Below are 72,089 nucleotides of genomic sequence, written 5' to 3' on the forward strand. Positions count from 1 at the left end.
CTAGCCCTTGCCCCTCAAAACGGAGTGCCAAGGGCTAGGGGTGAAGATATTCCCCTAAGAAATGGGACAGCACTCGATTACCGCTACGTCATCAAACGTTGTCGCTAGCTGGCTGCTACGTCAGTAGAGGCGACAAGTGTTTATCATAAACATTCAAAATGCCGTCTGCAAACGTTGTAATGTCCATTGCTTGGGTTTTAGTGTTATTTCTGTGGCTGTCCACAAATCGCAGAAATCAAAGGAGGAGAAGATATCTTCGACGCATACAAGTGCTGATGGACCAGTTTTTGGTATGTATGGATTGGCTGTAAATAGACATTTTGTTGTATTTAACATTAACCGAGCTAATCAACGCTAACGTTAGCTAACGAGCTTACCTAAACATGTGTAAACATTCATGTATACATTTATAGCTCGTTTTGGCTGCTCGTTGCGCCGTTTTGCCAGTGTTCGCACTTAATTGTGGGAAAATTCCACGTACCCCTTGGTTGCTAGTGTGGTCTGGGAAAATCTTCGTTTTAAGGGCTATTTGGCCCTAGCCCTTGGCACTCGCCCTCGATCCACAGGAGAATTTGGATACCCCTTCCCCTCACGTGAATGCGCAAAACTAAAGGGTAGGGCTAAGGGGTGAAATTGGGATTGAGCCTAAACCCCTGAGCTTGCCTGAGAAGGACTAAATGCACAAAGCTGCTATTTTTAAATATCCCATGGAGAGAGACTCTCACTGCAGCCTGTTCTATTTTGTTCTGAAAATGTGGGCGTGCAGCCTCGTTCTGTGGACGATAAACCAGGTGCAGACTGATAAAAGAGGAAATACAGTGAGTGCTGGACGGAGCAGTGAGTGACAACAACCCCGCCCACATTTAAGAGGACTGTCTGAACACACCGAGGGTCTAGGTACCATGTCTGAAGGGTTACTGTTGGTTCCAAAGGTACCATACCGAAAGTGTTTGATGGAAACGGGGCTTAAGAGCCCAGAGAGGTGTGAGGAGGTCTGCCAGCAAGGACTGACTGACTGGATCTGTGTGTATGGCGCAAAGCTGGCCCAGTTGTGTCCTATGCACTCAGTCAAGTCTGCTGCCCTGGCATGAGAAAATACAACCCAAGCAGAGGAACCAAATAGAGGGACCGTCACATTCTGCAAGGTAAAATTACTGTTTTTATTATTGGAGTCTGGTGGATTTGAAGGCAGCATAGATAACGGCTTCAGTTCCTTGTCGAAATATAGTGTTCACTTAAACTGATAGATTTTTTCAAGGGCTGAAATCAGTTTTGCTTCTGCCCCTGTAAACCACGTTACATTGCTTAGCTTCTGTGTCGGTACCTCTGTCTGCTTCTCCAAACTGGAGCCGCTCTATAATACACTGACTATGGATAAAGACCTTATATAACCCAACTTCAAAAAACCTGAACTATCCCTTTAAGTCCAGTCACCACAAGATTTAATAGAAGACAAACCAGAAAACCAGAATGTAGATACAAAAATAAATGAAACAAAGAAATGTTATTAGAAACAACAGACAGCAGTCTTCAGAAATAAACTTCCACTCAAAACAAGACAGGATTCACTTTGTCAAATTCATAATTTCATTCATTTTAATGACTAAATGATTAAATAAATACAGAGTAGATATATTTTCCTTTCAAGTATTGGATGAATAAAACATATCTGTTAATCTACAGCATACTGTGTATGATACCTAAATATGGTTTTAGTATATATTACCCTTGATAGAGTGATCTCTACAGACATGTCAATATGGATGGAGCCAGCCTCATTAATATCATTCAAAATGCAAAAAATACATTCTGGAAAAATGTTACCTGATACAGACTGACATTTTATATTACAAAAATAAAAGGCGACAAAAGAAGACAAAAATAAAACGCATTTACATCCTGTTAAGGAGTTTATAATGTGCTCGAGTCCAAAAATAACACTATTACTTGTAATATTAAATATTGAGTTTAACCTTCATGCCAACAATCTTTTTGTCAAAGTCCTGAAAATGTCACGTTTCAAGTCATAGATGTCTCATTTTGGAATGAAACTGACAAACAAGAGGTGAAACACAGCTGATATTCAGCTGCAGATTACAAAAATAGTCCCAGTTTCTCTCGTTTTCATTGTCTTATTAACACACGGCACCAAATATGAAAGTACATGAAAAGAAAGCACTTGTAAAATATGATAATTCAGATTTGATACGCCTGAAAACCTTGTGTGTATGAGCATTCCTGCTCCTGTTAAACAACAAAATGAACCTCTACCTGCTTCAGGGCTGATGCACCTGACCTCTGACCCCCTTAATGTTAATAATCATCATGTTAATTATAATTGCCTTGTTAAAGAACTGCGTGGTTAACTACCACACCACTTGCCCGTGTCGGGCTGTTCTCATGCAGTGTTCATACCTATGAAAAGTAATGCACCAGATTTCATATATAGCCCAAGTAATCACAAAGGCTCTGATCACGTGACCAATGTGCTGTTGGGAGTAAATAAGAAAGTAGTATAAAGAGCGAAGTCCATGTGAGGAGGCAGGTTTGGGAGGTGGATGGGTTAACAAATACAGGACTTTCTCCCAGGAGACTGGTGTTTGTGTCTCATGTGAAACCAAGTGAACTTTGAGTTATTCGAAGATACAATGTCATGTTCTCATGTTACATTGAGTGTGCTAACTTTACGTTAAGTACGTAATGTCAAAACGCCCAACTGTTTGTTTGTTTTTCGTAAAAAGCTAAGCTGCGTAACTTTGCATTAAGAACTTGACAGAAACAAAACTAACAAACCATCTTGGTTTGTCTTTGCACTGTTCCAACAACCACCAACTCTAGTTTAGTTGAAAATAGGGTTGCAACGGTATGAGATTTTCATGGTACAATAACTGTCTCAGAAATTATCACTGTTTCACGTATCACGGAAGAATCTACATTATTGTATGTCAGATTGACCCCTAAAAGGAATGAAAACTGGAGGGTTATTGTTTGTTGAACAAGTGTTTTATCACTGTAATTAAAAACTTGAAACCGTTTTGTTAATGGAAGTATGTGTAAAATGTCTCCCCTTTGAAAAAGAATAAAATAAAGGGGAGATTCAACGTCCAGTTGCATTCGTTTTTTCAATATCGTAAATAAGCAAATGTACACGGTCTGCTAACTGTCAACTTTTATATCATGGTATAACTTGAAACCGGTATATCACTGCAACCCTACTTGAAATAAACCCTTAATTCACACAGTTAGATGTGAAAACATGCTGCCTCTATACCTCAAATTACTGCTTATTTAAATGTAGTCTGGTGGGTTTGGTGCTGGCGATTCTGGGGCTGTTTCTGGTTAAACAAAAAGGATCTTACTCTTTAACATAAAGGTCTATTTCTGTAGGGAATGACCCTTTATTTACTGCGCTCTAGCATTAGCAGATTATAAAAAACTGTGAATGGAGCCACCTGGCTAAAGTGGTGGGTGATTTATAAGACTCTGGGACTATGAGGCTATTTTCTAACATATATCACCAATTATCTAGCTCTATTTTTCTTTTAAACACACAAAAAAGTGATAGGGCAAACCAAAAAATTACCACAACTTAGAAGAAAGAAATGGCAGCATACTGGCTGAAAGTGCATCTTCCTGATAAGTTGCAAAGTGCTGGCTATACAACCAGCTAGCTAACATTAGTAACCTTACAAAGTAGGGCCGCCACTTTTAAAATAAACCAACATGTCATTAGCTCAATTATACACAACCCACAGCCTGTACCTGCACTACATTACAACTAACGTTCATTCATGGTGCCTCTGTTGTGACTCCTTAGATTTGTTGCCCTATGTCAGGAAACGGCCCCACCTTTATCCACAATATTCAAATGTGTCTCTCTGTGCTTTTCAGACAAAGTAAACAACTTGCTGGTGAAGAAAGTGAAACATTTAGCAGCTAAACAGCCAAATATTTCTGTCAGGAGTTGGTGGAGACCAAAAACAGAGCAAAAAGAGAGTGAATATTGAGTTTACATTCATCAGTTTGACACAAAAACAGCTTAAACGATGATAATGTTGCTCCATAACTGCTGGATGTGTAAATGGGATGCTTTGGGGAATTACTGTGCATTTAATGTGTGGTTAGGTATGGTTCTTCGTTGCAAATGGAGCAAACACGGGTCCTGTCCTGTTCAGCTGCTCAACAATCATTTGTAAGCCAATAGATGATGTTAGCTGTTGAAGCGGGGGGAGATACGTCCTGAAATCAAAGTCAGCTTCCAATATCTCTGCTCATCCTTTTCACTCTGATGCTATAGTCAAACTAGTCACATTGCTGTCTTACGTACAGGGCGTTCAGACCAAATGCAGCACTGCATGAAAAAACGGCAAAGGCCTGTGTAAGTTGTCGCATGTTGCTTCTGGTACTAGTGAGACACTGAAATACAATCCAGGTGTGTTGAGTAACTGGTTTATGAATTGAAGGCTTATCAGAGAAAGACTGGGAAAAGTCAATCATTTGCTCTACAGTTAAACGATCAATTGAGGCCTACTCCATACGTATGCAGGTATTTTTAGAAACATAGATGTTTCTATGCATTTAGGCTAAGATATGTAACATTAACTGTATACTACAAATTCATATTTATCCATTTTTGCAATTTAAAGGAACAATATTTTGGGAGTGAGTGCACCATTATCTGCATCTGTTCTATCAGCTAAATAATCTGTATCCGTGGCCTAACCGCAAGTTTTTATTTTTAACCTAAAATTGAAATGGATCAGATATAGATCAGAAGTTGCTTAAATTATTATATATGAGGAAACTATTTACAGAACAATTTCAGAATTGAGCTTAAGATCATTTCTGATCACAAGAGTAAGAGATTGAACACTACAGGAAAAAACACACTAGCGGCGAACGCCATGTAAAAAAATACGCCCCTGTTACTTTCAATGTACAACCCTACATTGCCGTTGGCGCTCCTGGACATGCCGCCCCATAGCCCTTTATGTCACTGTCGTATTTCCAGCCTCACGACCTCCAGAATTAAATGCATTTCCCCCCCACTTGCTCTCTGCTTGTACATACAAACTCCCGCTCTTTTTCTCTGCTCCTATGGCAGCTCGACTCCTGCCAACAGATGCATAGAGAACTAGAGAATTTTTTTGTAACAGTGATTGTGTGGATGGAAATTTTCTTTTTGAGAAAAGCCCATTTTCAAAAATACCCATGTACGTGTAGCCAAGGCCTAAATTGCAGCAAATACTGAGCCAGGCTCTATTTTGCCATGGCGCCCGTTGTCAGGACCCAGACTGTGAATGAATGAGAGATCTGCCTTCTTTAACGTAGTGCTAATGTTGGTTTTAATGTTGCTGATCTGTAGCTTTAGTCCTAACAGTGATAAGTGATAAAAACACCATGAAGCAGTTCAAGGTTGCGATATTCTGCTCAAGAGCAACGCTGCTTAAAAGTCCAGCTGCAGCCAACTTTTCCTAAACTGTCGTCCTTTTCGTCTTTCAGCTCTTAAGCAGTAGAAAATGATATTACTTGTTTCTTGAACTGTACAAACAGTTTGTCAAACGGGGCTTTTTGGGGCTAAAACCAGTTCCAGAGCCCATTTCACCAACTCGGCCTCAGAGCCAAGATTTTGATTTTGGCAAAACCATACAAATCCTCCTTTTGTCTGCCTCATCATTCTGACTACTCTGGCCTGTGGAAGCGCTGGAGTCTGAAGGAGCGCTGTACCTGTGCACTTTTAGCCCTGCGCACAGTGGGAGAGTGAGAGCTTCAACAGGCCTTCCGTGTGCATCTTGTAGAGGAGTTTGAACTCGGCGGGCAGCTGATGGGACTCCTGCCACTTGGTGGTGAACTTCGTGCCCTTCTTGTCGTAGTAGTGGTACGGCAGCTCCTTTCCTGTGTTGGGGTCCCAGCCGAAGGGCCAAAAGCCGTACAGGTGGATCTGGTCGCACATGGCGGACGCCAGCGTGTACATCAGGATGCCGGTACTCAGGCGCTTTGGTGACAGCTGCTTGGTTTTCCAGTAGCTGTTGAGCACAAGTGAGGAGAACAATTAGACATTAAAGTCGAGACGCTCAAGAAGAACCCAAACGAACCACACTCAGGGGGCAAACGAATTTGAGTTCGACTGGATCAAAACAAACTGAGCAGGTCTGAAAGCACCCTTAGTAAAAAACGCACTTTAATTTTTAAATACAGTGAATTTCCGGTACAGAGCTTTTATTTTGAAGTGCTGTTTCCTGCTGTAGAGTGAGTGACTAACAGACAGCTACTTAACAGAGACAGCAAACCGGCTCGATGACATGGCCAAACACAAGTGTGATGCTGAATGTATTTAACTGTGTGGTCCTTAAACTAATGACTAAGGAGAAATCTGGACCATGTGGCTGGACCAGTTGGGAACCACTGCTTTAGAGGAGCCTTACATTTTCAAATTATAAGTCACTTGAAAGGGTAAAACACCTGAATTCACCACCTGAAATAGTATAAATTAGATTAATATCCAAGTATTTATTTATTTGTGTGACACATGAAAAGGGACAAACCTGAATTTCAGTGAAACAAACAAAAAAAGATGACAGTTATGTCCAATTTTGTCCAATTATTTCGAAGTCATTCACCAAAAATTCGACAGTAAGCTGTTATTAAAGCAATGACTTCTGATGGTTAAAAAAAACCCTAATCTGACCACTGCTGATGCTTTCACCAGGCAGTCCTGCTCCGCAGCGTCACAGAGGGGGAACTCTCCAAACCAGCCTCGACAAAACCATCTCCAAGAGTACTTGAGGTGCTGAAAGCCGTCTGAGCTGCTTAAACGTGGTAATTCTTCCAGAGCAGGTAGTTTTAATGGGATTGGTGAAGATTAAGCTACTGTACGAGCAGCCTATTCTGCTCCAGCGCTAAGCACCAGACTTAAATCCCTCTTCACACACACAGTTACAGCTCTGTGCCATACCTTTCACTAAATAGCTGTTGCTTTATAATCCGGCTTTGGAGCCTAAATCTCCTCTTTGCCATATAGAGAACAGCTCGATACTATACAACCACACAAACCACTACAAACAAGACAGAGATACACGGGGACATTTTAATCACGGACATAAAAGTAAAGACGAATGTGTAATGTATGCTGTCATTTTTAGGGGACAGCCTTGACCGTCCTCACCAGATGTAGATGGGAACTAATTGTGTGGGAATCCACTCTGACGAGCAGAAAATCACTGAGAGGTGCAGGAATCAAAATAGAAGAATGTCAGCAACCCACCCCGACCACTTCATTATAAACTACGCTGCATTTAGACTGGAAAAACAGTTGCCACTGAAATGGAGCTGCAACCAACGATTATTTTCTCAATTAATTCATTACTTATTTGGTCTTAAAATGTCAGAAAATGGCAAAAAAAAAAATGTCCATCAGTGTTTCCCAAAGCCCCAAGTGACGTCCTCAAATGTCTCGTCTTGTCCACAACTACAGAGATATTCAGTTTACTGTCAAAGAGGAGCAAAGAAACCAGAAAATATTCACATTTAAGGAGCTGGAATCAGAGAATTTTGGCTTTATTTCTTACAAAATTACACAAGTCAGTTCGCAGTTAATCTAATAATTGACAACCAATCATTTCAGCTCTACAAGGAACATAATCCAATCAGTAATTACCTTTCCTCAGACAGATATTTGGCAAAAAACACAACATAGAAGTTAAAAAAAAAAAAAAAATTTTTGGATACAGGGTTGGGCTTGAAAATCTATAATTTTTCTAAAAAGGCCAAACGTGTACTGATCTTCTTCCTCTGTGCCATAGAGCTCCACTGTTATCCCAAAACTAAAAACACACATCAATGAGCCACACTGTTGCACTATGTGACATGTTGTTTTATTACCATGAACACACACACTGTAGTTTATTTTGACTTGATCCCACACACACCGTTCTGCTGCCACAAAAACTCACTAGAGCGCCAAATGTGGATTAATCTGCCACTGAAAATAGTCCCCATGAAATGCCCCATTTCCTCCTGTTTGTTTAATTAAAATTACAGTGTGCGGCTGTTTTAGGCCCTGATCACACAGAAAGTGTTCTAGCAGCTGGGGGCGGCTTTTTGTAATTGTTTTTAATGAGAATGAAGCTTTTTCTCGTGGTTTTTGTGTTGCTACACACCTCATGTTTCAGTGCTTTAGGTGCCTGGTGTTAAAAAACTTCAGGTCAGACTGGAAAAGCGTCCCATGTCATCTCTTTTTTCAACATCTTTTTCCCCATTGTCCTATTGGATGATTTGAGAGGCGGGTCTTCTGTGGTGGTCACAACAGTTGGTAAACAATGGGGGAGAAACTGGTGGTAGCAGTTGCTGGATACCCAGAGCTATACGGCCTGATGATAGACAGCAGGTTGTCAAACTGCCCCTGAGTCATCCTAAAATCTGCCTGTAAACGTCCATGATGGAGGAGAAGCTCCTGGACCAACTGGTGGTACTCCCCATGATCCACCCTCTTTTTTAGGGTCTCATGTACCCACACAGATCTCCGTTTATCTGCTGACAGCCTCTCACCCTCAACCAGAAAGCGTATGTTAATGCAATTGGATCAGCCAGGCCACATGTGGAGTTGAAAGGTCACCTAATTCTGTCTGCCCCTGATATCTCAAGAAAGCCTTGTGAAAGGATAACCCATAGCAGGGACACTTCCTTGGACTTGAGACATATTATGTTAGTTGACAAGTCTGCAAGCAGGCTTTAATCAGCCTTTTAAGCCAAAAATTCAAAGTGAACACAAGAAAAGTCAGCAAACTTTCTGTTGCTGCCTTTACACAGGTTAGATGCAGCACCAAAGGACTGTCTTTGTAGCCGCTCTCTTCCCAGTCAGTTCAACGCCTGCCCTTCTAGCACAAGCTAGCAAAGCAGTAGTAGCTAACATCAGACACATACATATAAAAGTCATGTTCACAAGTAGGAGGCTGGAAGGTGATTACGAATACTGACAACCAAATTGAATTAGAATCTGATCACATAACAAGAACCGTTATTAACACCAGGTGTAAATGCAAAGGCTCATCTAAAGACGTCATTATCTAGGAATAGGAATTGGGTCTTTGTAATGTAGTGCAGAGTTACTGGGTGTCTTACCTGTTCACATACTGCATGATGTTTCCGGGCCAGGCCAGCTGGATCTTCAGCTGACCTCGATGCTCCACGAAAAAGTCGACCAGTGTCCTCGTCACCGTGGCTGACGTGTGGAAGAAAAATGCCGGGATCCACAGGATGGCTCCGTCAAGCTTCTTCAGGCTCAGGAAGAAATTGTTCCTGTCCTGCACAGTCAGTAAATTATTGTAGTACTTCTCCAGGATACTGGGGTTAAAGGTCGTCATGTTGGTCCGCCGCCCAACATCCTTCTTAAAGATCTCAGTTGGCGCAAAGTTGCAGCGGAAGACGAAGTCAAACTTCTCGATCTGGGGGCCACAGCGCGAGCCAGTGAGGATGCCACTGTTGCCGACCACAGCACAGACATTATAGTGCTTGTTGAGGATCGGCGAGATCTCAGGGAGGAGCGAACGGAAGTTCTCGCCAATGGAGAAGACGTACTTGTGGCTGGAGTAGTCGTAATGCATCAGCTGTCCGATTCGGACTGAGTCTCTTGTCAGCGTGAAGTTGTGGGGGATGTCGATGTATTGAGAGATCTCTTTTCTGCAAGACAAAAATAAGTTTTTGTTCGTTACTGTTCTTATCCACAAGTCAGATTTAAAGGTGTAGAGCACGTTCATTCCTATGAAAGCTGCTCAGTGGCTTAGTAAAATTACCAGGATGATCAGTGCTGCTTCTGCACTGTATGGCCCATGGAGCAGGCGCACTTGAGACTTCTGCTGGCTCAGCCATCTACGTCTGGTTTAACCCTTCACTAACTTGAAGGGGAGTAAAATAATTCAATCATGCAGCTCTTCGGGACTTTCCAAATGTAAATGGACTGAATGGATCAAATTCTGATAGTGAAACAAGTCATTTTGCAGGGGCTGTGCCGCTTAAAAAAATGGACCCTGCTTGGCAGATGTCTCTTTTGCCATATTAGTCCATGGGAAAAAGTCTGTTTGGGTCTCATGGCATCAAATGAAAGTGTAAATCCACTGCTGATGCAAAAATGCAGATGGCCCTGTCTAGAGCCAGTATTTGGTTTGTCCACTCTGGTCCACTGTAGAAACCACGGTTCTACAGTGGACCAGGTTCTTGAACGGTTTGAACTGAAGCAGATTTGAAGCTGGATACAAATTCAACAGAGTTTTACTGCTGTAAGTGCTCAAAGGACATCCAAAACACGCCACAGAAACAGAGAGACTGTGTGTGACCTACTTCAGTTGTATAAAAGCAGTATGGTTGTAGGTCCATTTCGAGGAGTTCTGCAGGTCCTCGCTGAGAGAGTTGGTCAGAGGAGTGAAAGCTGGATCCAGATACTTCAACGCCAGCTGGGAGCTGCACAGACGAGGAGGAGGAGGAGGAGGAGATAGATAGATAGACACAGGTTAACCCAGTCTTCCTGTGCTGAGGAGAGGTCGGCTTCAAACCACTTGCACTTCAAAATGTTTTGAGGAGCATTTTAGCTCTTTAAAAAAGGACTGTTGGTAATGCAAAACATCCTTAGTTTTGCAAAGCAAACATTAAAAGATCATTTATCTGACAGACCAAGAAACACAAGCAGTCAGCCAAGAGATCACTGATCATTGAAACTCAAGTGTCGATGCGGAAATGCTGAAAAATTGCATGCAGAAATTTTGCAAGGGAAAAAAAATTACACCAAATCTGAGATGAGTATTAGACCATCCAATCAATCAGACAATAATGAAAGTACTTCTTTGGGGAGATCACCTGACTGCTCGTGTTTCTCCATGTCATAGAAACAAAACCCAGAAGTTAAAAAATAAAGCTTCATCTGGGCTTTGCAGAAAATCTCTAATCTCTGTCCGTACCACCTCCTTCACAAAGCTAAAATGCCTCCAAAAGAAGCTGGTTGAAATGTGCAAATGTTTGATCCGTTCAGCAAATAGATACAGAGGTTTATTCCTTTAGGAAAGCAGCTGCAGTAAAACAAAAAAAGATTCAGTTTCATTTACACTCTCAGCTCAGTGTAAACGCACACTTGCTTACTCTAATCTACAATCAAATCAACCTTCTGTGGGAAGATGAGCAATAAGGCCAAACTGTTAAAGGAATTCTGTTCATCTTAGCAAGTCATTCAGAGTTAATTTGACAATATTTTCCCTTCAAACAAATTTGGATTAATGTCCTTCCTTCACTTTCAAGATGGTTTCAAAACAAACATCTACACTTTGACATGATTCCTTGATTACTTGACTTTTCACCTCCATGTGCATTCTGATGACGTCACCTTGTTGGTAAATTTGATCCCAACATGAGCTCAACACACTTGATAAGATGAACACTTTTGTTTTGCAGTGCAAGAAGCCTCAACTCCTTCAGTGCTACAAGTGAGTATATTAAAGCCTTAAAGCCAAGACTTAACCAGGAAATGATAACAATGTGATCATTATTTTGTAAGCTTTTCTGTACGTCTTATTTTTGCACAGAAACCTTGACATTTTTGATGTATTATTCTGGTGCTGTCTTGTGGTAGAAGGGCTTGCTTCTTAAGTCAGAACAGCATTTAGTCCAGACTTCCTGTAAAAGCAACAGTCTGGCTGAATCCAGATGTCCGCACTTCACTGCACTTCCAAGCTGTGTCTCAGCCTTGAAGGACGCGGTCTTTGCGGTCGACATTGGCCACGTCCTTTGATGACCCCATCAGCCAAACCGAATGGTCTCTGAAATGGGACAGTCTGGTCTGCGGAGGATTTCTTGGTTGCATCACCAGCTGTTTGATATATTTCAGGCTGATGGACCGTTTTCAGGTAAACTTATTAAATTAAGATCGTTTAAGCTGTGTGCTTTTAGCTAATAGTAATGTTAGCAACATTTAACCGTTGGCTAGTTAACAATTGTTTTGTTAATTAACTCAATATATAATCGTCACTGACGCGCAATGTATCTTGGGATAGGCTGGGCCTAGAAGGATTCATCCATTGCATTCTCCAAATTCTGGGATAGAAGACTGCATTTGTCAGCTGCATTTGAAGGAGCCTTCGAAATGGGACGGCCTTGGTCACGCCGATGTGACGCAATCAGTCTCCAAATTAAGCCTTCAGAGGCTGCAGCCCCTGAATTGAGACACAGCTACAGACTTGCGGACTTTGCAGGTGCGTTCCCGGGAAGTCTTGGTGTGCTTAGGGCTGTCCAAATCCACAGTTCATCAAGTCCACAAGGGGCCTAAAGTGGACCCTCTGCAGACTTCCAGAAAGTTCGCTTGGGCTGCGGACTTCAGCAGACTTAGCAGATTTAATTGCCCACAATCGCAATGCAGACGTGATGTTGTGGGGGTTTTTCAATAGCTGAATTTAAAAAAAAAAAACGTATGTTAATGTAAAACAGTTACTGTAGCCTATTAAAACAATACTGTGTATTAGCAGCTTGAGGTGTCTTCCCTCGGAGACTTAACGTGATTACGGCGAACTCATCACAGTACATATGACTGAAGTTTGCGAGGACTTATTCCACAAGTCCAGGTGGACATTTGGATTCAGCCACTCTGGCAAAGAGGATTGTTCACAGTGTTGGAAAGTCGGTTTAAAACTTGCCTCGTTAACACTATTCTCCTTCTGCATTGGACTAAACATCAAAATGTCAAGGTTGCAGGTCGAGACTCTGCTATGGCAGACACAACTGGTCAAATAGTATTTGCATTTAGTTTGGTTCATCTCGTGTGACGAATGAGGTCGGTGGAATTTACTTCATCAGGACAGTTCAGAAAGAGTCACAGGTCTGATCATTCTGTAACTTACACTGTCCTGTATGGATAAAACCCACCTCTGTGATGCCCGCCCAGACTGAGACAAACCTTCAACAGTCTGTGTAAATACTGTTTGACCTGGATCTGATGGCAGTCAGACCTCCAGCAGCGCTATTTTGTTGTTGCAGCATCTGCCATCTTTGAAGCCAGTGATGCTCAGCCAGAGAGAGGTGCAGCGCTGAATCAGGATCAGCATGAAATACTGAATTTACCCATCAGAATACGATGGAAATACTAAAGATGAACACACTGAAGATAAAAGTCTCACTTTGTATCAAGTCTCTTTACTCTTAGCATTCATCTATTCTTTTTTTATTTCATGCTGTTTCCAATCCCACACCAAACCATCCAAAAGGCTCCAGAGAAATGTCAGGGTCATAGACTCGTTGCTTTGTGTCGAGTTAGTGACACAAACAGTTTGATGCTCAGTGTAAGACCATAGACAGATAGATAGATAGACAGATAGATCTCATAGAAAAATATCAATATGAAAACAAAGGACAAGGAAAGACAGAGTAGATCCTCGTGTTCTGAGTTAAAACGTCAGCACTCTGTATTCACCTCAGGTCAGGTTTGCGAGGCGGCCTCTCGCTGCAGGGAAAATGTAAAACAAAAAAAACAAACTCACTCTTATCTTAATCATCACCAGTGACTTTAAAAAGAACTGACAGAAAGGAGTACTTGAAGTAGACTCTATGAAGAGCTGGCATGCAGAGGTGAAGTGCATTTCAAATACTTACTTGAAACCATATTACTGTAACAACAAAACAATCGTTATTGTGATATAATGCATCACTGTGACAACTTTGACACTTTAGTTTTTATATGACAGACACTTTTAGTAATGAGTGGATCTTCAAGCATATATATATATTAATTTTGTCATGAAGAGTCGTTCCTGTGGGCTACAGCAACACTAAACCCCTGAGCTTGCCTGAGAAGGACTAAATGCACAAAGCTGCTATTTTTAGATATCCCATGGAGAGAGACTCTCACTGCAGCCTGTTCTATTTTGTGCTGAAAATGTGGGCGTGCAGCCTCGTTCTGTGGACGATAAACCAGGTGCAGACTGATAAAGGAGGAAATACAGTGAGCGCTGGACGGAGCAGTGAGTGACAACAACCCCGCCCACATTTAAGAGGACTGTTTGCAGTGGGAACACTAGGGTCTAGGTACCATGTCTGGTAGGGTTACTGCTGGTTCCAAAGGTACTATACTGAAAGTGTCTGGTGGAAACGGGTCTTCAGTGGCATCCTCTGGGGCTGAAAAGTGAGGCAAATATATTAAATACAATGTGCCAAAAACCGCAGTTCCTCTAATGGCCACTTGAGGCTGGAACAAGAACGAGTCAATTCCCATAGACCTCCATGTTAAAATGTCCAAATTTGCAGCAGAAATAAACATGTTTGCAGCCTGGTTCAAAAACAGTTTTGGTCTCTATAGTTAATTTTAATGTTCTTGACAACTGTACAGGGGGTGAATTTTCATATAACTCACTTGTTACATTTTATTAAGGCTTAAAGTTACGCATAATTAAGAGCTGTCTGCCTCAAAACTGGAGTCCACAAACCAATAGGTGAGACCATGGTAGCTGCATCCATTATTGTTGTACAATCTATGGTTTATACTAGGGCTGCCACAATTAGTCGACTAATGGATGACTAATCGACTATTAAAATAATCGGTGACTATTTTAGTAGTCGACTAATCGGTTTGAATCATTTTTCATAGAAAAGTACTATAAAAGTACCCCAAAATACTCTTACTGCAGCTTACTACGTTCAGATATTGGCAGCTTTACACACTCTCCCATGACGGTGAACTAAAACCCTTTGGCGTGAGTAAGAAACAAGACATTAGATGACGTAATTTTGGGGTTTGGGCGAGACAGACCGACATTTAACAACATTTTAACACATTTTTCATTAAAATGATTTGTCAACTAATCGAAGAAATAATCGACAGATTAGTCGACAATGAAAATAATTGTTAGTGGCAGCCCTAGTTTATACAGAGCTCATATTTTATTACAGTAACAGATAACAGAAAGTGATTTGCACAATGAAGGATACAGCTGAGACCTAAAGAGAACTACAGCTTCATGTTTATGACTTTTGGGTAGTTCTCCGCTGCCTCAAACGTTGGTCTGCTGAGTACAACTAACTGGGTATAAGTCATCTTATAGAGGAAATTCTTCACTGTCCTGCTGCTTAAACCTTTCTGTCCTGGATCTAATATAAAGGCACTGCATATATGATGAGTGACTAGGTACAAAGAATGGGTGGTGCACAGCCATGCACTGTGACAGCTTGCAGAGTCAATGGGTTCTGTAAGTTTTGTGGAAATCCGACCCTTAGAGTCCAGCAGAAATTTGGGCCTGACAGTGATGATATACTCTTTTTCATTGTAATCTGGCCAGTCATTTCTTCAGAGTACAGACCATCAGATGGACTGAACACCCTCTCCATCGACTGGCTTGGCAAAACCTAAAATGTCACCCTGTTCCTGATCGGAAACTCTGGTTCTACAACAACACAGCAGGAAACTTGTATGGACTTGTCCACCAGAGTGTTTTCTCCTTAACATGCTTCTCTCCTTCACATCTAACTCACTCTGAGCGTAACCTTGGCCCGCGGTGACGACGAGCGAGGAGGGAAAATGATTACAGGCAGGAGGAAAATGAATGCAGCTCTCAAGCTGTAAATCAGATCCAAGGACGGCCCGCTGGCCTCCAGAACCTCCATCAGAACGAAGCTGTTTTAGCATCACGCTCCGGACCTGACCCAACATGTCGGACGACAAAGATTTACGGAATGATTTTCCATGGAGCCGCAGTGGACCTACTGTTCAGGAGTATCCCGTTCGGACTGGAAACAGACGCAGTAAAAATGCAGACACTGAGGATCTGAACATCTATACTAGTTCTGGAGGTGGTCATAGGATATGCTAATGTTTTCTAACAGTCAGCAAACATGTCATTAATACATTTATCATAATTACACAGCATAATCAGGGAGAGTACATCGTATCTCTCATGTCAGTGATGGATGACACTGATTGGCTGATTGCCTTTTAAGTGAGGAGACAGCTTTGCTCTGATGAACTGGTTTAAAGTGGTACATGACAGTGTGTTTTCTCAGTCGGTGTGTATCAGGCTGAAGGAAAACAAGGCATCTGTCACGTAATCCCACGGCTGTGAACTAGATCAGCACATTTACTCACAGCTCTTCTGTCTCTCCTTAAGTCATCTTACTGCCATGGAGGGCTGTGACGGTATGGATTTTGTCAGCGATATACCGGTTTTAAAGGGAAATTTCGGTTTATTTCAACCTGTCTTCTATAGTTCTAAATTTCTTTCAAGTGACTAGTGACATAAAAATAATAGTTAGCATGTTAGCCGTTAGCCTAGATACAGCCGGGGTGCATAGTAGCGTCAGACCTGTTAAAACGTAAGTGAACGGGCAACCTTCAAGTGCAAAGTTAGTCCACTAAACAAGCTTTTTTCCCCACAAAGACCGCCTCATATCGTTAGGATAAATGTCAGAGAACAAATAGAAAACGACATGTAAACGTGTTGTCTTACCTTACCGGTGTGCTGCCATGTTTGTTTACCATCTAGCTCTGCTTTCCAAAGTGCGGCCTTATGGATTATGGATTATGCTTACTACCCTATGATTGATGATCATTTGGTTCCAAAGTTTCGGGCATTAATGTGGTGCTACATCAGCCTTCTCTCTCTGGTTTAAGGCTTTCACCAGATGTCAGAACCTGGCTGCAGGGATTTGCTCCCATTCTGCCACAAGATCATTAGTGAGGTCACCCACTGATGCTGGGTGATGAGGTCTGACTCACAGACGGCGTTCCAGTTAAACCCAAAGCTGAGGCTGAGGTCAGGGCTCTCTGCAAGGGGCACTGTCATGAAACAGGAAAGAGCCATTCCCAATCTGTTGCCAGAAAGTAGCCCAGCATCCTCAGAAATGCATAGGTATTGGACGATTCCACAGCGTACAATTAAAGTTCACTACCAATGTGGCCAAGGCAGAGAGTAAGGCCACATCCACACTGATACGCTGTCTTTATAAAACATTTTAAAATCAAAATACTGAGCATTTTAGCAGTTTTAGAAGTTATTTCCATCCAATACCTGCACACCTGAAAACGCACATCAAATGACCATTCATGTACACTGGGCTTGTGCCGGTGTAAAACACTATCGGCAGACACCACGTCATCTAAGTGGCCCACCCTTAATTCTGTGTGACTTTAAACCTTAATAAAATGTAAACAGGTAAGTTATAAATAAATTCACACCCTGCACAGTTGTCATGAATGTTGAAATTAACTATAGAGACCAAAACTGTTTTTGTACCAGGCTGTAAACATGTTTATTTCGGCTGTAAAGTTGGGCATTTTAACATGAGGGCCTGTGGGGATTGACTCGCTCTTGGAGCCAGCCTCCAGTGGCCATTAGAGGAACTGCAGTTTTTGGCACATCCGCATTGGCTTCATTTTTCGAGCAGGTATAACTGCAGCTGGAGCAGCTATGTGACCCGCCCTCTAGCTACATGACTCGTCCACCACCGATTTGTCATGTACGCTACAAACGCAATGTGTCTGCAGCTACACGTCTCTCATTTTTTCAGCCGTGGAGGTTGCTGCTTGGCGTGGTGGTCGGGATGGTGGTTAATGTTTACTTTTAATAACGATAATCACGACCTTCCCCAACCTTAACCAAACTGCTAAGTAGTTTTATGTATTGTTCAAAGAAAAACATTTTTAAAACATTAGAATTAGACGTTAAAAACTTTCTGTCATTGTGTGCTTTAGCATTACAAATTTCTCTTTATTGTAACTGTGGGGCTCAAACCACAGAACGATAGTACACTAAATTATGTTAGTATTTTTGCCCTGAAATGATGAGAGTGAACACTGTGATACAGTCTGCTCTGAGAAACTAAAAACATATTCTTACACTGATGAACCAAAGGACAAATACTGCATGAAGGCACAGCAGCAGTCAGTGGGCTGACAGGCCTCAGACAGCAGAGAGGCCTTTATCTGATCAGAGCTACAGCTTCCTGAGCTACAGATAAGATGTGCCAGGAGATAAAGTTGATGTATATTTCTGATTTGATTGCTCCACCCTGCCACTGTTCATCTGGAGAAACAATATAAAACATCATTTATGGGGATTTAAGACAGTCAGGTTCATCCACAAACTGCCACAGCTCTAGGTCACGCTCAGCTGATATTTCTACCCTGTCAGCATGTATTAATAACTAAAAATAAAATCCAAACACTCAGCTGATCTGATGCAAACACACAGTCAGCATAAAGCCCACACAGATGCTCCACAGGCGGGCCTGGACTCACCGAAACCCCGCATGGAACATGGACATCCTGGGTCCTCCATTGGGTCCGTATCTGGGGGTGCTGAGCAGAAAGTCCTTCTTGATGGACACGTAGCTGATGAGCGACAGGATGAGCAGCGCCACGCTGAACATGACCAGCCCCAGCGCGCTGGCGATCCGCACCATCCTGCCTCTCTGCGGACACCAGCCCCCCCGGACCGGAGGATCACTGACCGGCCAGGACCAGGACGAGGAGACAGCGAGCACCCAGGTGCACCGCATCAGCAGCAGGGCGAGGGCGTAGACGCGGAGGCGGCGCGCGTTAGATCTCAGAGTCCATGGAAGGAGGAGGCGCGGCGCGGCAGCGGCAACGCATGGGCGGTGTACAGGAGAGCAGAAACGTTAAAGGCCTGGCAGGCGAACAAGGACGCGCAATCCGCGGGATTATTGACGCTATTAACAGAAGACATGAAGCCTACAGAGTCCGTGTGTGCAGCAGGAGTCAGGAGCGGACAGCCGCGTTTTTACAGCCGATTTCATAACCTACACATGAGGCACGGAGGCTACGACGCGTCTGCGGAAGAAACGACGCAGGATGAGCGGCTGTGACGCATCCACAGTCCGTGTATCGCAGGATGGAGAGCAGAGGAGGGAGGAGGGGGGTCTTGGAGGCTTTTCTGCAGGCATGCAGGGTCAGATTACAGCCGGCATCATCACCCCAGGGCGGTGAAACGAAGCGGCGACACGCGGCGTCCTCCTGCAGCGAGAAGATGGAGGCGACCGGCAGGCGCTGCTGCGTGTCTTCATCTGCATCCTCGGCGTGTCTCTCCTCCTCTCTCCGCTAGTCTCATTAATTAAAGCGGCGTGTCGCTTTAAGGAGACGCAGCTCTCATATCGCGGTAATCAGATAAACAGCAGCAGCAGCATCCGAGGCGGAGCTCTGCGTCCTGAGAAGCAGAGACGCACCGAGAGAGGAGGGCACACACACACACACACACACACACACACACACACACACACACACACACACACACACACACACACACACACAGGAGGCTGCAGGGGCGTCAAGTATCAGACTGAACCCAAATATTCAGAAACGTGAAAATATAAAAACAGGTTTTCTGCTCATGTCAAAACATAAACAGTTCTGTGGAGTGACAAATACTGTCATTTAATGTTTTCATATATTAAAAACTACAAGTGCTGTGTTTGTTTTGTAGGCTGCACCATAAACTGTAGGCCTGACATGCAGCCTGTTTCTACACTGGAATATATCTTATATATTTTATATATAAATCATTATTTTTGTATATTATTATTGTTATAAATCTGTTGGAGCCCAGTGGCTTTCCAACTTTTGCCCAAGGCACACCAAATGGCAAACCAAAATCTTAATTTTTATTTTAATTAAATGAAATTGCACGCGATATACTGATACAGTTGATTAAAATTCATTTATAACTTTCTGTACAGGCCCAGTTGAACGTGGCTATCGCAAAATACCACGGCACACCTAGATTAGGAAGCACTGTCTAACCGTCTACGACACAACTACGATGAATAACTATATCCATAGTTATTCAACATAAAATGTCGCCTATATAATCTCACAAGCGTTGACGAGGATAAAAATGCCAACTTAATATCCTATAGGTCGACATAATGAGCCTGTTTCACTTCTAACCACACTGAACATGGACCACTCACATATTTTGCAGTTTATTTTAGAGGACTTACAGCTCACAATCCCAAATTTGCCTCCAAGGACTTCACAGTTCTTACAGCATGCAGCACCTCCTGTCCTTAGATCCTCAATATACATGTTAGCATGCTAACGTTAGCACCAAACACAAGCTGAGGCTGCTGGGAATCTCATTAACTTTGCAGGTATTTGGTCATAAACCAAATTATTGTACACTGTCATGTTCCCAGATCAGGCTCAGGGATGAGGGAAGCTGTATAAACAAAAGTTATGATTTATACATGTATATAAAGTCTTTAAAATGTTAAGAAAAGCGTCTTTCCTGGGATGTAATGAAAAAAAAACCAAATGACTAAAATTAACAACTAAACAAAAACTCTGTCAGATCCATCCTCTCATCCGAACGTGGTCACCTCTGGCTCTAAAAAACAAGATGGCGACGGCCAATATGCCAAACTTGATGCTTTAAAACAGGAGTCCACAAACCAGCTGGCGACGTCACAGTGGTTACATCCATTATTTTACACAGTGTATGATTCACGTGCTGACCTGAAGGTGTCAATCACTGCATACAGTTGATTCAGATGCTTTCACCTAAACACAAACAGACAGACGGACGGTAAGATGCTCCACGGACACATAAAGACATCAGACAGAAAGTCGGGCTGCCACTGCTGCTGACATTTCACCAGTGACCTTTCTGCTGGGCTTAAGGCCTGATAGAACACACACACACACACACACACACACACACACACACACACACACACACGGAGGGATCTAATGGCTTTGTAGAGGCTGTCAAACAGACGTACAGATTAAGATCCTAAAGCTTCAAATCAAATGTCTCACACACACACACACATTACACCCAGTAGCAGTCCCATTCTTCCCAGTAAGTGTTGCAGTTTTCCACCACGGTGTTTCCATCTGATGCCGAAAATACCGCTGCGTTAAATGACACAATTTCATATCACAACCAGAAGCTTCACAGTAACAGTTCTTTACTGGCAGCAGATATGTGGTGGAGAAGATGTGTTGATATGTGGTGAATTTGTTGTTGAACAAAATGTGAATTTCACAGTCAGTCTTTGCTTGAGACGTTTTTACAGCCGACATTTCAACTGGTCAGAGTTAGTAACTGATCAGTCCCAGAACCCTTGGCTGTCAGCGTGACAACAACGAGCCTCTAGATCGGAGGTCGGCAACCTTTATTAACAGAAGAGCCATTTTTGGCCCCCCAAAAAAGAAAAAAAAATCTGTCTGAAGCCACAAAACATATTTGAGCATCATCATAAAAGTATCACAGCCTTGGGTGAGCCAAATAATATTCAACAATTTCTACAATCAGGCTTCCACCTCACCATCTGTGTCGCCAATGTGTCCGTCTCCAAATGTTTGTAAGCATGGGTCAAAGTTTCTCCCATTAAGTCTGTTTTTATATGTCACAAGTTTTGCGTGGAGGTGGCGTACGCTTCTTTCAGGCCTCGTTTTGTGCGTACACAATGTTTATAAATAAAACCCCAGGACACAGACGTCTAACGCAAATTTTAGTTGATGAAATGTTAAGACAGTTTTTTCAATCGTGTGTAGGCTACACACTTTGACAGCTGAAGATTGTAAGAATCTCTTTAGGCCTACGACAATAAATGAAAATTATAATGTTAAAAACATAATTAATTTCCATAATTTTTTGTCAAAGCTACATGCTATTTCAGGGACGGCGGCATTACCAGACTTCCTCTTCTGTGCGCCGATCATTTCGGTTAAATCTCAATAAACAGATATCTGCATACAACTGTGGATTTAAAAAAAACAACTAAATAATCATCAGACGATAGCCATTAGGTTCTGAGCTTGTATTTCGGCCGATGTCTTCGACCTCTTTTGCTTTCCACGTGGACCATCTACCTGCCGCTCAAACGTGATCAGTCAATACTACGTACAGACTCCCAGGAAAACAGCCCAGCCTTGCTTCCAATTTTTCCCAGTGGCCACTTGTGGTATTGCAGCCAAAAAATCCCCACAGCCCAAAGAGCTTTTTTTTTTTTCGTAAACCATCATTGTAAAAGAGACGTCTGTAAAACAGTTCAGAGGACACCTTGAACTGCAAAGTCAATGACTGTGTTTACAAGGTCTTTAGTATCCCGGTTTTGATTGGGTTTTTTAAGTATCCTGTTTTTGTGTTTGTGCATGTAAACACCATATCCCGAATTCAGAAACCAGGTTATGCCCTTTTCCCGGTTTCAAGAAACCCAGTTTTGCCACCTGGAGTCCTCCGATAGAAGCCGGGATACTGGAGCACGTATACGCCTTATCCCGGTCTCTGACGGCTGCCCGCCGTGTGCGCAGGCGCCAGAGTGAGGTACCAGATGTTCAAGCAACATGGCGGCAACGAGAGCATTTTTGGAGCGATGAAGAGACTGAATTTTGCCTGAAAATGATGAAAGAACTCAACATAACTACATGTTTAGACGGCAGAAGACAGGTGGCAGTGACAGCCAAATACCTATCAAAGCTGGTGACGTATTCAATATTTGTTGTCGCTCTCTCCTCCCATTGCTGAAGATGAAGTGGATGAGCCATAGCTGTAATGCGACGTGAATATTTACTAACGCTAAGCCCGCTAGAAGCCACAGAGGTCTTATTTTTCTCTTACTTCTAAATATAATAAATATATCACATTTCCCGCTCAATCTGTTGTAAACAAAAGACGTAAAAGGCTTAACACACGCCTGTACAGACAGGATGCAGTGATCAGAAAACGGGTTACTGGTATTTATCATGTAAACAGGGATATGAATAACCGGGTTTCTATGTGTTCCATGTAAACATCATATCAAAGCCGGGATACTAAAGACCTTGTAAACACAGTCAATTATGGCTCTTTGTTATTATTAGTGTTTGATCCTTGTAGGTTTTATAATTGTGAAACTTTCCTTGAGCCAAGACAAACGATTTTAAAATCCCTGACGTCATGACAATGTAGATTCTATGAGCCGGCAGGAACTCTTGGGCCAGTGGGAGACACACTGCTTTACACACTCAGTAGGAAGTACTGGGGAAGTAAACCTGCAGAGATTATGGGGTTTCTTTCTTTTTTTTTTTTTTTGTCGACAAAAGTGAAAGTTAGCATGCCCGTGCTTTCCTTTGCTCTTGTTGTTTTGGTGCACACCTGAGTGTGATTGCTGTGGTCACACCTGTCCAAACGAACCACACTTAGAGGGCACATTTGGCGGCTAAAAAGTGTTGTTAAAGTTGGTGTTAAACAGTGGTGTGCAGGTGGCATGGCATCCACCATCCCCTCCACCTCCCCATGACCGTCAAGTCAGCTCATATACCATGTCAGTTTGGAAATGTTAATATGTATGTAACGTACAAATGTAACATATCCGTGGTTTGCAGAAACATAAATGCCAACACTTTCTTCCAGTGACTGGGCTGTTAAAATGCAGGTGTTACCAGGACATTGCCCCAGGACCGAACTTCACTGGCTAGCACTTTATTTTTCTCAACTTTACTTTTCGTCACTTTACGTTACTTCACTTGACTTGATTGCAGTTTGCTGTCCTGTACAGAGGCAGGCCAGAGGAAGTGTCTGTAACAATAAATACTCAGCTCACTTTGATTTACTTCACTTCACAGCAAACAGCCACGGATGGCCAGAAGGATCTGACATAAATGATATAATACAGTGCAGTACATGACGCCAGAGGAAACAGTAAATGCCCATGATGATAATTTATTCTTTATTTAATATATGATACTACATAAACGGTCTTTTGAGAGAAGAAGGAGGAACTGAGAGGAAAAAGCCGACCATAGAAAAGCAGAAGGAAGTAAGAGGAGAAGGTTTGGGAATCAGTTAAATGAAGGAAACAAGATGAGGGAAGAAAAGGAGTCAGGGTGGGAGATGTGAGTGTAACAGATAGACGAGAAGTAAACTGATACTGAGAGGAGACGGGGGAGCGAGGGGAGGAGACTAGGACAGATCCAGGATGAAGATATTAGCGTATCAGCTTCCAATAGATAAAAACAGGCCATCAGGATTTGTTTATTCTTCAGAGAGCTGCTCGCCCTGTAATGACGCTTCTTCATCCCTCTGAGCCCTGAAGAGACACCAGCTGTCACTGTGTTACACTCTGTCACCAGGAAGCGATGTAGACATATGGACCACTACTCTGCCAATCACTACAGTCATATTATACCATAGATAGATTCACGAAAAATGGTTGTTTTTTTTACAGAGACATCACTGCATTTCAGTCAGGCGAGACTTATTTATTTGCTACATAATCATTTGCAAATTAACATATCCGTGGTTTGTAGAAATGTACAATGCCAACACTTATTGAGGTGATTGGGTTGGGTTTTGTGTAGCACCTGCTGCTCAAAGGCAACATGCAGGTTACAGTGTTTGTCTGCTGTCTTACTCTCCTCACTCACAACTTATTTGTTTTATTAGGGTCCGGGCAGCTAAGCTGCCAGGACACTATTGTAATCCTAGGTATTCTTCTTCTTCTTTCTTCTTCCGAGGAAATCATACTTCCCATGGGTGAAAACTCACCAAACTTTGCACAAAGGTCCAGTCTCATGCCAGATATCCTCAGCTGTAAACTCAAGCCAATAGTCCTGATGGTGGCGCTACAGCAAGCGTCTAAAGTTCAAAACTTTGAACAAATCAACCATACGTGCTACAACTTCACAACTTTCATCAAACTGTAGCCCCAATACTGAAGAAACTTTTGTACATTTAAACCTATTAAAAATTATGAAGTTCATCACTCTGTTTTTTTTCAAAAACTGTAAAACTTCTTAAACCTATCTCCTCCCACAATTTTTGCTCAGTTGACACCAAACTTGCTACAGAGCATCTTCAGACTGTCCTACAAAAACTACGTTTCTCAGATTTTTGATTTATCAAAAACTGAGCCTACAGTGCATCAAAATGTTTGACTGTAAACGGTACTGTAAACATATACATGCAAATTCTTGCTAAATAAATCTTCAATGTTCATGAAAAAAAAGACAAAATTCTAGAGTCATGGTAGATGATGTGTGGCAAATTTCAGAATTTTATCTCAAAACTGAATTTTTGACAGCATTTTGAATTTTGCTCTAATGTGAACAATTGGAGTCAATGTAAAAATGGCAATTTTAAACATCAGTTTTTCACTTATGGAGCAAATCAATCATTGTTACAAACAAATTACCAACATCTCCATGCTGTCTAGATGCAATATGTGTATTTTCAGATTTTTGTTTCGATAACTGAATTTTTTACAGTGGTTTGAAATCTGCTTTTCCATGCACGGACGGCTGCTAAACCTGCACGTCTGGCTTAGTCAGTTTGTGAAGCTACACATGAATTGTCACTGACTAATTAGCTCAGTGAGATAGATATTGATTCTTAGTCTCAGAGGTTGTGAGTTCAAGCCTCAGCTGATGCAAAAGGCAGATTGTGTTGCGAAATTCCTAAATGTCTTCCAATTCTTCTGCTTGTTGTTCAGAATTGCCTAAAAATGCCCGGACCCGACCCATCGCTGCACAGCAGCTGTAATTATTTTTGTAACTCCAAACTGTCAGTAACTATGGCTGGAGGCATAATGTTTTTGGGTTGTCTTTCTGTCAATCTGTCCGTCCCATTCTCATGAACGCAATATCTCTGAACACTGTGGGGGACTTTCTTCATATTTGGTCAGATACTTAACTAGTGACTCTAATCTTGGGTGTCCACCATGAAACTGTGCTGATTGTAAGGATCTTTTGTGTTGTTTTGTGTGAAGCATCCATGTTTTTAAAGACATGGATGTGAACTGTAAGAGAAACTTGACTGGTACGCCGGGGTATACAACCACAGGGTGATCATTTTCATTGATCTTGAATGGGTTGGTACATGACAGGTTAACATATCAAATGAGACATTATACTGGCAACAGTAAAAATGAAATAGCTACAAAATAAAGGAGATCTGTGCAAGAGAGGGCAAAACACAGTTCATTATCCCCTGAACATTAAGTTAATCATTTGAAATAAAAATTTAAGATAAACAGAACAATAATCATATTTCAGAGTGCTGTAATGTATTTCTAAAATCCCACCAGATTGGTCCCTCACCTGTCAGTCATCCAGGTCAGCATGGATTCGTATTAGGTGGTTTTTGTCATATAATTGACTGTTTGTTTGTTTGTTTTTTTCATTTCGGGGGGTTCAGTTGATTTCCAGTACTCGAGTATTGTAGCAGCCATAGTGACCCTGGCTCTTGACATGTAATGTACTTGTGATCATCTCCTAGTAAACACATTCTAACTTTTTTATGCTATTCTTGTTTTTTAACCTTTATTTACCAACCAGGTAACCTCATGGAGACACGGGTATCAGACACAACACCAACCTCAGCATTAGATTAAATGTGTTTTCCTGCCTCCACGCTCTTCTTTATGCACATATACAGTTATGCTGCATGTGAAAAAGTGAAGCAGCTGTTGGTTCAAAATAAGGGCAGTCACACCTGTGAAGCAGTTTTGTGGCAGAGCGAGGAGACAGATTTAAAGTAGGGTAAAGTTTCACTGCAGCCCCAGTTACATAAAGATTCTTCTTCTCCTTTTCCTTTTTTTTGTTGTTGCCTCTTTTGCTGACAATTAGTTTGTCCTCATTAATCATGTAGTCACACCAGCTGAGACTGTGCAGTATCTCCCTACGTTGGTATTGGCTGATATTCTGTTGACCGCTACAGCCTATTGCCAAATAAGATGACATTCACCAGTGGCTGATTTTTTTCTGATATGTCATATCAATTTTGCGCAGGTTAAAAAACAGGGCTCCAGGGACAATAGACAATGTGTTGGGACAATCAGAGAGCTTCCCCACGATGCAGTAGAAATGAAAGGACGAAATGAATGAATGAATGAACTTTATTTATATGGCACCAAAAATGCACAGAATGCAGCAAAAAATGGACGTAGCCACCATGATGTCACTCATTGGTTTGTGGACTCCCATTCTGAAGCTTCAAGTTCGGCATTTTGAAAACAGTCACATAAACTTTTACCGTGAGAGGCTGAAATGTGCAGCTCTCCTTTGTTCTCGCCGAGCCGCAGCAGTCCGCTGAGCACTTCAGTAAACCCAGAGTGAACTCATGAATCAGGTTGATCAGATTTTCATGTGAACTCTGTGATATGAAACCAATCAGAGGAGCTCACGTCTCATGAAAGAGTCAATTAATAATCAATAGTCATTAGAGGGGAGAGAAAGGGTGGGCGATCAGAGGCTGCAGCTCCGCCTGAGCTAGAGGAGCGTGAAATTACTGCACTTTATGTACTGTACACACACACACACACACACACACACAGAAATAAGCACTCATAACAAGACAAGGGTAAGCCCCCCAATTTGAACCTGCCATGCACTGACCAGATATAAAAGGTAAAAAAACATTCTCTTTGTTCAGTGTGCTGTCGTTATCTTCGTTATTTGCAGTTCACGATGAACTTTGACAATTAAATACAGAAATAAACAAATAAAAAAGATGATGTGAATATCTTAAATAAATAATAATTGTAAAATTTGAATATTCCCCTCTGACCAGCTCTAACAAAAACTCTCATATGATTAACATGTGATACATTAACATGATAATGTATGAAAAATATAGGACATCACATGATAGTTGGAGCTTGTCACAAAGTATAATTAATGGTTTTTGTTGCAAAAACATGTCACACTTACAAAGTGAGTGCCTTGCTCAAGGGTCACAAGTCATGTGCAGATGGTCAATGGTACATGGTGCAGTCCACTTCCACCCCAGCTCCTCCTTTTCATGTTGTGTCTGACTCATCAATGTCGTTTCTGTTTGTCATTGATGCTGCTCTGTTCTGTTTCTGGGGGTCTTTGCTGCTGCTCTCCCTGCCTTACTGTGCGTTCACACCAGACGCGAGTGAAGCAAATTGCACGCGCGTGACGCGAGTAACGCGTCATCGCGTTATTCGCGCGAGTAGCGGGGAAGCCGGCTGTGCTAACCGGAGCTAAGCTAGTGCTAACGTTCATAGTACAACCATTCTGCAAACTAATTAAACACACATATTTACAGAACTTTCCAAGTAGACCAGTCTCCTCGGCAACTTTCACCCAAGCCTGCTCCTTTTTGTTGCGGTCTCTGCAGAGTAGACATGTAGTATCATATAGCTCCGGGTAGCCGCACACCGCAATAAGTTTCTCCTTCATCTCAGCATCAACAACTGGACGTCCGGGCGTCAAGACGTCACTGACGACCATGGCGGAGATAACCACCATCGCTGCTTTGTTGTTTACCTCCTCTGGAAGTCCCAGATGCGTCGGAGGGCCAAACGCCGTCGTTTTTGGGTTCACCCTATCCTGCAGAAGCGCATCCAGCTCGGCGAGTTTCACCACCTCCTCCAGGAACTCCGTCTGGATGATAGCCAATTTCAACGGTACTTCAGGCTGACTGGGGCCCAGTTTGAGGACCTGTTGGCGAGGGTTGGCGCCAGGATCTCCCGGCAGGACACCAACTACAGCCGCTCCATTTCAGCTGCGGAGCGCCTGTCCATCTGTCTCCGGTGAGTAGCAGTTTATTGTTGTTGACACATGCCAGTGACGTCGGGAGAATCTCAATGCTGATTGGCTTTCGCAGCACAGCGTCACGCGAATTCGCCTCAAAAGTTCAATATTTTCAACTCAAGCGATGAGGCGTTGGACACGAATTTCGCGTCTATTGCGCTGCGCTGAACACCTCTATCACGTCGCGCTAGACGTGTCCATCGCGCCGCCCGGCGCGAATTCGCTTCTAATCGCGTCTTTGCATTGACTTTGTATGTAATCTTGACGCGCGAATTTGCGTTTGGTGTGAACGCAGCTTTAGGCTTTCTGTGTAGGCACATGGAAGGGCAGAGAGGTGTGCTCTCTCTGCCTTAGGCTTTTTACATAGGTGTGAGGAAGGGCAGAAGCATGCTCTCTCCACCTTAGGCTTTTTATGAAGGCACATGGAAGGGTGGAGAGGTGTGCTCTCTCTGCCTTAAGCTTTCTATGTAGGCATGTAGAAGGGTGGAGAGGTGTGCTCTCCCTGCCTTAGGCTTTCTGTGTAGGCGCATGGAAGGGCGGAGAGGTGTGCTCCCTCTACCTTAGGCTTTCCACATAGGTATGAGGAAGGGCAGAAGCGTGCTCTCTCCACCTTAGGCTTTCCATGTAGGCATGTGGAAGGGCAGGGAGGTATGCTCTCTCTGCTTTAGGCTTTCCACATAGGTATGAGGAAAGGGCACAAGCATGCTCTCTTCACCTTAGGCTTTCCACGTAGGCACATGGAAGGGCAGAGAGGTGTGCTCTCTCTGCCTTAGGCTTTCTGTGTAGGCACATGGAAGGGCTGAGATGTTTGCCCCCTCCTTCTTTGGCTTCCCACTTAGGCGTGTGGAAGGTCAGAGTGGTCCCAGAACAGAGCCATACCGCCGAATATAACACTGCAATGGAAATAAAGTTTTCTTTGACAGAATTTATCCTGACTGAACCACAAAATTATGCATAATGACGAAGAGATGTGAAACTACCTCAGTGTCTGTTTGTCTCGCTCCTATGTAGGAGAGGTGGTGGAGCCTTTGGCAAACCATTGCCCAGGGGCTCATTGTTCCATAATCTGCCCATACATTTTATGATTTAAAACACGTTGTTACAGTCTCATGCTAGGCCATGTAACACTGACAGGCTCAGATTGTTATTTAAGTGTCTGACAACATTATGAAAAGGATTTGTTAAAGAGTAAGATTTTTGTTTAACCAGAAACAGCCCTGAAATGGCTCTCCATTTAAATATGCAGTCATTTTATAATCATAAAGCACACTTAATTCATCTTTGTTCGTCTTTCCACTGTTCCAACAATCACCAACTCTGGTTTGGTTGAAATTAACCCTGTTCATTCTAATGGAGTCTGGTGGGTTTGGTGATGGTGATTTTTGATTTAACAAAAAGGATCTTACTCTATAACAAATCCTTTTGATAGTATTTCCAGACACTTGTAATAAAAGTGAAATGGCAAAAACAAACACCTTCAGCGAACGTACATTGACAGTGCACAGTTGCCCTTAGTGGTTACATTGCAGCCTGTTTTGCTTCTGCTGGCTGCAGCTCTCTCACTCGGAATTAGACCCATTTCACAAACTGTCGTCTCCATTAGTCACTTTGACACAAACACATGGGAAAATTGGGTCAAGGCTGAAAGTTACAGTAGCTACCCTTTAAATATACTTTGCCTGGTTGGTGATCTAAACTTCAGGCTTATACATTTATTGTTAAAAATGTAATGTCTACTAACTGATACTGTCTGTAAAGTAAGCAAAGCAGTTGTTCAATAAGATGGACCTGGATCTTTTCAGTCAGCGTGTGAGTGTGTGTGTCAGGTGAGGTGGAGCTCAGCAGGTAAAGAACAGACAGACAGCGGGTGTAAATGAAGCCTGGGCTCAACGTCCAAGGTCACATTGAAGAATCCAGTTTCCACATTTCATAATTCATCATCCCAACCTCGAGATTGAAACTGTTCCTCTCTGAAGATGAGCTGCGTGTGTGTGTGTGTGTGTGTGTGTGTGTGTGTGTGTGTGTGTGTGTGTGTAAATGGAGTAGGCTGCAGTGCTTTGTTATGTCCACTGTATCGATGGAGGACAGCAGACAGACTGCACATCACTCATAGTTCAGACAGTGACCAGCAATGGACTGAGCTCTCTGTGTGTGCGTGTAGGTGTGTGCGTGTGTGCTTTCGTGTGTGTTTAGACAGCAGTGACAGACTGTGCCACAGAGCCAGAGCCCTACAAAGACAGAGTTGAATCAGGTTGGGACTTAACGAACCTGCAGGTCGGCTCAACTTGTTTGTTTTTGTCTTTTTTATTGTTGTTTATCAGAGCTCTGTGACAAAACTCTGGTTCTACATGGCTGTGAGAGTACATTCGCACTTTTTAAACACTCACACACAACTCGTGCAAGTCTCATTTAGTCCCATTCATCCAGTCGTGTGCACAGTCATTCCCAAACAGACAGACATTTGTAATGAGGAACTGAACTAAGGGTGCGTTCAAAAATAGTCGCTCTGAGTGCCGGAGCACAAGCTGACACAAACTGGACTGTGTGTAAATTTGGAGTGCTGTGTGAATGTACTGTTCAGTTATCCAGAGCACCACTCTGAGTGAGCGTACTTTGGGCACCCTGCCTGGGGAGACAGAGCAGCAGAGTGAACGTGTGATTAACTTAACCGTTTGTTAATTCATGTAGAAAAAGAATGCTCTGTTTCTTCGAACAACAGGACTCTCGTTTGAGTGTAGAGCGTCAGATTGGATTTAAGAACGTGCCCCAAAAGTGAAACTAATCCACGCTCTCTTCAAAGCCAGACTCCATTGACAAAAGCAGTAATTTTACCTCACTGAACACAGGAGCTGCTGGTCTACCACTTCCTCGATCAGTTTGTTTGTGTCATTGTGTGACTTTGGTGTTTTAGAGGGTTAGTTAGGATTCAACAAAGTCGTACGATAGAAAACAGTTCAAGGCAGAGGTAGACCAGCAGCTCCTGTGTTCAGCGAGGTAAAATTACTGTTTTTGTCAGTGGAGTCTGGCTTTAATGATGGGTAAGTTTCATTTTCAGCTATTCTAGTCTATTTGAAAAGCACTGATCATACGACTGGATAAATGAGACTTGGATTATATTGCACGAGTTGTGTGAGAGTTTGTACATTTTCATGCAGTTTTGCTGTCTGCCTTTCTGGCAAGTTACTTTGTAAATGTCAGTAATTCGGCAAATTCAAAGTCCATGACAGGGATTTTTGCAACTGAGCTGAGTCCAAAGCCAAAGCTTTAAATTTAGCAATCTCAACCCTCACCTACAGTCATGAGCTCTGGGTAGTGACCGAAAGAATGAGATCGTGGATAAAAGTAGCAGAAATGAGTTTCCTCTGTGGGGTGTCTGGGCTCAGCTTAGAGATAGTGTGAGGAGCTCAGACATCTGGAGGGAGCTCGGAGTAGAGCCGCTGGTCTTTTGCGTCAAACAGGGTCAGTTGAGGTGGTTCAGGCATCTGATCAGGATCCTCCTGGGCGCCTCCTGTTAGAGGTGTTTCGCACACGTCCCGCTGGTAGGAGGCTCCGGGGTAGACCCAGAACACACTGGAGGGATTACATATCTCATCTGGCCTGGGAACACCTCAGGGTCCCCCAGAAGGAGCTGGAAAACGTTGCTGTGGCGAGGGACGTCTGGGGTGCTTTGCTTGGCCTGCTGCCCCCGCGTTCCAGCCCCGGATGAGCGGATGAAAATGGATGGATGGAAATTAAAAGTCTTGAAACAGAAGCACATGTTCTAAATATTTAGGGGAAAATATACCCTGTGTGTCCCCTCGAGATTTACACCTGTGTGTGACATGTCTGCTCTCCAGGAAGGTAGCGACTTTATCTCAGTCCCTCCCTGGATTGGCACATCCTGGCTGCTGTACAGAGCCAGGCTCCAGCGGCTCAACCCTGTCTCTGCAGGGCTCTGGTTTGAGTCCATTGACTGAACCCTGTCTCTGCAGGGCTCTGGTCTGGAACCAGCGGCTCTACATGTCCAGAGGCTGAAAGGTCAATTTCTTTCTATTTCAGACCAGAGAAAAGATAAATGGGAGAATTAGGTGAGAGGAGATGGTCTCTGTGCTGCAAAACATACACTCCTCTCCCTCCCTCTCCTCCTCCTCACCCATCCCTCCATCGCTTCATGCTTCCACTGCCTCTCTTCTCACCTACCCACATTTTCTCGCTCTTTTGTCACACATCTTTTTCTCACTCTGTCCAGTTCTTTCCTTACTCCCTCCATCCCTACCTCTCTCTATCTTTATCACTCCTTTCCTAATCCAGTCCTCCATCGCTCCCTCTCTTTCCCTCCTCCTCTCCTCCAATCATCTCGCTCCTTTCTGCCCCTCTATCATCCATCTTCTCTTTCTCCCCTTTCACACATCCACAATACCTGAGCGAGAGCGAGGGAGACAGAGCAGCTGTTGCCAGGCAACCAAGCTGACCAACGAGGTGTGGAGAAGTAAAGGGAGTCGGGGTGGGGGGGGTTGAAGGACTGGGAAGAATGGAGAGGAGGTTAGTAAGGAGAGGAGAGGAGAGAAGGAGGCGAGATGATGAGAGGGAGGAAAGACCAGGGATGAGGAAGGAAGGAAGAAGAGAAGGGGGGAGGATAAGGTGGTGGTCACTGTTCACTGATTGCAGGAGTCGCTCCGGCCAATCAATTTCAGCAGGTGCGTGACCAGAGCTGTCCAGCATCAATCACACACACACACACACACACACACACACGGGGGAAAACTCATTCATTACAGAGGAATTTGGGAAAGTAACAAGCAGAGAAAGAGAAATAGTGCGAGTGTAACAGAGAGAGGGAGGAAAGCAGCAGAGGAGGAAAGAAGGAGACATACAGGAGGGGAGTTTTTGGAGTCGAGGCCTCAGATCAATCTGTGAGTCTTTAAAATTTTACAGCCGTCATCGAGCTGAACACCACAAACAAATTCAGTTTATGTTTAATCAATCAGGGTCGTTACAATAATATGCATTAATAATCTGCAACAGGACAAACAGTGATAGAGACAGCAACATAACCTCATCAGCAGGTTAGTACCAAGAAGCAGTGGGGCAATGTAACTAAGTATATTTACTCAAGTACTATGCTAAGTACAGATTTGAGGTAGCCAAGATGTAGTATGTTCTTCTCTTACCAGCTTACACTTCTGCTTCTCTACATCTCAGAGGGAAATACTGTACTTTTTTTAAACACTGACCAACGGGACCAGACTGGCCGACCCGTATGCTCTCACTCAGTGGATGGATGATGTCACAGGAAGCCAGTCTTACAAAGGAGGACCACACTTGTTTGTTTTGCTATGGAAGCTAACGTTAGCTAATGTGCTAAAAAGTTAGCGTTCCAGAGAAATCCAATATTCCTCTTAATCCCTCCCCAGTTTCTGATGAGGTGGACATGATAACCCTTAATACACATAACCTTATTCATCCCTACAACAGGAAATACTTTCTCCCTAACCTGATATGAAGTCTCCGTCCAGTCCTTTGGTCTTATCACATTTAACCATAGTTGTCTTTGTTTTTGTTGACAGGCAGTGGCGGCTGGTTTTGAGCCATGACTCCTTCTGTTCTGGCTCCCAATAACACAACAAGACAAACACATTTTTAAGACTTTTAAGTTGTGCTTTGCCTCCAACTAATAAAATTATGTCACTGTGACGTCGGCCATAAAAGGTTCTATCCGTTGGTTAACCTATTGATAGAAAATTAATTGTCAACTATTTTGCTTGTGAAAAAACATTTAATGGTTCTGCTTCACAAATGCCAAAGCTGGGAATACACCCCCCTCCTGCAGCTTTACCGTCTCTGTCTTTGTCGACCACGCACATCATTCAGTAAGCCAGTGTTTTCCTTAGACTGATTTATTTGATATGATTTCATTGAGTTGAGAGCAGCTCATTTGCTCGGCCCCTCCCTGCCCCACTCTCTCTCACTCTCTATTTATGAGACCACAAATTAGACAATAATTAGCGAGCTAGCCACCCCACCGACCCTCCCCGCCTCACTTTTTACTGCTGTGTACTGCTTCCCCGGAAGGAGAGCGGCCAGCAGCTCCAGAGATGTTGTTGGCTGTAGCAGCTCAAATTCAGCCAGCTCAAACCCCTCAGTTTTAGATGTCACATTGGGCTGGTGGCCAGTGGCAACGTTAAGTCTTACTTGTGTAACGGCAGCAACAGAAAGTTTGTTGATCCAACGGGCAGTCGGCTGTCCAGTCCCTGATTGCTGCGGCCTGCTCTCCTCCCAGTGGGGTGGTCTGTAGTGGCAGGGAGTGAGGCGGAGGACACACTGTGATTTCAGGCTTTAGCTAAGATTAGCTACATAAACGAGAACTTGAAGCCGCAGCTGTGAGCCTTTGGCTCCGCTTAGCAGAGGGCTAAACTATTGGCAACGTTTTCACTACATCTCTGAGACGCTTTGCTGATATTATCACGTGTTTTATTTAGTTTATTGTAAGACTTTCTTTTTGGTAAGTCCGTCTTTCTTTTTTTGGTTGCTTTGCAAATGCTGGTACAGTATAGCACCTTTCTCTGTCGAACTCTCCACCACTGAATCAGGCTTTCACCATCTGAAGGGACGTGTATGCACACCTGCATTTATAGAACAGCCAATAGGAGCGCCCTCTCTCTGAAATGACTTGTGATTGGCCAAAGTTTCCCGTCACAGCTTAGATTTTCTACAGCCTGAAAACAGCCAAGAGAAGAAGTCTAGTTTTCCCTGAGATCACTGAATTACAATATGCTCAAAGTTTATGAAGAGATTTTTGACGCCACAATTAAACTGCCTACCACAGCTTTAAGATTTGATGTTTTTACTTTTAATAATTGTAATGTATTAGTAAAAACATTTGGTTTGGATTGTTGGTTGGACAAAATAAGTGTGGCGAAGGTGTCACTTTATTGGTTCAAAATGAGCTCCACTTCAACCCACTACAAGAGTAAAATCCTGCTTTTTTTGCCTTGGACAGGCGCCCTGAGCAGTTGGAGGTTTGGTGCCTCGCTCAAAGGCACCTCAGCAGTGCCCTGGGGGCAACGTGGTACCTCTCCAGCTACCAGTCCACGTTCCATATTTGGTTCAGATGGGGTCTTGAACCGGAGACAGTCTGGTTCCCAACCCAAGTCTACATGGACTAAAAATAAGTACAATAAAATAAATGAACCAAAAAGGAAAAGTTTCAGCACCATGGTTGTAGAAGTAGTAGCAGCAGAGTTGTAGATGAAACTCTTCCCTTCCTTTGTCCCCCTCCTCTACCTCCGTCCGTCTGTCTGTCTCTGTCTGTCTCCTTCATTAAACTTGAGGCTCCCAGACATCAGAACTCGCCAGTTTTACTGATCAGTCTGTCTCTAAACAGTATTGATCCGTCCTTATACGAGCTGCCATTGATCTGATCTGTTAGGATGATTTTACCCCGCGAGATGAACACTGTAAAATATGACAAGCCCCACAAATCATTTCACTCCATCTCACTCTGTAGTGACTGTCAGTGATGTGTGAGCGGTGCAGAAGCTTCCGATCTCTGTTACGTCTGCCCTCAAAAGCGGCTGTGTTCAAAGCCCCTAAAGGTGCTGAGAGGCCAGAGAGCCGCCGGACTGTCTTCACCACGCTGACATATGAAACTCTGACGTTACTGCATCTGTTAAAGTAAAAAGTTCTGTCTGTGTAGGACACACTGTTAGGTGACTGACAGTTGGAAGATATCAAGGCAGATGTTGCTGGAAATACTCACTAGAACCACATGTGTATTAATCCGCCCCTGAAAGTAGTCCAAGTCCCATAATCCTGTTTCAGGTATGTTTACTAAAAACTACAGTTGCTAGCTGCTAAAAGAGAAATGACAGAAATTGCTAATGAATGAAAGTCTAGACAGAGCAGAGAAGCCAAACAGTGATTACAGGTGGACGAACACATTTTTGGTTTCAGTATCTTAAGCTCAGTTCAGGCCAAAGATTCGCGACAAGATGAAACCATTTTAGAACGTTGCAGAGAAAAGTTGCCAGTCTAAGCTCAGCTAAACACAGTGGGTCGCTGCTGCTGCTCGCTGTATCTGACTGATGAATGGGCGCTGGATATTTATATTATTGTGGCATATTGATTATGAATACAGTCCATCTGATGCTGGTTTTGTTTCATCACTGTAGCCAGTATCTCACTATCACTATCCTCACTCAGATTTTAAGAAGCTACAAATTATATTCAGCCACAAAATAAACCCGAAAGGCTGCAAATCAGAACGGAAGTACAGAGAGTTGTTGACTAGAGATGACACACCGTCTCATCTCGTTGCATTGGTGTGAACTGGCAGGTTTTTAAAACATTGCAGAACGGTGTATTGCAAGTAGCTGCCTGTTTCAATGAAATCATCACGAATCTTGGTCTGAACTGGGCTTTAAGTGGATTTGTGGACAATAACAAACATACTTGTCAGCATTATGATTTTGGTATGGTTCAGGTCAGGCAACTAAAACACATAGTTAAAGGAGTTTTACACGCACATACACAGATGAGTGTCTCCCATTAAATTTAATAGAAAAATCAGTCAGATATTGTGTGTGATTACTAGTCTGGTGAGTCCATCCTGATGATGTGAGCTCAACATTCTGTTTCTCTCGCTCTATCAGTCTGGACTGCCCAAACGCTTTTCAGAAATTAAAATCCAATCAGGGCCAATCAGGGATACACACCATAGCTGAAAACGTAAGCAGCCAATCAGGGATTGTGTTGTAGTCGATGATGTAAAATGCAGGCCACAGCTTTCAGAATAATGGCAGCCTCTGCTCCCAACAGAGTTAATGCAGCAATGAGTGACGTTATTGCAGAAACAGAGTCAATAAGAACATGTTTGACCTTGCAGAGTCGCAAGATGTTTTTCACCGTTCTTCTGATCGGATTTGGCAAAATCTTGATTTTTTTTTTTGTCTGTCGAGGCGAGTACTTGTGCCCACTTAAAGTGTTTGAGGCAGCAGTGAATCCAGACTGATACAGAGAGCAAAACAGAATATTGAGCTCATGTCTTACCAGGCAATGATTACCAAACCATGAACTAATCACTGGCGTAACTCCACAAGACCAAAAAGTCTGATGTTGAAAATGCTGAAACACAGTAACAAAACAGGGAAAAGTTTGTCTGTTGACAGAACTTGATATCGTTTCCCAAAAGTATATTGACAGTATTATGATTGTAAATTAGAAAAGTGCAATCACTTAAGAGCTCCTACTGTAACCTACTGTAATTATCTCCCCAATTTGCGCACATTTTCAGTTGCTGTTCTTCTTCCTGGAGTTAGCTACTAACTGCTGCTAGCCATTTTTAAATTTCCCAGTAGTGGGTTGCACACATAACACGACATGAAAACATCACACCTGTCCCGTCCTTCTGGGTCGCACTTTTTATACAGATGTCAGTTTGGCACTGTTAACACCTCTGCTGCTGGCTTAAATGCAGAACAACAATGCCCGCTTCTTATCAGTACCAAATCAGATGAGTAGTATTTGAACCAGAGTCACCATCTTCAGCCGTGGTACCTCACTGAGATCTGAGCACTGACTCTGTTGGACTCATTTTTTACAGTGTGCCAACCTCCCAGCTCATCAGGTGGAATAAGCAGGGACGATCCGACACATGAAGCAGAGTGACACCGACTCAGTTCATTTCAGAAAATGTAATCTGGGATGTTTGATTACGAGATGATGAGGGAGAAAATGAGAGTAAATGTGATTGAGAGAGGGAGAGTGAGTGGCACAGAGGAGCGGGGGAGAGGAATAGATGGTGGCAGAGAGGCTGCGGAGAAACAGAGAGGAGATGAAGTGATTCAGTAATTCACATTTTTACATTTGCTCCATTTCCATCAGGTATTACCCAGAATCCCAGAAGAAATCTGTTCATATTAGAAGATACGATCAATGTGGGTTTGAGCAGAATGCATAAAAACCTGCATTATTTTAAACAGTGCATAAAACCTTTCCTTCTTCTCCATATGTGCACGTATTCATTGTGGGTGCACAGGAATGAAACCACAGTGTTGCTGCAGTGTGAGATATGAATACATGTTTCCAAATTTAAATGCAGTGACGTCTTTAGTCCTGATTTAAAAGAACTGAGGTGTCTGCAGCCTCGCTAGAAGTCATCATAGAGCCATGTGGAATATCCATGATCGTTTGCGACAATCCATCCTTTAGACTTATGCCTGGTTCACACTACACGATATCAGCCTGGTTATAGCCCGACACAGTGTCGTACGGTGTCGGCTCGGATCGTGAATGAGTGTTGTATCAGAATTTTATCCAAGGCTTGCTTTGATTGCAAGACCTTCACGGCGGCCATCCTCCACCTCATCAGTCCAATAAGACGCTGAGTCCAACTCAAGTTCTACCTCAGCGTCTGTGGTTCCTGTTTTCCTGTGGCAGCGCTGTGTTGCCTTCCATCGACGCCACAGTGTGAGTGTTCCCATCTGCTTACCTTTTGTCGGCTGCAGCTCAGAGACTGTTGCCGAGATGCCGCACGTCCATGTGGGTAGCTACCTGTCGGCTCTTCGATCTGTCGTCTGCTCTCTACTTACCTCCTGCCTGTCTCCTGTCGGCACCTCTGCTGTGTCTGCTTGCCTGCCTGGTTCTGAATCCTCTGCCTGGCCTCGACCTACCTCCCTCTCGTCCGTCGTCGGCTCGTCTGCCCAGCTGCTCTCCTGGTTTCGTCTCCTCTGCCTGGCCCTGGTCTCCCTCCTGCTCTTCCCTCGGCAGTCCCTCTAATTCGTCCGCCTGCTCGTCTGGTTTTCAACCCTCTGCCTCGTCAACCACGTCCCCTGCCTGCTGCTCTCAGGTACTGTCTCCTCCTGCAGACGCTCGTGGCCTCGTTTCCGTGTTCGGCCGGGTTCGGCCCTAACCCTCACTGTGTGTGAGGTTCCAGCCTGAAGAACAAACTATTACCTGTGTTTCTTTATCTGCCCAAGTTCTTGCTTTGCCTGTGTTGAAATGAAGGTCATTACCAACTGTCGCTGACTTCCAGAGTGCTGCATCTGGGTCCTAAAAACACTCCTGATAAAAACATAAAAGTAGCCGAGCAGTTCTGCATTGATGTACAAAAGGCACCAACTGATGCATAGAAGAATCACCAGAATGCCGGAAATGAAGTGTTTGACCCCCAAACTCAGCGTCTCATATGCCTCCCAATCCTCCCCATATTAAACCCAACCTAGACCCTTGGCGGCATGTCATGTCTTTCAAAATGTCTTTGTTGTTTCATATTAGATACAACATGAAGACATTTTAGGAGACAAGGCGGACACCCTAGCCATTGTTAACATGCTTATAACATGGATAATAATAATCTCCGTGTTTGATATTTGATATGTCCTCCGCTGGATTCAAACTAGCGACCCTCTGCTCAGCAGTCTTCCTCTGCGTCCTCTGAGGCCGAGCCAGCCTGAGGGTTGAGCAGCAGAGACTGTGGACCGTAGGATGAATGAGAAACAGACATATTAATCATCTTCAGAGGAAATGACCTGTAAAAATGAGGATCAATATCTATCCAAATATTAGCTCCCACACCCCATCACTGCTCTGACTGAATTGTTTAATCATTGACTGCAAATCAGCGGCACATTTTAAATGGGTATCAGTGAAGAGTGTGTGTCTCTCTGTTAACACACACACACACACACTTATGTAGCTGCTTTGTAGTTTCCCAGTTAAACAAGTTTAACCATTGATGTCCTGACTGTTTACTGACTGATTGTTGCTATCACGCTTCTGTTTCAGAACAATGGCCAATGGTTGATGTATTCTGAGTGACACTGTCAGCTCTACACTGAGGGTGCAACACTTCCTCTGGCGGCCATATTTGAGGTCCTGCATGCTGTAACAAGACATTCCATCTAAATCTAAGTAATCAGACGTGATTGACTTTTGTCTGGTTTTTAAGTAGGGACTGATCATTTTGTCAGAGACCCGTCAGAGTTTGTGTTTTGGTAACGTTTGTGTGCCAACTATTCAGCTATTCAACCAAAACCTTTTCTCAATCGTCGATTACTGACACTTGGTCAGTGGCCCTTGGCATCTGACACCGATGTACCCTTTCCCTTGTACCCCTACTCCCCCACAATGGGCCACGTCAGTATTAGGCTTCAGTTGAAGTCAAGTTCATTTGCCCCCTCAGTGCGGTTCGTTTGGGCAGGTGTGAACACAGCAGTCACACTCAGGTGTGCACCAAAACAACCGGGCCTTCTTGAAGAGGTGGTCTCAGTCCGGTTTCAAACGAACTCTGGTGCGGTTGGTTTGTGGTGAGAAGGTGTTCCGACCTGGATGTGAAGCAACTGCAGTCACATGACACATTGTTTGGGTTAAACATGAGCATGTTACAGTCCTGGAGGATTATTAATGTGCACCTCCTCCTGTACTGCCTTAATATGCACATTCAGCACATCCAATGCATCAAAACATTGTTTTCTAGTTGGAGCCGCGTTTGCCTCGTTTTCAAACTGTATGCTTTGACTAAAATGAACAATGACAGCAATATAGTCCACGATGAGCAGCGCTAAAATCAACCTGCGTAGTTGTCCCTCCATTGTGACATTAGAAAGTGTCACATTTATCTTGCAAGTGTACTCTTCTTCAACGTTTGCTTTACTTCCTGGATTTTTCCCACATGGAAATTCTGACCAATCAAGAGCAGCTTTCTCACACAAGGCATTTGATCTGGTCCTCTTGTAAATGCTGCCGTGAGAACACGAACCAACTCTAGGCAGTTATACAACTTTGTGACAACATGAGTCCCTGATTCAGACCAGAGGAGACGACTCTAGGGCTGACAGCAGCCTTTGATGCTGAGAGCAACTGACATGGTACAAAAAGTGAGAAAGTTCTTGTAGGAAGGAGGTTGGGAGGATAGATGGGTCAGACAAACACACAATGCTGTTTGGGTGTGAAACCATAGGTCAGTGTCATAGTAATAAGCGCAAACGTTTATTTTAACGTGACATTGTGGTGCAGTGGTTAGCATTGTCGGCTCATAGCAAGAAGGTTCCAGGTTTGGAACCCTAGGTGTGGGGTACAAAGCTTGGGGTGTGGGAGCCCTTCTTTGCAGAGTTTGCATGTTCTCCCTGTGTCAGCGTGGGTTTCCTCCAGGTGCTCCAGCTTCCTCCCACAGTCCAAAGACATGCAGGTTAATTGGTGACTCTAAATTGTCTGTAGGTGTGAATGTGAGTGTGAATGGTTGTCTGTCTCTATGTGTCAGCCCTGTGATAGTCTGGTGACCTGTCCAGGGTGTACCCTGCCTCTCACCCAGTGTCAGCTGGTATAGGCTCCAGGGATAAGTGGTTATGGACAATGAATGAATGAATTAACTTTGCATTTAACCAGCTGATGCTGACACACCGATGAGACGTCCAAAACTGACGCTAGAGGGGTGCCTAGAGCGTCATAGTTTGACGTGTAGGGTCTCTGACCAAGTATCAGTATGTGATGAGGTGGGAGAGAGTGTTGTCCAAGTGAAGTCAGGAGTCATTGGTGTTAAAGTCCAAGTCAAGTTACAAGTCTTTTTTTTTATTTTGGCAAGTCTGAAGTCATCAACTTGGTGACTTGAGACTGACTCGAGTCCACACCTCTGTTTCAGGATTGTTAAGCTGTAATCCATTTTGTTAATGATTTGGAGTGCTTATGTTTCGTCCTGATGGAAGCTAACTTCCTGTCTTCTCTGACTCTCTCTGTGATATTTATTGAGTGTTAAAGTACAGTCAATGACACAGTCAAGCTGTTTCTGTGTTTGTGACACCCGCAGTGTAAAATAGTGACAAGTAGCGGTTTGAAAATGCTAACTGGCTCACTGTGTCGTTAGCATCCTGCGGTCCTTCATCAAATATGAAGGTAACATGAAGAGATGAATTTGTTCTTATACCCAGCAATGACAACAACATACTGTAGACGTGACATTTCCTCTCCTCTCCTGTCCTCCTTTTTTTCTCCTCCTCCTCCTCCCCTCCTGAGATGTAGTAATATGTAGAGATGATGACCTATTGATTTCTGCTGGGGGGATGTTTGACAAGCAGCCGGTAGCTGGAACACACTCAGGTTGTAATCTCACTTGTTCAGTAATTAGCAGTTGACTTATTACACTGAGACTGAGGCTGTGACACTGCAGGGCTCCAGGCAGCCGCTGACTGATGCTGCTTTTATTTTATTTTATTTTGGGGCATGTTTTAATATTTGAGACGTTATTCCAAAGCCTCAGTTTGAGCCTTTTCATGCAGTAAACCCTCTGTATGACTTCTGCGTCATATTCAGGTTTTATTTATTGTGATGGACAGATTTAAAAAAAAAACAAAACAGGAGAATCTCAGACTCTGAGTGCAGACTGTTGTTCTGAAGAGATTTAAAATGTGACGTAACTGTGAAGATGAACATTGTAGTGAGAAACACATGCCCATCATCGCTAATTTATATCTGATCCTGTCTGCTTAAACTCCACAGACACACACACACACATACACACACAGGACAGGTTAAAGACTAGTTCTGCAGTGTTACGCCTGGGCCACACTGTGAGCAGCAGTTTCAGCGAAAACGGACAGTAAAAATGGTCTTCAAATAATCCTATTTGCATTATACTACCTTTCACTACAGTTTCTTTTCCCCAGGTATTTTCATCGAGCCAAGTCTAGATACAGGACTACCTTAACCCCTTCTATGCCCCTATCCACAACACTGCAAGGTGTGATATGAGAGGTTGCCAGATTGAGATTTCAGCCGGACTTAAATGCTCTCAGTGTAGTCGCTGGGATGTCACCTGTTCAGGTGATGTTAAAGGTTTGCTGTGTTTCCTTTTCTAGTTGGCACAAACCGACAACGTATTTTGCAGACTGTCTTTGTCCGTGCGTCGTCACCTTTCAAATAATCAAATCACTTCCTAATTATTGACGTTGTGTGACCTATTTATCCACAATTTTGCACAAAACCTCAGCACACTCTGTTTGGATCTATCCAGGTCTCTCCATATCAAGTTAAAGTCACTATAGTTTATCATTATCATCAACATACATTTTATTGTGACCCCATTTTGAGATTGTTTTATTGCCCAGCCCTAAGTGAAATATTTATAGTTTCTGAGATGCTGTTGAAGACATTAGATCAAAAAGATGCAACCACAGGGCACAAGACAAAGCTATGAAGTAAGGTCGCTTCTGAGGAATGACATTTATCACAAGTTGGTGACACGTTTGGATACATGTTGTGTATTCTTGAAGTCGTGGAGTCTGTGTAGTGTTTTGACTTGTACAGTATAAGACAGTGTCTGGCGGTGTTTGAGCAGCATTTGTGTATGTGTTTGAGGCTTTCTTCCCATTTGTCATCTGGCATTTGAATACTTCTTTTTCCCAACTGGCTTTATAACTTTCAGAAGATGGAGTGACTAATGATAGTAGGGTGTCATATAGGTAGGAGATGAAGTTATCTCGGTTTGGTGACGTTTTAAGACAGCTGTCTGTTGTTTTCACTGCAGCTTTAATGTCTAGATCAGTCACAGACATGAAGAAATATAAAGACATCTGTTTTACTCAACCTTTCCTGTTTAAAATAAAAGCGCTCCAACAACGTGTCTGTAGACAGAATCCCTCTGTTTGTTAACACAAGGCTTTTTATTGTGAAATATTTGCAGGAGTGTGGTGTTCACAACGTGCATGACTCCAGAAATGAGTGAAGTACCAGCTTTTAATTGTGGAAATACAGTAGTTACAGCAGCAGGCAGCTCCACAGCAGCAGCTCAGCGAGGGTGCTGTCATGCACTGCTCATGCCTGCAGTGTGGCTCGGGTGTCAGAAAGATAATTTATGAGTGTTTCACTGAACAATCAGAGTTGATTGTTGAGGAGATACAATCACTGTGATTAGAGGACACTAGACACTGAAACACTGTGTACAGACACAGAAATGTCAGTGTCACACACACAACAGGCTATTAGACGTTGGGCTACATTACTCCTTGTTCTGAACATGCTGTCTGTACGAGTGGGAATCGCCAGAGGACCCACACTACAATATTATCACAATACTCAGGTCATGATATGATATTATTGATATATAGTATTGCAATAAAATATATTTAGATGTGTCACCTTTTTTCCTTTAACTTTTCTAGGATGTCTAGATCTATGATTACTGATATCTGACTCCGCCCAAATGTACAGACTTGATGGGATGTCTGTAAGCTAATCACACCCTTTGACATCATCTTAAGTGGCGTGCAGTAGAGCCACACCACTTTTTATGACAAAGGCATTATGTTTTTGGGTTGCCTGTCCCATTGTTGTGATATTTCAAGAACTCCTTGAGGGAACTTCTTCACATTTGGTACAAACTTTCATTTGGACTCAGTGATGAACTGATTAGACTTGAACTGTGATCAAAAGTTAAGGCCACAGTGACCTTGCAATATCTGAAGAACAATCTTAGGGATTAGGGACTCACTCCTGGGTAGAAACAAATGACCAATGTGTTGAAATAATCGATTCATCCAATTCAAATGGATCTTCACTGGAATGACCTGATATCGATTCCTAAAACCAGAGATTGATCTTTTAATATACGCTTTTTCCCATGGATGAGCGAAGCTTTAACCCCGTTAATCTCACCGGTAATAAACGAGCCGCAGCGTTAAGTTAGGAACGACTGTAGTATTGAGAAGCTTCAGCATTACTGGCTCTTTTATCTGCAACCAGGGTTCAAACTTAACTTTTTGGCTTACTAGCCAAGTGGCTAGTAAGCTTTAAAAATCTACTGGCCAAAAAAAATTTTCACTAGCCAAAAATCATAAATAGCATTTTGGTATATTTTCAATGTGTTATTACTATAATAAACTCAAGCAATTCTCAAAATACAATATTAGCATAATTTTGTGTGGAATTAAGGAATGAGTCAAATTTGATTGTTTAAAATACTTTATTAAAACATACTTTGCTTAATAAGCTTTACATTAAATGTATCAACTCATTGTTATATACTGGCGCATCTCAATGAATCACAATATTTTGAAAAACTTCAATATTTTTGGTCAGTTATTTCTAGGGCTGCACCCAAATATTCGGATATTCGAATATTCGTTTCTATGGGTAGGTATTCGTTATGAAAATTTGGTATTCGTTTTTTTATTTACTTTTTTTTAATTATTATTATTATTATTATTTTTTTTACATATTTTTTTGGTGCTAAATATAGTCTTTTTGTTGTTGGTAAATGTAGGTTATCAATAAAAATCAAAACTTTTAAATTGCATTGTTAAAAATGTAAAAATATAGTATCGCCTACCAACTGAGCTTGTGCGCACGGCACGCTTGAGCGCATCCGTCTGAGGCTGTGGATCAATGCCAGGTTTTACCACTTTATCACTATTCCCTCTAACTTGTAGCTGTTTTTTCATTATCTTTTGAATTTAATATGAATTATGGAACCGTTTCTGTCAACGTTTGTTTCCCCCGTTTTGTACAATAAATTATAAGTTTCAACAAGTTTCTTTTGGAGTGCGTGACACAAGAGTGTTTTGAAAACGACCGTGGACTGTCAGCTGCTCAACGCATCAGGACCTTCGGATGCCATGACAGTAATAGCCAATAATGTCAAAATATCATTTACAGACCGATTTAACAGACGATCACTGCTGCCCGACCCGCAGGTCCCGCGGGTTACGGGTCGACCCGCGCATCACTACTCAGCTCAGTCTATAAGGCTGTACACAACAGTAAGGCTATAGACATTATATTCTATTCTATTCAGGCCGGCAGAACCAGCAGCGCATCGACTCTACAGTGCACGGCACTGCTGATTAACCATTTTATTGCAGCACAGAGTGTCTGCCAGCAACCAATTACTTGCAGCAGCTTCCTACAACTTGTTTCAGCGGTTCTGATTTAATCAGAAGACAAATTAAACAGGATGACTAGCCAATGTGAAAATCAAAAGAAAGCATAGAGTAATGTACTGAAGGAGACTGTTGTGCCATCACATTTTTTTGTGGTTTGAGAGCAAAGATCCGGTCGCTGGGGTGCTTCCCAAGGAGTCTTTGAAACGAGCCGAGCCTGGCGTAAAACCGGAGAGAGCAGGCAGCACGGCCGCAGCACGGCCACACCACCCCCTTATCAGCCTTTCTAGGGCGTGGAAATGGCGGACCGCGGATCTCCAACTGCACGCTCACGTTCTAGCTCCCACTTTGCGGCATGTTGTGGGCTTGAAGATCTGTTGTACGACACCAGCGCGCAACCAATGACATCACGTAGCCTACACACAGCCAGGGGTGGGAGAAACAACAATAACAGTAGTTTGGCCCTATTTTTTTCACTCGCCAGAGTGGCTGGTTAGGTGACTTCATTTACTGGCCAAAGGGTTAAAATTAGTCGCCTCTGGCGACTGGCGACTGCTAATTTTGATCCCTGTCTGCAACTGTTTTTTTGTTTATTGTTTTTATGTTTTGGTGTGATTTATTATCACGCTGCAGCGTCTCCTCCTGCTGTCTGTGTCAGGGCTGCTGACAACAAGCTGACAAACTGAAACAACAACAACTGTTTATGTCTCAGGGTTTAGCTCAGTTTGTCTCGTATCTTAAAACTTATGGGTGGTCATGTGACCTGCAGGCAGTGAGTCTCCTCAGCAGCAGACAGAGGACAGGAGGGCTGATACTGACTGATGTCTGTGTTCTTTATTCTTTCTCTGGCCGCACTCAGTTGGTTCAACTGAAAACATTTACATCCCAACCAGTCCCCCTCTCCTCCGATGTACCCCAAGGCTCTGTGCTCGGACCTCACCTGTTTATCATCTACCTCCTCCCTCTTGGCAGTATTTTCTGCAAATATAACATTCAATGTCATTGCTATGCGGACGACACCCAGCTCTACCTGTCCACCAACTGGTGACATTGAGTGTCTTTGAAAGGCGCCTATAAATAAAATGTATCATTATTATTATTATTATTATTATGATAAAACTTCACTCAGTATTGTGATGTCAGGAATATGATTTATTTTACTGACATTTTTATTTTGTTTCAAATGAGATTTTAAGCACCTATTGTGACTTTACTGTTTTAATCTTACTGTTGATGCTCTAGAAACATTTAGTTATAAAATATTGAGTTTTAATCCTGTTCTGAATTTATTCTTTTTTAAAATAATTAAAAATGAAATTTACAGTCTTAGCTCTCTAAGTATCTCTTTCACATTCTGGCAGAAATTGGTGTTGTAACGGAAATATCTTCAGTTGAATCAGTATCTGATCGAATCATATTAGAAATCAAGTCGAATCGGGACCTTTGTGAATCGAAATCAACTCAATTCAGGAAATCAGTGGCGATACCCAGCCCTAGTGTCGGAGGACTTGTTGATCCAGGGACATCAGGTGTCATCACTACGCAACTACAAAAGTTTTTTTTTTTTTTTTTTTTTTTAACCTTCCTGTTAGGAGAGCTGCTGTCGGTCTGTCTTAGTCTGTTTCGTCATTATAGATTTATTTATCAGGGATATTTTTGAGTGTGTCATACAGTCCAGTTACGTGATTATGTGGATATTGGTGAACTGCTTGTTAAAAAAACACTGTAATATTGAACAGTTTTATGGCGGTTAAGCATCACAAAATTATACTTTAGTACAGTACTTGAGTAAATGCACTCTTACTCAGAAACTTAAAACTGTACTTTCCATCAACTGGATTAAGTGTGTGTGTGTGTGTGTGTGTGTGTGTGTGTGTGTGTGTGTGTGTGTGGGTGTGTGTGTTTGTGTGTGCGTGTGCGTGTACCTAACTACACACATAAATACAAAGACTAAACTGTGCACACACGCTTGTATCAGTGTGTTTGTATATTAAAATGTGTGTATATTTAGTATGTACAAATGAACATGAGGCTGTAGATGAAAAAGTGTGTGTGTGTGTGTGTGTGTGTGTGTGTGTGTGTGTCCTCTAACTAAATGGACGGGTCTAATCACCTCAGAGGGAGGAACCTCTTCCCCTTCCGCCGCCTCTTAACATTAACGGATATTAACGGCCCCCAACGCTCCTCCGTTTCCTACAGAGAAATGAAATACATCACTAATGGTTTATCACAAACACGGCTAATGCTTTATGCAGACCTCTTACCATTAATAAATGATGGCATGTAAAGGGTGGAGGGGTGCTATGAGAGCTGACGGGGCCTAAAGGGGAAGAGTTGGATCAGTTTCAGATATTAAACAGAAAAAAGGAGTGCTTGATTTGTCTCATTTTGTGGCGATGAGGTGATTAATCTGTTTTTACCATCTGTGAGTACTCAAGAATTCTGGGATTTTTTATTTTACAAATCTGTGGGGAACACATTTACCTCTGATTCATGGAATTTATGGAGTGAGTCTGCTAATTGTACAGGGATAAAAAACTCATACACTTTTCCCTTAATTAAGTAATATATTCTCAAATTAGTTCACATTCCCTGAATTTACTAAAATTCAAGGGATTGATACAAAGTTTGAGAGCTTTTCTCAAACTTTGTATCAATCCCTTGTATTAATAGTGACTGTTCTTTCCCAGAAAACGACCCCATGTTGTTTTTACAATCAGCTCATTATGACCCATATTCATGCTCATTGTTAGGTTGTGACCTCTCCTGGCTGTAGTAATTATGACCGGAGCAAAGGAGAAAAGTCTGCAGAGGGAGGATGGACAGGTCAAATAAACTAGAGCTTAGAACAGGCCCAAGAAATACAGTCTGACCCCACCCGAGCCCGTGCATGTTCTGTCCGAGCCCGTCCCGTCCCTTTAACTGTAATTACGAGCCCGAGCCCGGTTTAAACCCGACATTTTTTTTAAGGATACGAACGTGGACATTGAAGGCTGACTCCCGTCTTTCTTTCCATGGCAAGCCTTCGTCATGTGCCTCTTAAGTGTCAAGGACCCCGTCTTTTTGCTGTCATATACCACCATCGTGCTGCACTTCGTAGACTTGCCGAAGCCGACACGTTTTCACCGTCGACAACTCACATGTGCGTCACATAGTAATTTGCCTGATGCACAGTTTTTTTTGGGTCCCTCGTCTTGCCCCAAACACAAGCGCAACCCATGCACACACATGCACAGACACACACAACCAGGGCTTGAACTGGGCCAGGGCTATCCTTGGCTTAGCCCCTGCTCAGAGGCTCTACTTGACTGCCCAGGTGGATTGAATCGTAATTGATTCCAAATTCCAATTTTCACAGATGGCTGGTGCAGAGTCTAACCTGTGTAACAGCAGCAACAGAATGTTTGCAGCTCCGATGGAAGAGTCGTACTAGTCCAGGATCAGAATTCCTCTGGAGTTTATGCTGGCTACATTTAAGATGCTACAGCAGCAGTCCCTGAGCAGCTGCCCGCTCTCCTCCTGGCTAAGGAAACCCGAAACACACCGCTGCCGGACGTCACGCAACAAACCAGCCATCCCTTTCACTGAACTGAAGGGCGTTCCTCTCATCCTGCTAACCAGCATTTGATCAGCATCACGGACAGCAGCTGAAGGGCCAAATGTATTAACACTAATCTAACAGCTTGTCCTGGACTCAAACCACCACAGCCTGATTTCTCCAAGTAGCCAAAAATCACCTTCCTACATGGGACCCGAGAACCTCCTGGGCCCAGGGATGCTGATTTTCAAGCCACTGACATCTGGACTTTGTTCAGTCGTCACCGAGTTGTCTCCATGACAACCGCACAAGCTCCATCTACTTCGATATACTCCTGAAAGAGCTAGTAGGTGGATCTCGTGGCAATTTTGTTTTTATCAAACTACTCCCAGATAAAGAGTGTGGCTCAGCGTTGCTTTCTATGAAGTTTCATTGGTTTTATTCCAAAGTCACCATTGAATTGATATTTGTCTGGGCCCACCCTGCATCATCCCTGTTAGTACAGACCTGTAAAGTACGTAGATTTCTTGCACACTAACTGCAGTATACAATATTAGAGTGTCTATTTTTAACTCTAAATGGCTCCTGTAAGGAGATGGAAACTCTGTGTTCATGAAATGCCTGAAAACTCAGCTTTTATCCTTGTGAACCCTGATTTTCAGCACACACACACACACAGACACACACACACGCACACACGTTTGACCCTCATGTCCAGTATCCTACATGCTCCCCTGTGTCCTCATTAACCCAACCTCGGAGGCCGCCATTCATCTCTCTGCTCCCGTCTCATTCCCTGTAATAACATCTTTGCCCCGTCGCCTCGTTTAACTTTTTCAATTAAAAGAGGAGGATCGCTCTATTAACCTCGCGCCTCCTCCTACCATTTTTCCAGCCTAACGTTGTTTTGGAGAGGGCCGCGGGGACGGACCAGGCGGCCGTATTTCACTCCGAAACCGGCGTGGGTCTTGGTGCGGTGACAGGGAGAGGCAGGCGTGGTGGTGAGTTATGGAGCCTGGATGGAGAGGGCAAATCATAAGTTTGTGTCTCGTCCTGCCGCTGATCTGTGAGGAGGGAGACGAAGGAGGACGGATACATGTGGAAACTCTCCTAATGTCTGTCCTTTTCTCTTACTGTCTTACGACAACAGTTAAAAGCCACCAAGAGGACGTCATGTTAGTGTGTCCTCTCTATTTGGTTCCAAGGCAGTTCATCCAAAATAATAAGACATTAAAGTCAAGTCAAGTCAAGTCAGGATTTATTTCTAGAGCACGTTTAAAATGACGGCAGTCGACCAAAGTGCTGCACATTGGGGGTACAGTGTTAAAACAACATCAATAACAAAAATAAAATACATGTAGAAAACAACGATAAAAAGACAGAGCAAACAGTGCAAACATTAAAATAGACATTAAAAAAAAAACCAAAACACTTGAGATCATCGTGTTCAGGCTGAATGATACGCCAGGTGGAAGAAAGGTTTTTAGGGAGGATTTAAAAGTCTCTAGGGACTGGGAAGATCGAATGTGAAGGGGGAGGCTGTTCCAGAGCCTGGGGGCAGCCGCTGCGAAGGCTCTGTCACCTCGAGACTTTGGTCTGGTTTTTGGCACCACCAACAGTAGTTGGTCCGAAGACCTTAAGGTTCTGGTTGGGGTGTGGCGCAAAAGGAGCTCAGAGAGGTACAGAGGGGCCAGACCGTTGAGGGTTTTAAAAACAATTAAAAGGAGTTTAAAATCAATACGAAAACGGACCGGGAGCCAGTGGAGGGAGGCTAAGACTGGCGAGATGTGGTCACGCTTTTTCTTGCCTGTGAGGAGGCGAGCAGCGGTGTTCTGGACGAGCTGTAGACGGTTGAGGGAGGACTGATCCAGGCCAACATAAAGGGAGTTACAATAATCTAATCTGGTGGTTATGAAGGCATGGATCACCCTTTCAAAGTCTGCAGCTGAGAAATAGGGCTTGGTTTTGGCTAGAAGACGTAGCTGGAAAAAGCTAGTTTTGACAACAGCACTGATCTGTTTGTCAAATTTGAATTGGCAATCAAAAACCACTCCGAGATTCTTTACAGAGGAACGAATGTTGGGTTTCAGGGGGCCCAGGAAATCTGCGGAGCTGCGTGGGGACATGTGGCTTCCAAACAGGATAACCTTTGTCTTGGACTCATTAAGATTTAAGAAATTAGAGCTCAACCAAGATTTGACATGACTCAGACAATCCAGCAGAGGCTGCACTGTGTCCTTGCTTAGAGACCTTAGTGGCAGGTAAATCTGGACATTGTCAGCAAAGCAATGGAGTGAAATCTTGTGCTTTCTAAAAACATCACCTAGAGGTAGCATATACAACAAGAATAGAACAGGGCCCAAGATGGAGCCTTGGGGGACTCCGCGGGTCAGTGGGGCTGCAGCAGAGGAAAAGTGACCTGACTGCACAGAAAAAGTCTGGTCTGTCAGATAAGACCTGAACCAGCTAAGGGCGGAGCCTGTAATGCCCACGGACTGCTCGAGGCGGTGTAGCAGGATCGCGTGGTCAACTGTATCGAAGGCGGCTGACAGGTCTAAAAGCATCAGGATGACAGAGTTACCTGAGTCGGCAGCTAAAATCATGTCATTAAAGACTCTCAGCAGGGCAGTTTCGGTGTTGTGTCTAGGTTTGAAGCCAGACTGGAACTTTTCATGAATGTTGTGCTGGGCTAAAAAAGACTGCAATTGGTTATATATTGCTCTCTCTAGAACCTTGGATAAACAGAGGAGATGAGATATGGGCCTAAAGTTTGAGAGGATGGAGGGATCCAGATTTTTCTTTTTGATTAAAGTCATGAATTAAGGGTTTTTGATCCGTCTGTTGTTGTAAAGGTTTTTTTTTTTAAGGAAAGCGGTCAAACTGCAGTCAAAGGGATTTTTACAGATTATTCTGGCGAGCCAAAAGTTATTAGTCAATAATGGCTCATAACTGATCTATAAGGCTTTACTAAATAATGCATTAACCACTAATGAAGACAGTAGTTACAATTGATCAGCCTGTTAGAAAGGGTTTTATAAAGTGGTATGCTTAATTTTGTCTGTCACTCTGTACCTTTAAACCTCATACTGTCTCTATATCTGTTTGACTTGTTTCCATATCTCTGTACCTGGGGTGTGCCATATCATCTTGTTCATGATAATACCAGAAAAATTTTTAATATCATACAAAAAATTCATGTTGTGGTATTCGCTATATTTCGTCCTGTTGACATAGTGACATCATACTGTTACCCACGGCAACAACAAGCATGGGTGAAAGCAAAATTATTACTGATATAGTGGTGGTTCCAGAAGAGGAGCAGCTTCAGCAGTGTGGAATAAACGGTGGCGTCCTGAATGTTTCATGAACAGCCCGGACTTCTCAGACTCAGAGGGAACTCATTCAGCGGCTCCTCTGGCAGCAGCACAGCAAAATTGATTTTGCCATAAACCTTTGGTAATGTAAACCTACGTGAAAAAACAAAGGAAATCACCTGTTGATTTAGATATATAGATCCCAGGGGACATTGTTTGTATTTGGGAGTGGTTTTAATGTGTAATTTGTGGTAGATTTTATTTAGTTGAACTATTAATGTTGTAACAGAATCTGAATCTCACTCTGAGTTACTGTTGTTGTTCACAAACTAAAGAAATGAGAGATCATTTTAGTTTTTACTGAATATTTGAAGGTAAACTGTTAGGGTGACATTTAAGCTGTATTACTTATTTTATTGCAGTTCTATTTTCTTACATGAATGATATATTGTCATATCATCAAGAATATCGTTATCGCAAAAATACCCTCACATATTGTGATATCATTTAGGGACATATCAGCCACCCCTGCTGTGTACCCTGTGTGTCTTTCTCTGAATCTGCCTCCCCTGTTTGTTTCTTTGTTCCATTTCTGTCTGCAGCCATCTTCTGTTCATTTTCCTCTACTTCCTCTCCTCCCCCAGCAAAAAATAATTGATAGACTCTTTTCCCATTGCCGTAGACAAGCAGGCCATTCTGGGTCGTTGGGGGTTTTTTTTTGTTTTTTTTTTCCGGGTGTGTCACATTTCACGTCATGTATGCACCAGGAAACAGGGTTAACAGGTAAACAGTAGGAAGCAGCATGGAGGTCAGAGAAAATGTTAGTTATTTCTGTTTTCTTCATTAGGTGTAAGCCTGGAGGGGATCATGCATTTGGTCGTGTGCAGTGGTGTAGTGGTAGTTGATGAGGTGGGTGTACTACTAGGTAGATAGCTAGGTTACTGATGAGGAAGTGGGCATACTGTCCTGTATATTACAATGGCTTTTTAGCTGATAGATGGGTATACTGTAACTGGATGGAAAAAGAATTGGGTATACCCCGTATACCTGAGTATACCCTCCACTACACCACTCAGGGCTGCCCCTGACCAAATTGGGGCCCTAAGCGAAATTTTATTTGGAGGCCCCCATCCCAAATGTATCATAGGTACAAAATGACTGTACAACAACTTGCCATTTAACTTGACAACCTTTATTGGCAATAACAAATGTACTGTAGATACAGTAGTTTGGCTGTATGAGTCAAATAAAATAAAAAATTTAACCTGAAATAAATAAATAAATATTAAATAAAAATAACTTCAAACTGAAATAAATAAATAAACAAATCTTGCCTTTATTAGACTGGACAGTCTAATAAAGACAGACCCAGAGGCATCCCGTGGACTCTGTTCTCCCAGCTGGAAGATCTTGACTTCGCCGATGATCTTGCTCCTCTATCAACCAACCAGTACAACATGCAGGCTAAAACTGATAGGCCGAACAACTTTGCCAGCCAAGTTGGGCTCAGAATCAACACCTCCAAAACACAAGTGATGTGTGTCAGCTCCATCCCCACAGCACCCATCCTTGATAATGAGGAACCACTTGAGTTTGTGGAAGATTTCACCTATCTGGGCAGTCTCATCAGTAAGGACAGCGGGGCATCAAAAGCATCAAAGCAGGTTAGACATCAAAGCAAGGCTGGGAAAGGCTCAGGGTGCCTTCTCCCAACTCCGTCCCATCTGGAGATAAAAAAAATACAGCCTTAAAACGAAGATGCTCCTATATAACAGCAATGTAAAATCTGTTCTGCTGTACGGTTCAGAGAGCTGGCGAGTTGTCAAAACAGACATGAGGAGAATGGAAGTGTTCCATAATGGATGCCTCCGACGTATATGCCAAATCTTTTGGCCTAATAAGATCTCCAACAATGAACTGTACAAGAAAACGAGAAGCTGGAGCGTCACCAAGGAGATTACGCACAGACGCCTGAGATGGCTAGGACATGTTGAGGATGGAGCAGGACCGCATCACAAAAGTTGCCTTAAGATGGACACCACCAGGCAAAAGAAAACCTGGGAGGCCCAAAACCACCTGGTGCAGAACTGTAACACAAGAGCTGGAACAGATGAACCTATCATGGGGAGAGGCACAACATGCTGCCAGGGACCGAATGCAATGGAGAGTGCTCACTGAAGCCTTATGTCCCATAGGGGACGAAGAGGAGTAAGTAAGTAAGTAAGACTGGACAGTCTAAGTGTAAAAGAGGGAGAAAGAGAGGGGATGACATGCAGCAAAGGGTCGCAGGCTGGAATCAAACCTATGACTGCTGTGGCAAGGACATTGCATTCATATAGCCTATGGGATGCCTGCTCTACCCACTGAGCAACCAGGTGCCCCAAATGGTTTAGATCTATTAAGGGGACTTTTCTAGTTTTATACCCATTAAAGGACCAGTGTGTAACATGGGTTGAAAACCGTTGAAAACAGTGACATCAGTGGTCAAATTCTAGATTGCAGGGCTCACTCGCTCACCCCTCCCGTCGGGTAAATGACGGTGGCCTCGTAGGGACAAAAAGCCTTGCACATGAGTTTTTCAGGAGTAGGTCTATCTAGCGACGAGGTGAATGTTTATTTAGAAATCTACACCATGTTACGATATTGTAATGAATCCCTCACGAGCAGGAGACCAGAGGAGCGTTCGGGAAAAAGGCCAGTTTATTTGAGCACTCCAAAAACTCTGGTAACACTCCAGGGGGTAAAAGACTCCGTCCCAAACTCTGACGCTTCTAGCATAACACACACACTTCATACACACATAGTCGTTTACCATACCGAGTGGGCACCCCCTCCCCTCTCTGCTTCACCAATCTCCAGCCCGCACACTGACTGACAGCGTAGCCTGTAAACAGAGCTCAGCTGTTTATTTAGCCTAGCAATATCTCCAGACTATAGTAGCTGCAATGGACAACTTTGAACGCGATTTTGAAGAGTTTCTTGTAGCGGACACAGACCCAGAGCCATACCTGTTTGAGCCGGAGCATACAGATGAGGAACTCCGTGTGTTTGATGCTGAGCGGGCGAGAAGAGAGGCTGAATGCACAGAATGGGATTTGGTGCTACTGCTACCATCGTTGGGGAGATATATCACCAGGAGGAAAAGCATCGCAGAGAGTGCATCACAAGGAGTGAAATTGCGTCTTCTTTTCCTCGCAGATGACGGTTCAGGTTCATTTTCTCCTGTTGCGTGGTAAGTGTGGTCCATTCGCAAACTTTATAACTAAAAAAACTTTTCACTACTCTCTATCGACGAACTACTAACACTCTGCTGTTTCCTCCTCCTTCTTCCTTCCTTCCGCTGTCTTCGTTGGTTCATTTATACACGCGAAACGCGTTCTCTGGCTGGCTGGATTGTCCGCTCGGTCTGCCTTACATACATGGCGGCGCAAGATGGCGACCTCTCTAAAGCAAGGCCCTTGCTATATATATATATATAAAAGCATAATTATAAGGCTACGAAAACCAAACGAATTTTATTTTATAGCGATTATACACTTGTATAAACATATTAATGGGTAGAATATTCAGATTCAGATTCAGACTGACAATAAACCATGCCAAATATTACACACTGGCCCTTTAAGTTTTCGTTCTCACTTTTAAACTCGGTGCAGACTAATGTGGAACAATGCTGAAGTGCTGCCTGGATGGAGGTGAATGGTATTTGTGTCTGATGACAAAGAGTTGCAGAAGTTACAGATGGTTGTGTTGGAAAAGTTAGCGTGTCCACCTGGATGTTATGTTTCCATCACTGCCGATTGAAGCTGGAGACAATAAACATCCATCATAATCACTTGTCACAGGAATGAATGCTGATTGTAACCTTTCCCACTAAAGACAGAAGCAAGATGTTAGAGGGTTTCAGCCAGTAGAAAAGGGGCTTTAGTTTTCTGTCTCTATCTTTCCAAGTATTTCTCTCCGTGCTGGTCTGTCTCTGTCCCTGTAAAAGATTGTGGGTCAGGCCAGAACAGATGATGTCCAAGATGAGCTGCACTTATTAAAAACGCCACCACACAATTACCTTCCTGACAGATGACATCACCGTGACATCATCATCATGTGTCCCACCCTGTCTGATGCTGAAGGTCACCTTGCTTTGGAGAAATAGTCCATTTCTGTGGCGACAGTTCGGGGAGAAAAAAATACAACTCATTACTGGACTTCGTCTGACAGTTAACCCGTGCCTTCATCTGTTATATTAAACATTAACACATACGTAAGACTTTATTAGAAGTATTGTAAAACTGACAGCACAAAGAGCTGGAAACACAGTGTTCCACAGGAGTAAAGAACGTAGGAGGGACACATGGCTGAAAGAAGTTAAATAAGATCTTTCATCAGACACTGTGATGTTTTCAGAGTTAAGAAGGAAAAAGATCTGTCAAATAATTTGAAGAGTGTGCACTAAGACCATGGGCTGATTATGAGACAATGAGTGCCTGGGCACAGAGATGCAAAGGGCCCCACCACCTCTCCTACAGAGGAGCAAGAAACATACAGTTTGTGGTAGTTTTGCATCTCTTTGTAGTCGTTTTAAATCTCTTCTTGGTCAGTATGTGTTTATTTGAGTGACATAATGCAAGTGAAGATCATGGGGCCCCTGGGCCTTTGCCTTGTGGGCCTGTTGAGCAATCCATCCATGACTCAGACAAACACATCCCTTATCTTTATTGCCTCCCGAGGGGAAATTTGTTTTGTAGCCGGCAATTGGGTTGATACCTTTATCTCGATTTTTGCTGCCACATTCAGATGGTAGGCTCAGAATTTGGCGTCATGGATCCATCCTGCCTTGTATCAACGCTTCAGGCTGCTGCTGGTGGTGTAATGGTGTGGGGGAGATTTTCTTAGTACCAACTGAGCATGGTTTAAACACCACAGCCTACCTGAGTATTGTTGCTGACCATGTCCATCCCTTTATGACCACAGTGTACCCATCTTCTGATGGCTACTTCCAGCAGGATAACGCACCATGTCACAAAGCTCACATCATCTCAAACATGACAATGAGTTCACTGTGCTCCAATGGCCTCCACAGTCACCAGATCTCAGTCCAATAGAGCACCTTTGGGATGCGGTGGAACGGGAGATTCTCATCATGGATGTGCAGCCGACAAATCTGCAGCAACTGTGTGATGTCATCATGTCAATATGGAGCAACATCTCTGAGGAATGTTTCCGGCACCTTGTTGAGTCTGTGACACCATGACAATAATCAAATTGGATGCATGGAGCTATGAGCTACAGTGACGTTTACAACGGTTGATGCGTCTGATCTATTTGGTACGTAAGGGGAGAATAAATAAGATTTAAGTGTGTTCACTGCATAACAGTCACATGGACACTGTGTGTGTGTGTGTGTGTGTGTGTGTGTGTGTGTGAACAGTAAACAGTGCACTTTCCACTAACCTCACGACTAAGATCTAAACTAAATCAGGTGTCAGTATTAACACTGACACACACACACACACACACACACAAATACACACACACACACACACACACTCTCAGTTTGCCGTGCAGTCATGCAATTAGGCCTTGGATCCATAGTAGCTCTGCCTGTATGGAGCTCAACATGTTGTCTATTGATTGGCCTGTGAGTAGAGAACAGACCAGAGGCCATGTTAAACTCTGTGTGTGTGTGTGTGTGTGTGTGTGTGTGTGTGTGTGTGTGTGTGTGTGTGTGTGTGAGAGAGAGAGAGAGGGGATGTCGAGGGAAAATCAGACTTAGTAAAGCCAGAGAGTGAGAGAGACAGAGGTAAAGAAGGAAACAGATGGAGAGAAAAAGAAAAACAGAAATAGAATCAATCATATATGATTCAGATCGATGAACCTCTGAGTGACACTGTTGCTCCGTCACAGACTCACTGTCACCAAACCAGTTTCCTGTCTGGTGGTGTGTTCACGTCTGTCTTCGTCTTTACATTTGTCTTGCTGTCTGTTTCAGCCTTTTGCAGAGTTACGACTTGAGATGTGATTCAAATGCAGCTCTGTGACTTAATCTGCGAGGAATCACTGCAAACTATGAGCTATGGCTGGGCGATATGGACAAAAATTCATATCTTGGTATTTACAGGCTGACTGGCCATACATGATATATATATCAGTGTTTTCTACGAAATGGGCGACATGTTTTCAGCTGCAAGTCAAATTCACATTTCAGATGTCACAAGTAGTTTTATAAAACCCGACTGTGATCAAAATAAAATGCAAAGACAGGGATTTTATTCCCCTGTTTGATTGTTGATTCAAAACACACCCAACACACACATTAAACACACATCAAACACACATTAAACATGTCTTAATAGAGACAGTTTCAAACACAAGTACACAAATCAGCTTCACTATAACTCGCAGCATTCACAGACAAACACTTGTCTTTATCTGGACACAATTTCCACACAAATACAACATGCTAATGTTATTAGCACAAGCCTATGGCATTTTACATTGTATAAATTAGCCTAGTGGCTAGCTGACATTTCCTCTACTCACATGAAGCCAGGGACAACAGCAACATTTAACAAAGGTAACGGCAGGGCTGCCCCTGACCAAATTGGGGCCCTAAACAAAATTTTATTTGGAGGCCCCCATCCCAAATGTATCATAGATACAAAATGACCGTACAACAACTTGCCATTTAACTTGACAACCTTTATTGGCAATAACAAATGTACTGTAGATACAGTAGTTTGGCTGTATGAGTCAAATAAAATAAAAAATTCAACCTGAAATAAATAAATAAACAAATCTGAGTCACAAATAGCCATCAATTACTCATCAAAAGAAAGTAACTTCCACCACCTCAATCCCCCACCCTTGATTAAACACTGAAAATAAAATAAAAGAGGGAGACAGGTTTTTCCTATTTAATCTTATTTTGTTATATTTCTCCCTCTCCCCTCTCTGGAGGCGTCCGATCTCCCTCAGCCCTCCGCCTCTCCCACCTTAAACACTGAAAACAGAAATAAAATACAGAGACATTCTTTTCTATTTTCATCTTATTTAGCTATATTTCTCCCTCTCCCCTCTCTGGGAGCATCCGACCTCCTGGCTACGCACATACCCCCGAGGCTCGGGTCTCCCCCTCCGTGGAGCCTGCCCACCCTCCCGTCCCTGCACACACTCCTGAGGCTCTTTTGGACGATATGTCGACAACTCTTCACCTGCTGCAGCTCTGCAAGTGCCTGCCAGCGCACCCCTCTTATTGTTCAGATGTCGAATGCTGTCAATCATTGCAGCGACGCATGGGCGGTCAGGTCTCTTCTCTCCTTCCTCGAGCTGATTCTACGCGCGCCTCATGGTAGCGCATGTGCGCATCCATTGCGCATATGCGCAAATGCGTCCCCGCGCGCAAAATGTGGCCCCTCATGGAAGATGAAGCCCTACGCACAGCGCGTGTTCTGCGTTTAGGGAGGGGCGGCGCTGGGTAACGGTACAAAGTTCAGCTCCATTACAACTCACAAGGTTCACTGACAAAACAACTGTCTTATACTAAACACGTTTTCCAAACAAATACAACATGCTAACGTTATTAGCACAGGCCTATGGCATTTTACATTGTATAAATTAGCCTAGCAACAAGCGGAGATTTCCTCTGCTCATATGAAGCCAGGATAAATCACACACAGGACTTAAAATGCTATTTTTGTGGAGGCTTTATTGTCTTCACAATTTATTGTTTCTTATCTGTGAAATTAAAGTAAATCAAAGCTTTGTTTCCACTGAGGGAAATGGTGTCAGCATGTATTTTAAAAGTCTGGTTTTAGTCGGACTGACACAGTAAATCTATTTTCTCTGATGCCATGTAAACATATTGAGTGATTCGATACTAAAAGGTGGAGTTTGAAACACTGCAGTCTGTTAATTGGTTGTAGCTGCATCTGGTTGCAAGAAGCTCCGTCAACTAGATGTGCTCGTAGGCTCAGTGAGAAAGACACAGTCCTTATGAACAGTTCTAGGTACAGAAAAACGGGACAGATCCTGTCTTCCATTGACTCAGTGAGGGACAGTGCATTTTATATTTCACTATGGGACACTTACACCCTGGCTCCAGTCGTTTTAAATCACAAATCAGCATCGTGGCTGGTGTGATCCCGTCGAAAAGATGGTCTTTCCTTTTTTATCATGAGTTGTTGTCTAGCCCTTTTTTGTTTTCCTTTACATAAATAAAAAACATTTCCACTGTAAATAAATGCAGCAAAGCCACAAATTAGTGCATGAAAAAATAACAGGAATGCAAGAAATGAAGTGTGTGACATCATATAAGCTGTGTCTCAGCCTCATGTTGGCATTCCTGCATCCATGTTGTTTGTGAACGCACCATCAGACTGTTTCCTGTCCGTCACTGTGAGCAGCTGTACAGCTGTTTGAAGGTGTTTGGGCTGTCAGTCATGTGAACGCTCTGCTCCTCCTGTCTGCTTGAGCTCCTGTTGAGAGCTTTATCTGTGTGTATGTGTGTGTGTGTGTGTGTGTGTGTGTGTGTACTACCTAATTCTCTATCAGAGGGAGAGGGCATGGGAACAGGACAATGGAATCACTGCAAATAGAGCATGAGGGTTGACTTCACAACAGGAGAGAGGGCACACACACACACACACACACACACATTCAGGCACAGAGGCTCTGGTTATGTGTCTAACAAAGTGTTTTCAGTTTTTTGGCATCAATTGTTTGATATTGCGTTAATCATTGATCATTTATCGACGGACAAAACAAACGATTGATTTCTACAAACTGATACACGTCTACTTAAACACTAAAGCTGTCCCAAAAAGTCAATTTGACGGAGCTGCTAAATGTCCAATCAGATCCATATTAGTCAACGCAGTCACTGAAAATACTGCTTTCTCATTGCATTCACACCTTTACCAAGATTTGTCCACTTGTGCGCCGATCAACGCTTGCCAAAAGACACACACATGATGCAAAGAGCTATAATGCACTTCACGGTGTTCTGACACCTTATCTGATATTTTCCAATATCAGAATACGTCAAAGAATATCAAAACAAAGTCAGGTCATATGTTTCAGACTCAAACAGCTTGACAGGCCTCTGAGTGTTTTATTTGTTTGTGTGTAAGTGTGTTCTGTCCATGTGAAAGCAGGTATTGGAAAGGTTAAAATGGAGGCATGGATGGAGAGAAACACAGAAAACAAAACAAAAAGAACTCGCCATAATAGCATCTCTCGCCTCAGTGTGTGTGTGTGTGTGTTAGCGCGTGTAGAGATGGGCTGAAAACAACAATGGATCAATAGGTTTACTGTGGCCTCTAGCCAGCGGCTCTAACACTCTGCCTCAGTGTGTGTGTGTGTGTGTGTTTCTCTTCCCTTTGCTCTCATCAATACTTCCATTCGGTCGGCCCGAGGGCCCCGGGCCCCCCCACAGTGATCACATTTATTTTTAGAGGGCCGACAGAGTTTCACTGCAGGGCAGATTACTGCTCCATGTGTTTGCACTGCAGTGTTACTGTATACAGTCAATGTACAGATCACACATGTATTCATACTGCGTCTGTCTCTTACAGGTAAAAGTACACGATCGTACACAGATGACGTTACATGAGTCTTGTCCGTTTCGTTTAGCGTCATTAGTCGACATCATGTTCATGTCACCTTCTGACGACGTCTGTTTTCAGGGCTGCAAGCTGATGAATCAAATTAATGACATGCTCTGTGATTAATTAATCACACACATCAACTTTTGCTGTGAAAGTATTTAAAATAATTCAAATCAAATGAATGTTGGCAGACGTGTCGTAGTAAAGCTGCTGGACTTTGGACACAATTGTCCCCCTGTCCTCTACCACCCAAACTGGTCTGCAGTTCATTGTGTAAGGGAGTTAGTCAGTGGGTCACAAGTAAGTGCAACACACACCGCCCCCATACGCCCGCCTCCTCCTCTCAGCCGCTGTAGTATCAACTCTGGTTGCAGCTTTCAAAGGGGTATCTGGATGCTTAACGTTTTTAAGTTTTTCAAATTTTTAATAAGACGATTTTGATGAGAAACTCACCCGTGAAATCCAAGTTGTTGTTGCCTCAGAGTTTTTCCTCTTCTTCTTCCGTTACTAGCAGTTGGCAACCGTTGTCAACTAGTGTGGGTACAGCCACCTCGCGGGCTGGGGTGGGACAGTGCCTCTGCGCGCCGCTGCCAATGTGTGTTGGGGGGCGGCACTTGACAGCCACAGCGCCGCGCCGGCGGCAGTGTGTGTTGCACTGTAGACTTACTCAGTTTAAACGTCTGTTGGAATGTGGCTTGATGAGGCTAGCTGCTAGCGTTAGCATCAGAGGCTGTGCTAGCTCAGACCTCTGGGTTGGCTGCTAAATGCCAGAAAATTGCAAAGTACGGTGCTCCTATTAACAGTTCCATCTGGGCATTTTTTAAATGTACATGTCCCATTCTCGGGGCCAGGCAGCGTCGTCTTGTCACTGTTGGTTTTTTTTTGATAACGCACCAGGTCAAAGGTCACCAAGGAACTCGATTAATCAGCGTTAATTTCTTTTAATGTGCTATTTTTGTGGTTAATTAATCATATATATCACTACACTAGTTTTTTTAGTCAGACTGTCATGGTGAAGAGGGAGCTGAGCAGGAAGGCGAAGCTTTCCATTTACTGGACCATCTACGTCCCAACCCTCACCTATGGTCATGAGCTCTGGGTAGTGACCAAAAGAATGAGGTCACGGATACGAGCAGTGGAAATGACTTTCCTCCGTGGGGTGTCTGGGCTCAGCCTTAGAGATAGGGTGAGGAGCTCAGACATCCAGAGGGAGCCCGGAGTAGAGCCGCTGCTCCTTCACGTTGAAAGGAGTCAGTTGAGGTGGTTCGGGCATCTGATCAGGATCCTCCCGGGTGCCTCCAGTTGGAGGTGTTCCGGGCACATCCCAGGGCACACCCAGAACATGCTGGAGGAATTACATATCTCATCTGGCCTGGGAACGCCAGGGGATAGCGTCACTGGAGAACAGGACGTCTGGGGTGCTTTGCTTGGCCTGCTGCCCCTGCGACCCGGCCTTGGATAAGCAGATGAAAATGGATGTATGGACTTTTTTTAGTCGGCACAGAGGCTGTGACAGCAGATACTAACAGCCAACAGCTTTATTGTTTTTAGCTGATTTAAGACGTATGTTGATCTGCGAGTTGTTATTTCTGTAATTTGGCTGACAAAGACCTGCACAGCTGCATCCATCACATCCTCACATCATCTGTGGTTGTTTCAGGCCATTTTTTGTTGGAATTTTACATTGATTTTGAAATGGTACCTGTGTAAGTAAGAGCCTGGGAGCAAGGCTCTGATTGGTTGATTGTCACTGAACACACAAGTGGTGTTTTAAATGGTTAGTTGCTGATTCACCAGAGTCACACAATATATATGGATATGTCTGTTATTCCACAAACGTCTGAAGTAGCCGCGACACCTTGACTCATGTATGGACTCTCTGTTGGTGACATAGGAAAAAACACCTGAGCTGTGAACTGTAATGACAGATTAACTTATTGAAATAAAATAAATGCCATATTAACACTGAAATTATGATGGTCCAGAGCTATGGAGTTAATTAAGCTAATTTTATTCTGCTAGTTTGTCACATTGTCCTGAAAATATTCATTTCACACAAAGTAAAAAAATGGTTGATTCACGGTCGTGTTTGGAGCAAAATAAAAATCTCCTTTCTCACTTTCTCTCTTTTACTCTCCCCCTCTCACACACACACACACTGACACACACAGTTTCACCCCGAGTGGCTCAGGATATTACCTATCAACTGGAGCTTGATTAATTAGTCCTTAATTGGTTGTCATGTCACTGACCAATGGTGTGACAGCACCCCTGAGGGCCGGGTGAGACAGAGGACACCAGAGAGACACAGAGAGAGAGAGGGAGAGCGAATGTGTGTCCTCAAGGAGGAAAAACGATCTGAAACACCCGATACCACACACACACACACATTTATACTGATGTATTAGAGAATAACTACAAAGATAAATAATGTAAGTATCAACGAAACAACTTTACACAGAGATAAGAACACTTGTGTTTTATTTAAGAGTAACTTAATATTAATTCCTCTTTCTTGAGTCAGTAATAGTGAATTACTGTAGTTTGTTTTTACTGAATTGGTGACACTAATCTTGGGTGTCCATCTTGAAACTGTGCTGATTGTGTAGATCTCCTGTGTATGAAGCATCCATGTTTTTACAGATACGGATGTAAACTGTGAGAGGAACTGCAGGCGGTAGTTCTAGTTTACCAAGACATTGCTGCTTTTCCAGCGGGGATTATGTCCCCAAAACATGATCTTTTCCTAACAACAACCAAGTGTTTTTGTGCCACATCATTGTTGAAATTTAAAGTTAAACATATCCGTAACATAAAAATATGCAAATGGAACGTATCCGTTCAGAAACGTACAGTCGCAACATTTTTTGGGGGGTTGAAAAGTTGTTCAGTTAAGGTACCTGGCAAGTCGCAAAAATATTGATACTGGATGTATCAGCACAATGTTCACTGATGAATTTAATTTGTTTTCCAACAAAACAGACAACCTTGCATTTCATTATCAACTTGTAATGACTACAGCATTATTTTTTATTTTCATTGACATTTAACTGAAACCTCGATCTTTCCCTTAGCTGAACCAAAGTGTCTGTGGTTGCCTTAACCTCACCAGAGGTCAAGAGGTAAACAGGGACAGATCCTGGTGTCACAGTTCCAGTGTTGTGTAACTTTAATACAAAGAGACATTGTCTCTGAACATTAACACAACTAAGGTTTTTACCAGTGTAATTATGTAAACAATTTAGTAACATGCAAACGTTAAATTCTAGATCGGGTCGCATGAAAGCACCAAAGCCAGGTGTGGAAAGCTCAAGCCCCTTTCCCACTGCACAAAAAACCCACAAACACCTGCTAACATCCGGCTTTTTACTCGAGTGGGAATGGTTTTAACCAACACATTCTCACTCCGACCTCGTCACATATCAACGTTTGGTCATGGACTTTCCATGCCCAGATGCGACGTGCAAGGTACCCTGGGCGTGTTGATTGTTGACCTTCTTGGACGCTGTGTCAACTTCTACCTGTTACATGCATTGTCTTCTTTCAAAATACACTTTCGGAAGTGCACAGTTTACATACAGTCTCTTTCAAAATAAATGCACTAGGTCGGTACAACACTGTGGATTGACTTTTTTCCTTCGACGACAAACGTGGTTTGGTTTAGGAAAAAAGAACAGGGTTTGGCTTTGCAATCTTATGAGAAGCAAACACTGCTCTCCCGATTGAAGGTCAATGGTTGTTGGATCCATCCACCACCGCTCCTGTTCGCCCTACTTGGACTTGGGCCACCTTAACTTTTATTCTTGTTCAGCCGCGTTTCTCCCTGACGCCAACTGGCCACATATCATGCCAGTGTGAAAGGATGGCTTTATTCGTTGATGTCTGACACTGGAAATCACTGCCCAGGCGCTGGATTTCAACGACTTCAGAGTGAGACCGGGTTGTTATAATTGGCATTCACACCTGGGTCAAATGACTCTGCAGTAGTCAGAGGTATTTATCGCCTCCGGCTGTGATCGGCATTGATGGGAACACAACACTCGGGTGAACACGCTAATTTTAGCCCTTTAACTGGTGAGATGCAGTAACGCACCATCAAAAAACACTGTCCGTCTTTCCCCGAGCAGCACTCAAACATTGATCCAAATAGTCTGCACCGAGTTTGAGAGAGACTAAATAGGTAAGAGATGTTGTCCTTCCTGCTGTCTCATAGTGCTGTCTACTGTTTACCTGTTCTCCAGCCTGTCCCTGACGCCGACGTGACTCACCAAAAAATAAAACCTAGACATACAGAAAGGCATACTTGTCTGCTGCAGAGCAGCTCTCATCTACTGGTAACGGGAAAGGAGTGTATAGCCTATTTCTAGGGGGTTTACCCATGTTTGAAAAACCTGTGTACATTACACGATACGATTTTGTTGAGAAAGGGGAATAAGGAATCCTTCAAAGAACTAAAAGGTTCTAGAGTGGCCAAAACGTATTGATATACCATATTTGTAAAGCCTACAGACCACACAAAGGTCATCACATAATCATATTATATGACGCTGGTCTGTTTATCAGTCAAAACAACCTTTGTATCACCACATCTCAACAGATAGCTAAACTACCAACAAGTAAAATCAATCAACCAAAGAAAATATTAGGTGCAAAAATCAAGGATCTCACACACACACACACACACACACACACACAGGCCCAGATACATATATATGAAGCTGACAAGCAACAAACTCATTGCACATTTGATCCACGCATCTTATGCTGTCTGAACACGCTTCCTTATTTACTTTAGTTATGGTTATAGCTCAACTATTTAACTGGCCTACTGTCCTTGTCCCAGTATACAAGCACGTCCAAAAAGTCACGGCTCTGGATGTAGATTTCTCCATGTTGCTACTGACTTCGTCTTCTGCTATGCATTTAACGCTATTCAACTTCCGGGTCAAACCCCAGGGCGAAACTGTGGAGCATCTGCAGGGTGTCGAGGCCAGTTTGAGTCTGATTGACTGTATACATGCAGAGAAATTTGACTCCTCCTCTGGGTGTGTTAGTCCAACTTTGAGAAATTTGATTCAGTGTGATTTCAGTCATGTATGTTTACTTGTATTTTAAAAGTCCGGTTTTAGTCGGACTTACACAATACATTGGTTTTCTCTAATGTCACGTTAACATACTGTTTGTGTAGCAAATATTAGTCAATTACTATTTAAGATGAAAAACAAATGATGAGCAGTGATCAAATTTAACACCTCTCTGCTACTGACGAGCTCCTCAGACTCACACTCAGACTGCTCTGCTCAGTCCTGTCAGCTAACAGACCATAAACATTATGAACACATGAGGCCTGAGAGCAGGCAGGTAGACCTCAGGAAGAGACTGCTCCGCGGTACAGGCTCAGTTTATGAGAGCGATGTCTATTTTTTGTCTTTAATCAGTGTTTTTATGCCTGTAATGAAAATGGCCCTGCAGGGAGACATAAAGTCTATTGAACTGAATTGAATTGTTCTTCTCTGTGATCTCTGGCTACCAGGCACAGACAGGCCGTTAATAAAAAGGCTATTTGTCAGTCTGTCAGCGCTCGCTCCTCCAATCAATGAAGACTCACCGAGTCTGGAAACGCAACTGTAGGAGGACACAACACGGAGAGGACAACTAGGAGGGGACAACAAGGAGATTCAGATTCAGATTTATTTTCCCACACAGGGATATTTGATTGTTCCAGTGATCCAGATGTAAAATCCACAGTAAAAACAAGAGAGTAGCGAACACAATGAGACCACAACATAATCATAGCCAAACACATGTGATCCCAAACAGAATAAACAATCCTGTCAGATAAAACCGTCAATCCAAATTGGTGCAAAGTGCAAAAGTCAAGTGACCAGCTGAGGGCTCGTGTCCACACAGCGTTTTTTCTCAGCGCCACCATCTTCTTTCAGCTGTTCTCAGTGGTAAATGGACTGCATTTGTATAGCGTCTCTCTAGTCTTCCGACCACTCAAAGTGCTTTTACACTACGTCACAGTCACTCATTCACACACTGGTGGCTGAGGCTACTGTACAAGGTGCCACCTGATACTCAGTAACTGTTCACACACTCTCACACACCAATGGAACAGCCATTGAGAGCAATCTGGGTTCAGTATCTTGCCCAAGGATACTTCGACATGCAGACTGGAGGAGCTGGGGATCAAACCACGGATCTTCTCAGTAAGGAGAGAGCGTATGTGGCCATGTGCACCTGGCTAGAGAAAAGCGTTGCGCCTGGCATCTTTTGTCAGAGCATGCTGCCTTTTTTGTGCAGACACTTGGAGCGCTTTAAGTTGAAAATCGACGTCACTGCTGCTCCTTTATCTAAGCTACTGTCTACTGTCACAGCAAAGACAGAATTTTTGGGAGCAGATCAGCCAGTGGACGCTGGATGTTGCTGCTGAGTGTTGTGCTTTTATCACTGTTGACTTTGTAAGCTTGATATTGACTGTGTAGTCAACCCTCTGTTAATGTAGCATTGCATCCGCTACCTAGCTAACGTCAGTGTCAAGATATTGTTGTCATAGAAACATACCCATGCAGAGCAGGTCACCAAGAAAAACACTATGTGGAAATTAAAACACCAGAGCTGGAAGACCCAGCTGCCGGTTCACGGTGCAGAGAGAGCGTTATGCATAAGAACGGGACTGTGTGCTGGTGTTGCTCTGCAGTTGTAGGAGATGTGAATGGAAACACATCCAACATATACTAACGTCACCCAGATGTGCCGATCACCAGGATGAGGAAATAACAAACTGATGGCCAGCTCCTTATCCCCGCTGCTTTCGGGCAGCTTTAGGACGAAAATGCAGAATGGGATATGTTGTAGAGGTTGCAGGTGTATTAATGTAAACACACCGAATGTGATAACGCACAGTTTGACATAACCCAGATGTGCCTAACACCGGCACCCTTCTGGGCCTATCATGTAGCTTGTGGATGAATGAGAAATGAAAACAATAAACAGTTTATTGTGTATGGTAAGGCATTATGTGACATTGTACATTTAAAATTACCCCAAATCATGTTGGTTTCATTACTGCTAAACCTTAATATACTACTGTAATGCATTACTTTTGTAACGTGTTACTCCCAACACTGGTTACAAGCAGATACTGTGTTGCAAGAGTAGATATTAAAGCCGCTACAAGGAACTTTTAACTGGATATGCAAAAGTGTCTCGTTTCTGCTGATGTCTGTGCGTGACCTACAACAGCAAATGAGACCATCGGTGTGAAGATAAGCTATTTCTATATAGTGTATATCCATACCTTTAGGAAACTGTGTCTGGGTCCGCCCCAGGTCGCTTCCAGGACGAAACGATTTACAGCACTCAGACGTCACACGTCATCTTACCTAGCTGCTTACGTTTATAGTGACTCTTATAAATAGTCGCTATTCCTCCTCCTCGACCCGACGTCCACAGGGAGTTAAAATAGCAGCAATCATCGGGTAAAAGTTCTGTGAAAGCACTGGACTCACCAACAGTCAGCCACGTCTCAGTCACACAGAGAAAATCCAATCCTCAGGAAGTCAGGAAATCCTTCAGGATAAACGTTTTGTTCGCTAGCGATCTAGCATTTACCAGCCCAATCCTGGCAGCAGCCAGCAGGTCCACGGCGTTAGCTGTCCGGGGAGCCACACACAGAGGCCGCAGGCTGCGCAGATTCACCCCACGCTAGCGGGATGAGGAGAGCAGGGGCTGCGGGGCTGGAACACCTCATCCGGGCCGACGACAGGTACCAGCCAGGCGTCGACAGGGTCCAGCGAGTGCCGAGAAATAAAGAGGCGAGGCACCGCTCCATACTCAGTCCAAGAAGCCATGGAAGTGCTCGCCAAACAGGCCTTCAGCCTTACCAGCTGACCGCTGCATTTACCCTGGCGGCGGTGGTGCTTACGCCGGAGAGGTGGAGCTGGGGCGCGGCAGAGGTGAGCTGGGATCCCCGATAGGAGCGGGGGCAAAGTTTTCCCATCTTGTTGTTTCATTCATCCCCAAAACAAACACATGCGCGAGCCAGGTAAGCGTCTTTACAACAATATGCGCTAGAGCTCATGGGAAATGTAGGCTTCATTCCGGCAAAACACTACGGCTTTTGTCCACAGGGTCGCCAAAATCAACTCAAAAATGAAAGTTCCTTGTAGGGGCTTTAAAGGAAGACAAATTAAACGCATTGCCAGTTTCATTCATAGTTTCTTTAGATGACATTCATTAACAACTTCTCTTTATTATGTTTATTAAAAAAGTTGACTGGGGTCACATTGCGTGTTTGCTGTTGTAATTAAGTAGCAAAGAAATGTAACTTCTACAACAGGGGACAGAGAGCCCCTCTTTTCCTCTCGCCACTCCACACAGACACATCGTGAACATGAAAGAGATGAGATGTGCATTTGAGGGAAAAGCAGGGAGAAAAAGGAAACAAGGAAAACAGCAGAAGTCAAGTAGAAGTATAACGTAAAACAGAAACTGGTTTTACTTTATCTCAAGAAAAATCTGAATCAAAACTAAAACTTGGTTTCCTACAATATAAAGAACAACCATGAGAACATGTTATTATGAAAGACACTGAAAATTAGGGATATCAGAGCCCTAAAATGGAGGGATGGGCAGATGGATGTAGGGAGCAGGGAGGAGGAGGGGGAGGTCAGGAGAACAAACTGAGAGGGAGAAATCCCAGGAAGACTTTCTCTCATAATTAATAAATGAAAGATGTTGTTAGTGCATCTGATCAATAGAGTTGTTAGGGAGAAGGAGCGATTGATCGGACGATGGGATGAAGGATGGAGGGATGAGGGGATGGAGGTGGGGTGCGGGGTGATGAAGGGGGGGGGGGGTGTTGTGCTATTCGCTCTTGTGGCTGTTTCAAATTTTCACCCTCATTCAGAACAAAGGAGTCTCCTGAGCCTCATCAGCACTGATAGACACTTAGCACCATCCTGACCTTAATAGGAGGGAGGGAGGAGGAGGTGAGGAGGGGGAGGGGGGTTAGGGCGGGATGGAGGGGAGGAGGAGGAGGAGGAGGAGGAGAGAGGAGAGAGGAGAAAAACCAGGAAAGGAGGGAGGAAAGAGAAGGAAATGGGGAGGAAGAGAGAACATAGGAAGGGAGGAGGAGGAGAGAAGAGGACAAAAAGGGAGGAAGTAGGTAAAGGGGAGCAGGAGGAAAACTATCAGGGGTGGAGGAGTAAGGGTGGAAGAGGAGGGAAAACATGGAGAAAAAAGAGGAGAAGGAAAACAGAGAGGTAG

General features: G+C 43.3%; 1 protein-coding gene across 2 annotated transcripts; it reads right to left on the bottom strand.

The window, feature by feature from the left end:
* Positions 1-1,645: 1,645 nt before the first annotated feature.
* st8sia3 (ST8 alpha-N-acetyl-neuraminide alpha-2,8-sialyltransferase 3) lies at positions 1,646-19,198 on the bottom strand. 2 transcript variants are annotated; one of them, XM_049603591.1, is made up of 5 exons: positions 18,257-19,198; positions 13,445-13,474; positions 10,336-10,455; positions 9,121-9,678; positions 1,646-6,026 (listed from the first exon to the last, which is right to left on the bottom strand). In XM_049603591.1, exons 1-5 carry the CDS (start codon positions 18,514-18,516, stop codon positions 5,738-5,740), a joined length of 1,257 nt encoding a protein of 418 aa, XP_049459548.1. In that variant the 5' UTR covers positions 18,517-19,198; the 3' UTR covers positions 1,646-5,737. The 2 variants fall into 2 exon arrangements, with proteins under 2 accessions (XP_049459548.1, XP_049459549.1); XM_049603592.1 differs by lacking the exon at positions 13,445-13,474 and having other exon boundaries at positions 18,257-19,197.
* Positions 19,199-72,089: the final 52,891 nt, after the last annotated feature.

This window comes from Epinephelus fuscoguttatus, linkage group LG18 (genome assembly GCF_011397635.1).
Source record: "Epinephelus fuscoguttatus linkage group LG18, E.fuscoguttatus.final_Chr_v1".
NCBI classification, from domain to species: Eukaryota; Metazoa; Chordata; class Actinopteri; order Perciformes; family Serranidae; genus Epinephelus; species Epinephelus fuscoguttatus.

Excerpts from the sequence above, each read along its gene's own strand:
- st8sia3 (XM_049603591.1), bottom strand. The coding sequence starts at position 18,516 with ATGCGGTGCACCTGGGTGCTCGCTGTCTCCTCGTCCTGGTCCTGGCCG. Across the intron at positions 13,475-18,256 it reads ATGTTCCATGCGGGGTTTCG|CGAGAGGCCGCCTCGCAAAC; the intron begins GTGAGTCCAGGC and ends TTTTCCCTGCAG. Across the intron at positions 6,027-9,120 it reads ATCATGCAGTATGTGAACAG|CTACTGGAAAACCAAGCAGC; the intron begins GTAAGACACCCA and ends TGTGCTCAACAG.